Raw genomic sequence first — 72,089 nt, forward strand, 5'->3', positions numbered from 1 at the left:
TATGAGTAATATTTAGAATAGCTAAAATCCAAAACCTAACAATCCCAAATGGTGATGAAGATTCAATGTAACAGGAACTCACATTCATTGCTAGTGGGAATGTGAAATAATAAAATTACCTGGGAAAACAGTTTGGAAATTTCTTACAGAGCAAATGGTCTTGCCAGAGCAAAATGGTCTTGCTATATGATCCAACACTCATAGTCCCCAGTTATTTGAAATCTATGTTCACATAAAAACCTATACACAAATGTTTATAGCAGCTTTATTCATAATTGTCCCAAACTGGAAATAATGAAATTGTTCTCCCACAAGTGAACGGATAAGCAGATTTGGATTTGGAAACAATGGATACTAATCAGTCATAACAAGAAAGAATTCATACCATATGGATCTTAAATATTGCTAAGTCAAAGATAGCAGTTCCAAAAGCCTACATATTGTAGGATTCTGTTTTTTCAATATTCTGGGAAAAGACAAATTGTAGGGATGGATAACAAATCAGTATTTGTTAGGAGTCAGGAGGGACTGATTTTGACTACAAAGAGGACTCAGGGAAATTTTTAGGGTGATACAACTGTTCTTTATGTTACTATGTGGAAAATACATGATTCTACACATTTGTCAAAACCTACAGGACAGAATATCACAGGGTAAAGCTAAATGTATGCAATTTAAAAAAAAATCATAGTATCCCAGGGTGAAATGTAGCCTGTGACAAATAAATCTAACTGTATTACCTCTATATGATATAACTGCACTGAAGAGGGTGGAGAAAAAGGAGCTGACATAAGTGACTTTGGAAAATGATGTTTTGATTGGGAAATGTATGACCAAACACAAAAATAACTGCACATAAACACAATTTTAGTTAGTAAATTTGTTTCTCACAGGGGTACAGTTTAAAAATACGAAATTACATTCATACTAAGATTGAACAAATAAGTATATAAATAGTAAATGATGTGAGTCAGGTTCCTCACTATCAGTAAAAGAGGTCATAAATAAGGGAGAAGTCTAGAATGAACTACATGATACTGGATTAGAGGGTTTTTTTATAAATTTATTTTTTATTGGTGTTCAATTTGCCAACATACAGAATAACACCCAGTGCTCATCCCATCAAGTGCCCCCCTCGGTGCCTGTCACCCATTCACCTCCACCCCCCCCTCCTCCCCTTCCACCACCCCTAGTTCGTTTCCCAGAGTTAGGAGTCTTCCATGTTCTGTCTCCCTTTCTGATATTTCCTACCCATTTCTTCCCCCTCCCCTCTATTCCCTTTCACTATTATTTATATTCCCCAAATGAATGAGACCATATAATGTTTGTCCTTCTCCGATGGACTTACTTCACTCAGCATAATATCCTCCAGTTCCATCCACGTCGAAGCAAATGGTGGGTATTTGTCGTTTCTAATGGCTGAGGAATATTCCATTGTATACATAAACCACAGCTTCTTTATCCATTCATCTTTCGATGGACACCAAGGCTCCTTCCACAGTTTGGCTATTGTGGACATTGCTGCTAGAAACATCGGGGTGCAGGTGTCCCGGCGTTTCATTGCATCTGAATATTTTGGGGTAAATCCCCAGCAATGCAATTGCTGGGTCGTAGGGCAGGTCTATTTTTAACTCTTAGAGGAACCTCCACACAGTTTTCCAGAGTGGCTTGCACCAGTTCACGTTCCCTCCAACAGTGCAAGAGGGTAGGGAACCGCTTTTGTAAGGAGCGTCCTCGCTGCCCTAATCTTGTAGCTGTAATCTCTATAGACAAAATGATTAACTGGAATACTCTGATGTGATCAATATATTTACCAATCTGTAATAAAGTAAGAACTGGGAACACCTGGGTGGTTCAGCTGGTTGAGTGTCTACCTTTGGCTCAGGTCATGATCTCAGGGTCCTGGGACTGAGCCCCACATAGGGCTTCCTACATGGTGGAGAGTCTGCTTCCCCTCTCCCCCTAGCCCTGCTTGTGTTCTCTCTCTCTCTCTCTCTCTCTCTCTCAAATAAGTAAATAAAAGCTTTTAAAAAATAACATAAGAATTTATTTTTGTAATTTGGGGAATTGTGTACCTTGATTCATTTATAAACGTTTTTTCCCCTAAAAATTAGTAATTGTTACTGTGAAAAAGAAAAAAGAATTAAAGGGGAAGGACCACATTGGGAAAATTGCATTTCTCTCCAGCATAATTAAGGAATACAGTGATTAAGGACCAAAGTAATGATTTAGGAAGGGGGAAAAAAGCATTGTTAGTTGACAGAGACATGGTAAAATAGGGAAAGAAGCATTGTAAATACATTATTTTGGACATGGAACTGATTTCCAGTTATCATTAATGTCATTTGTTTTTGGCAGTTAGTTAAGATCTAAGGAATGGTAAGCAATGTTTGAATAGCAGCAGGTACAAGAAAATAATATTCCCTGCTACTAGAAACTGCTCTTGGCCAGCTTTCCCCTTCTACTCCAGGTCAGGGATTTTACATAAACACAGTTGAAGGGAAGAGGAATTCTTTTCAATAGTTTTCTCTCTCTCAATTTCCAGTTTCAACAGCCTCTTCCCTTTCAAGAGGGCTGCCTTTGGCTTCACCTACCTTCCCAAATCCACCAGTTACTCCACAGCACATATTTAATCCACCTCCTAAAGACAAATGCTAGGTTTTGTTTTTGCATTCAACCTCTTTCAACACACACGCGTGCACACACACATGCATACACGCACATGTGTGCACACACACACGTGCTATAAAAATTCTTATCACTGCCGATGCTTTCAAAGAATCAGCACTTTCCTGGCAAGAGAAAATCAGGGGATAACATTACTAATAGACAACTGAGGGATGCCTGGGTGGCTCAGTGGTTGGGCGTCTGCCTTTGGCTCAGGGCATGATCTCAGAGACCGGGGATCAAGTCCCACATCAGGCTCCCTCCATGGAGCCTGCTACTCCCTCTGCCTGTGTCTCTGCCTATGTGTCTCTCATGAATAAAAAAAAAAAAAGACAACTGAGTCATAAAGGCAATATCATTTGGCAGATTATTAATGAGCCTTTCCTCATTAATTGTTTGTCATTCAAGAAATCATAACTTAAGGGCACTACCTGTATAAGCAAAAGTGAAATGTTCAGTAATCTTTCTTACCTAAGGAATATATCCCAATCCATTCATTCATATTGAAATAAATGAGGTTTAGAATTCATTTTGGCAGAAAGCTACTAAGTATCAGATATTCCCTAGGAATTTGAAATTCCCTAAATAGGGACCTTAAGTATTCAGAGATGTTTTTGGAAAATGGCAAAAGTCTTCAGAAAATGAGTCAAAAGGACATTGTTTATTTTTCATGCATAAGCAAGAATTAAAGAATAAAAGCTCAAAGGGAAGATAACAAATATGAATAATACACAGGAAGCACTTTAGAAAAAACTTCTGCATTTTTAAGTTGTGTTTTTCACTGAGTTTTAATATTTGCTAGGTACAAGTAATTACATTTTTATGAAAGAGGAAAACATCAAATAAGCCATTTAAAATGTGGAAGAAAAGTTTAGAAAATTCAAAAATGAGAGTAAATTGGTTATTCATGTCAAATTATGAAGAATAATGATCACATTAAATATAAGCTTGTCTTATTAACACTGGGTTAATATCACAGTAAGGTATGGAATAATAGGAAAAATTTAAAAATCTGTTTTTTCCTTAACAACTTTAGAAAAACATACATAAGTGTTTAGTAAAACAAAATACCTACAACTTCAACTAAGACATTCTGGATTTTTAGGTTGTGGAAACAAATAAAGGAAATCTCATCTAAAGGGAGTTGGAGGGCAGCCCGGGTTGCTCAGCGGTTTAGCGCCGCCTTTAGCCCAGGGCCTGATCCTGGAGACCTGGGATTGAGTCCCACGTCAGGCTCCCTGCCTGGAGCCTGCTTCTCCCTCTGCCTGTGTCTCTGCCTCTGTGTGTGTCTCATGAATAAATAAATAAAATCTTTTATAAGTAAGTAAGTAAATAAATAAATAAAATGAAGTTGGAAAGACCTGAACACTTCTAAACTGCCCCTCCCAATTTCCTTCTTTTTCCTTCTAAAAGAAACAGTTTAAATACATATTCAACATCAACACCCACTCATTTTTTTAATTTGGAATTAATAATGAGACTAAGGTTTTTAATAGGCCTCTAAATCTTATAATTCATATTTTTGAGCCCCTACTATGTGAAATTTAGCATCAAACAAGTTAAACAGTCTTTGTCTTTTAAAGGAGCTCATCGTGATGGTCCAGCCAAACTTTCCAAACTACCTAGAGAAAAAATCAGTTCAAAATGTCACTCTCTGCTTTTACAAGATAGGTACTTGAGCATATTACATACTGTCTAATTCACTTTTTCTTTACCTGTAAAATATGAATCATAAGATAAAAATTAACTCAGAGTGTATCTGTAATGAGACCATACAGAATTAATAGCCCAGAGACAGATTAATATTGACTTTGGATTAATAGATAATATTGATTCTGGATTGATACATTACTTTTCATTACTCCTCATTAAATGATTTCTTTATACATATGCATGCACACACACATACATGTACATACATATACGCATATATACACACACACATATATATATATATACATGTATACACAATTTATTTATGGAGAGTGACATAAGCTACCAACTACTGCTATCTATAATCCACTTCCCTACGAATATATCATCAAACCTACTGCATGTATTAATCTTTAAAGAAGTGATTAAAAAATAAAGAAGTGATTATATGGAACATTGAATAGCACTTCAATGCAAAAAAATGAAAATATGAGTTTGCAGAACAAGCTTTTATGTTAGCACTAAAAAAATACCCAGCATAGGGCACCTGGGTGGCTCAGTCAGTTAAGTGTCTGCCTTTGGCTCAGATCATGATCCCAGGATCCTAAGAACGAGTGCCATATTGGGCTCCCTGCTCAGCAGAGTCTGCTCCTCCCTCTGCCCCTCCTCCCTGCTCAGGAGCTCTCTCTCTCTCATGCTCTCTCTCAAATAAATAAAATCTTAAAAAAAATACCCAGCATATACTAGGTGCTCACTAGAAATATACTGAATGAATAAGAGTTAATCACTGACACTGTGCCAAAATTTATTGTCTAATGATTAGTTCTGTAACATTTTTAAATGATGAATGGAAGTGAAAGTCAAAGAGTTTTCACATCTATGGCACCGCCATAAGTTTTATGTGTTGACTCTGCACTTACTATGAATAATGCTGTGATGGCTAATTTTACACGTTAACTTGACTGGGCCAGGAAGCACCCAGATATTCAGTTAAATATTATTCTGTGTATGCCTGTGAGAATGTTTATCCATGAAATAAACATTTAAAACAGTGGACTGAGTAAAGCAGATTGCCCTTCCTAATATGGGTAAGCCTCATGCAATCGTTTGAAGGCCTGACAAAAATGGAAGGCTGACTTACCACTAAGAACCTTTCCTGCTTGATTGGCTTTGACCTGGGACACCGGTTTTTTTTCCGTACTTTGACTTGAATTTTCTGGATTTCCAGCCTGCTGGTCTTTGAGCTCTCCCAGTTCTCAACTTTGCCAACTGCAGATTTTGAGTTGTCAGCCTCCAAAATCATGTGAGCAAACTCTTTATTTTTATACACACATAATATACATGTACATATACATGTATTATAATTAATATATATACATATACACACACTTTTAGATATATATGTGCACGTGTGTGTATATATATACATACCCTATTGGTTCTGTTTCTCTGTAGAACATTAATACAATACAAACACTCACCACAAACATTTCAAAGAAACCTTTATCTTATAGTTCTGTATAAATATTTTTAAGAAACATGATCTGATTTGAAGTCTTCACATTCTATGCTTATATTTAGTTTTATATTCCTTATTTTAGAAAACCTGAATGCAATGCTTTTGTTGATATTTATGTATATTTCCTTTGTGGAAATTTGAAGTTCCAGCCCATGCTTCTTTATTGATTTCCCTTAGAAAAGTTGTTTTTTAAGTCTTAGGTTTCTTTTATTTCTCTTCTTCCCTAGGAGGTAATGATGAGGAATGAAATATTTGAGAAACACCATTATCACCCCCTTAGAAACCATTCAATAGTATTATTATTTTAAATATTTGAGGAGTATAATTATAGGGATAAGTTATTAAATAATCTTGAGACATAATGAGAAAATGTTCTACAAAATCAAGATCTCCTCTACTTAAACAGAGTCTTATAATGAATTCTACAATGGAATCTCCCAAGAAAATTTTCGAAGTCTACAATTATATTAAAACTAAACACTGTTGTTAAGCAAATAAGGATTAAAATTTTCTCACTGAGAAATTGATCATGTAGTTCTTTTCCATCTGCAGTATGTGATTCTATCATTAAGGTCAACTTATCAAATAGGTGTTAGTCTATTTACAGAATCAACAATTAAATGCCTCTAAAACTGCCTAGGTAAGTTTACATCATGACATTTGGTATTTGATTCTTTGCTTTCATCAAAAACACTGATTACAAAATAGTGTCAATTTCCAAAGAGAAATAAAGAGACAAAAAAAAAAAGGTGCATTAACTGGAGTCATGGGATTAGCCCTTTTCTGAAAATAGGCATTTTATCCTTAGTTTATCTGAGAGTACTTCTTATAATAACCCTGTCACTCTTTGACCTTGAGAACAGATACCACATTTGATTCTTCTGCATATCTCCAGAATCAAACACAGTGTCTGACACTTATGTGGAATATCTACATGGTTGTTGCATTAATGCACAAATAAATGAATTATAAATACCTAGGTTGGTTTTATGTCTTCCATTATAATATCCTTGAGTTCTAAGAATATATTGTCTTTTAAATTAAATTAAATTAAAAGGCAAAACTATAGAGACATAAAGTAGATTAGTGGTATGCAGGTCTGGGGAGTGACTGCTTATGGGGAGCCAATTTCATTTTGGATTGATGAAATGTGAAATTTGATTGTGGTGATGGTTGCACAACACCATGAATATACTAAAAACCTTGCAAATACTCACTTTAGAAAGGTGAGTTTTATAGTACACAAACTGTATCTTAATAGAGTTGTTTTATTCTCTTTTGGGGGGGAGGGGCGGGGAGAGAGAGAATCCTAAGCCGTCTACAAGCCCAGCACAGAGTCCGACCCCACAACCCTGAGATCACGAGCTGTGCTGAAATCAAGAGTTGGGTGCTTCACTGACTGAGCCACCCAGGCACCCCTAGAGTTGTTATTTTTAAAAAGGGCCTGAAGGCAGTCTGCACCAGGACCCCTGGGTGGTGCAGTGGAATTAGCGGGGGACTCGCTTTCATCTCAGGTCCCAATCCTAGGCTGGTGAGATGGATCCCCAGGTAGAGCCGGGCACTTAGCACAGAGCCTGCTTAAGACTCTCGCTCTGCTCCTCACCCCCCCACTCCCAACACTCTCTCGGTCTCTCAAATAAACAAAAAAATCTTTAAAAAAAAAAAAAGAGACTCAGCACTGCCCTTGGCTTCCTGCCCCGCCCAGACTCAGATGGAACGTTGAAGCGGTGCCCCGCCGCGCCCCACGCCCCGCCCGCCGGCCACGCCCTCGCCCCGCCCGCCGGCCACGCCCTCCCCACGCCCCTGCCACACCCTGTGCCCCGCCCCGCCCCGCCGGCCACTCCCTCGCCACGCCCCCTCGCCCGCCCCCCGCCGAGCACGCCCCGCCCCCTCACCTCGCCCCGCCCCTGCGTCGTGACCCCGCCCCCCCGCCTAACGGATTCCACCTCCCACCTCCACAACAACGGACTTTAAGGGACTTCCCTCCTGCCGCATCGCACCGCAGGCGACGCCCATCTCCCAGGTTCGCCAGAACTAGCACCCCGACTGCGAGGCCGCCGTCGACAGCCGGATCAGCCTGGAGCTGTCCGCCTCCTACGTCTACCAGTCCATGGCCTTCTCCTTGGAGCGCGACGACGGGGCCCTGAGGAACTTGGCCCGCTTCTTCCAGCGCCAGGCCCGCGAGGAGACCCAGCACGCCGAGATGCTCGTGGAGCTGCAGAACCGGCGCGGGGGCCGCATCCGTCTGCGCGACGTCAAGAAGCCCGACCGCGACGCCTGGGAGAGCGGCCCGAGGGCCACGGAGCGCGCCCTGCACCTGGAGAAGCGCGTGAACCACAGCCTGCCTGCTCGACCTGACCTGCACCGGCTGGCCACCGACCAGAACGACGCCCAGCTCTGCGACTTCCTGGAGGCCCGCTCCCTCCGTGAGCGAGCGAGCGAGCGAGCGAGGCAAGGCCATCCAAGAGCTCTGGGAGGCTACGGCACCAGCCTGCGCAGCGTGGGGGCCCCGGAAGCCGGCCCTGGCTGAGTACCCGTTCGACAGGCTCACCCTGCGCCACAGCCACAAAGAGAACTGACCTGGCACGGACACCTCCCCCGGGCAGGGCCCAGGGCGACTTCCCCTGGGCGCCCCGCCGAGCGTGCATGTTGCAGTATTGCCTTGGCAGAACCTTCAGGTTTTTTTCTTCCAGTTCTGCCATAAATTATAAATAAATAAATAAATAAATAAATAAATAAATAATAATAAATAAAATAAAATTATAAAGTTGTTTGGTTTCAATAAAGTTATTTGGCTCAAAACTTTAAAAAGGTCTCTGGTTGATTCCCGCGCAAACCCTTCACCTTTTAAGTTTTACAACAGGTATTCAGGAGTCTCTCCACCCACCTCTGCCCCATCTGTATGCAGCTCGGGATCTCTGAAGATGGAGAGGAAAGGTACTCCATGGAACCTGGAAAACACAAATCAATCTTCCCCTGATAAACGATGTAAGGGTGGGGGTGGGCTGGGGTGGGTCGGGGTGGGCCGAGATGGGCCCAGGTGGGCTGGAATGGGTCAAGGTGGACGGGTGGGGGGGGGGAAGGGCTGGGATGAGCCATGGGACCCTGGAAAATACAATATCAATCTTCCCCTTATAAACGACGTGGTTATATGAGGATGGGGGTGGAGTGGGATGAGGTGGTCCCTGGTGAATGGAGGTGCATGTGAATAGTAAAAGTATAGAAACTATCCCCTGAAGCTCATGACTGCAGTTGCGTCTGGGGAAGAAGGAAAAGGAATGTGATTGGGCAGGGATTAAAATAAAGGGGTCTTGGCTTTATCAGAAATGTTTATCTTCATTAAATTCTGCAAATACTAATGGTTAGATCTGCATAGCAAGATGGAGGTCTTGGAGGTCAGAATGTCAGAGTATCTCTGACAAGCTCATCCTGGGCAACAGTGATAATAGGAAATGAGTCTTAGGCCAGCTTCAACATAGACACCAGCAGTAACTTCCCGTGGTCACCAATGCCTGGCATACATATTGCAATTACAAAATGATCACTTATGTATGTTTTCTTTAATATGTCTCATATGTATATCTCTCTATATAAGTGTATTTGTATTCATTCCAAATAGCAACAGAAGAGTTTATTGTGAATCTCCAGACAAGATCCTGAATGTTTGCTTAGGAAGACACTGTTGAAAAGCACTGGATTATTATAAATCAATTTAGCTGCTTCCTAGACCTTTCCTGAGTCTGGTTATATCTCTGCCATTGGGTTTCATGAGTCCAACTTTGATTTAGCTTTTGTTATTTGCTACCAAGAAAACCTAAACTAGTATGTCTTATTATCATACCTTTACCAGGCTCCACTGTAATTATTTACAGTAGAGTAAATAGCTCCTCTAGAGTAGTAAGTGGCATTTTTTCTTTATCCCTAGACGAAGTTCACTGAAATGAAAAAGGAAGGCAAAAAAATTTTTAAGTTACCTGGATGGAAATACAGAGTAGGTGAAGACTGCCACCATAGGCATCCCTTTCATCCAAAAGTATTCCCTTTATAACTTACAGGTTTTAATTCCTTAGACCAGCCTTTCCAAGACTGAACACAAAATATTAGTAGGTGTTCAGTGAAAAATGGATTCATGGATATATATAAACACACACATATGAATATATATATATATATATATATATATATATATAATGTAGTCCTTAAATTAGCAGGAATTTTTTGTTTTATTTTTCAGTTTTTGTTTAGGAATTTTAAGTCTTTAATGCAAATATATATATACATATATATATATATATAGTGAATTTATAACAAGGGGATAAAATATTCATTATTTCTCATTCTATCTCACAGAACAATATTCCAAAGAAAATAGCTTCAGAAACAACGTTAAACAATCTCATTGTCTGTTGTTTGAGAATCACATACATAGCATCTAAACCTCACTCACTTTCACTAAAAAGTCATTTAAAAAAAACTGGAATCTTTGCTATGAAGTTTCCAGCACCATAATTTTTTTAGATATTTTAAAGACTATTTATTTGAGAAAGAGAGAGCCCACAAGTGGGGGGCGGGAGGCAGAGGAAGAGGGAGAAGCAGACTCCCTGCTGAGCAGGGAGCCCAATGCAGGGATTGATCCCAAAACACTGGGATCATGACCTGAGCCAAAGACCGACACTCAACCAACTGAGCCACCCAGGCACCCCCAGCACAGTAAGTTTTAAGGCAGAAGTGTAATACCGAGCCCTCACCATGAGAGTAGATAGGTATTACACACCTTTTATTTGGTTTCCTGATAGATAACTCCCAACACTGTATTTTTTCATCATATTCTAATTTCCATTTCCAAAAGAATGGCTTCTAGAAATGATGACACTGATATTTCTCCAGTATTTAAATCAAAGTTGACAGAAGGTCCAAACCTGGTAAATAACTTATATTCTTCACCTCTTTCTACCTATGTATTCATCTCACCAGTAGTGGAATTCTTCATTTTGATTTTCCAGATTAGACTGCAGAATTTTGATCACTAATATACCTTTTGGTGAAAAGCAGTTGGTCCTTGAATTTTCTGGAAATGAGTTGCTTATTCCTCTCACCAAAGCATGCTAAAACTCCTCAAAACAGACATTTAATTCTGAGGAAAAAATACAGCATATATGCTGCAAAGCATTTTACTAGTTAAGTCCAGGATAGTTAAATACATATATAGTGAATAATGTGCTTAATGTGCAGCATCTTACACCTCCATCTTTTTCCTTCAATAGAGATCATCAACATTATCTCTATCATTATTTGATTTTGAATGAGCACCCTATTGCAGTATGTTCCTCTCTAGGTTCAATGGAGGACCTATCAAGTTTCTCTCCAGCCCTAAAGTACATGATGCAATTCTATAAATTGAGACAGCATTATTCCCAAACAATAGTGGGCATGAGGCAATATCTAAATGCGAACTCTTGCAGATTTTTTTAATGCAAATTTGTTCCCACAACTAGTCTTAGGTATCAACACTCATGATAGATCCAATGAATTTGATAAAGTGCCCATTTTTCAGGCAGATATCAACATAATACAAAAAAACTATTATCTTCTATATATGGAAAATATTCTATCATTTTAATAAATGATTATATTATGCTAGAAAATAACAAGGTGATTAAAGTAAGTTTCTCAACAAGAACAGTATCTCAGTCTGGCCCATCTTATTAATCACAACTTTCATCTCTCTACTGTTTGGCTACTTAATTTGATTCAACAAGAATTTATTCTTAATAAATGAGTTCATGCAAGGGAATAAAAGTTAAATAAGACATGAATTTGGCCTAGTTAAATCAAATGTATTAGCATTTTGCCAATTTTCTAAGAGTAAAATACAAGTCCAATGTGAGACTATTTAATAACCAATTAAATCAGGAGTATAGACAGAGAATGTTTTCATTTATCACTCTCCACTTTACAAAGAGGTATGCTACACAATCATTCAACAAAATTTCACAAATGGGAATGTAGCATTGTTCAATAATGTATGAGGAAGAATATAGGCCAGCTATTCTTCCACTCAGAACAGTGGACTAAACATTAAATCTAAAGAATCATCATAATGACAATCATCTGGGTAAATTATGCTGTCAAAATAACATGTTAAGAGATTTCCTCTTTCTGATAAGGAGGGATGTTACCTGAGGGGGACAGAAACTTTGAGGAAGAACAATAATGTAACATGAACAACAGATTAAATTTCAGCGAATAAGGTTACTCATTTGTTTACATATTTTATGCTGTTGTTGCCTGGAGAAAGAGGAGGCACTCGAACAGATATTTTACTAGTGGAGATCATATAGGAGCCTTCTTAAGGACTATAGGTAAAGATAATCTGAAAATAAAAATTTAGGGCAGCCTTAATGGAAGGTCTTTATATAAGAAAAAAATACACATACTTATTGAAGGCTTTTACAGCATCATTACTTGCATACATTAATAAACACCGCTTATACTTACTGAGTTTGCCATTTATCAGGCATCAAGTTATGACATTTACATGAATTACCTCATTTCTGCCTCATAACCACACAAGAGATAATGCTATTTTTACCCCATTTATACATGAGCATAGCAAACTTAGAGATATATTAATTTTCTGATGTCTCACAATAATGGCTAAACTTGAATTTGAACACACATAGTCTGACTTGAAGACCTAGGCACTTAACCATTTGTCTATATGTTAATAACTAAATGAGAATCTTACAAGTCCTATGAGTTGTGATAATGTGGCAAAGTTTGCTGTGAGAAATTAGTAGGTAAGAGATCCTACAAGCCTGATTGTACATATAGAAATCTCAATCCAGCAGGACACACTCATAACAGATTAATCAGTTAAGTACCAATAATAATAAAAATGACACAATCTCTGGTCTAAAAAGTCAGAGACTTCTGGAATTTTTCAAAGAACAGTAAATTTGGACACAGGGCCTTACACTTTGTATTAATAGAACTGCAACGATCCAAAAAAGTGAACCCTGGCTGTGATTGGGCAGAAGTCAATTGCTGGGATCTTGTGAAGAAATTCATTGGAAATAGGAAATAAAAATAGAAAGATTAAATGCAAATAGGAAGAGATTATTTTAAATGGCTAGTAGAGTGAGCATATTTAGCCAATCAATATAATGCTTAGTGAGAAATAAAAATTACATGAATGAGCATTGATTTTTCAATCCAAAATTGTTTTTAATTTATTTTTTAGCACGAGAGCACATGTACAAGAGGGATGGGGGAGGTTAGGGGGAGAGGGGACAGAAAGAGTCACAAGCAGAGTCCGAGCACTGAGCATGTAGCCCGACATGGGACTTGATCTTACAACTATGAGATCATGACCTGAGCTGAAACCAAGAGTTGGATGCTTAACCGACTGCACAACCCAAGTGTCCCCCCAATACAACATTCTCTGGTTAGTAACAGAGTATAATTACCCTATTGCTACCAATCTGAATCTCATATTTTGAAAAAAGATTTTCAATCCCTTTCCTCTCGAGGCCTCTAATAAAGTACTAGAAAATGGCACCGCTTTTTTTGCTATATTCTCCCAAAGTTTGCCTTTCTGGTTCTAAACATCATAGAAAGAGTGAGAATAGCAGGTCCCAAGAGTCATTATTAGCCAAGAAGGAGAGGATGAATTTAGGATAGGATACATCCACACGGTTAAATGCTTTCTCTAAGAATTCACCTAAACTTTTTGTTTTCTGCCAGAGAAAACAAAAGTCTGTACTTATTTAAGAGAATTGGCAAACCAGGTGAAGGGGGTGAACAAATCTAGTATATCACTGAAGAGATCACTGAAACTGTTTCAGGTTCAGACAAGGCAGAAAAAGTGTGTTTCTAGGAATGTGCTGAAAGAGAGATGGAAGGGAATGAAGAACAAGTTCAAAAAGGGTGAAAGATGGATTCACTGAGATTTTAGAGGTGGTGCTCTGCTGTCACAAAAATGTGAACCTGATCACAAATAGAAGGGAGAAAAGAGGAGTTATGGGAGTTAATAAAGTGTAGGAACTGAGCAGAGGCTTTCAGAAGTGTCACTAGCATCAACATGGGCTCTTTTCTATACATCTATGTGATCTGCTTTGTGCTCTGAATTTCATGTCTATAGGATGCCAAGACCTTAAAACAATAATAATAAAATAACTACATTTCCATAGTGCTTTATAATGCGATATCATGGTGGTCACTTTTTCTAATTTTCACCTCACATAGAACCCTTTGTTCTTATGATTGCAAAATTCATTCAGACATTTTGCCTTCTATGCCAAATCTTTTTTTTTTTTTTTTTGGCTGCTTCTCAGCTTTTCTTATGTGTTCAGGAAGCCACTTTCTTCAGATATAGGGTTAGTGTATGTGCCTGGAGGTTTGCGATTCAGAGACCTCTCCAGGGGGTTAGGGTTCAGTTTAAATTTTAGATTTAGAGTTAGAGGTTAGGGTTACGGTAAGTGTTAGGGTATATGCCTGGTATTTTGTAGTTCAGAGTCCTCTCCAAATAATAAACACCTGATTTCTGCTGGGGTTGGGGTTAGGGTTAGGGGTTAGAGGTTTGAGGTTAAGGTGTGTGCCTAGTGTCCTGCAGTTCAGAGCCCTCTTTAAAGGTAAAATCCTAGACTTCTGCTGGTGTTAGAATAGACATGTATGTCAAAACATCTTAAGAATGTGAAAGATGAATAGGTCAAGGTGTTAGACGGTAAGGTGTTAAGATATTTTTAGAACTGAAAAATTTGACTATGAGCATATATCTTAGGTTTGAGCAAAGCCAGTTTAAAGTGTGTTTGTTAACACACACACACACACACACACACACACACACGATTTAGCTGATTTGGGGCCTGAGAGAAAAAGAATAAAGGAAATGTATACAATGTGTTATGAGTTATTTAAAGAAAGCAAGAGGTTCTGGAATTGGTCCTCACATGCCTTCAAAAGACTCCATGAAGTCATTTGGGTAACAAATGTCTACTTTTGTCTTGAGTGGTTAAGTCCATCAAGGTATAGAACAGCAGTTGCCAGCATGGGAAATAATTGAGCTGCCAGGCCAAGTAGCAGCAAGTCCATGGCTCTGAGTGGTGAAAACAGAGTGATGCATATTTGTGCAAACATTATCCCAGTACCAAATTCTCAATGCTTGCTGTGTCAGCATTTCTTTCCCCAGTTATACAAAGTCCCCAAGTGCTACTGATATATTTATTTTTCTTTTTTAAAGGGACGTAAAGTTTTGTATTTGTTAAAGTAAAAAAAAAAACTATACATGCTTATAAAACTAAATGAGTTGGTTTCTGTATTAAAGTTATAAAATGTGCAAACTTTATGTCATTGCTCTTGCTTTGTGATAATATGCTTGCTTGTTTCATTTTTGTTGGAAGAGACTAATATATTTAATATAAAATATAAATTAGAATCTAAAGCCCACAGTGGGAACTGAAATTATTATTACAATTTGAAGAATGGGGTGATATTTGTGAAATTATAGCTATTTTTCACTGGACTTCATGTTCAAAGATGTCTCTTCTGATGGTGATTATAATCTTTGTGTGTGGGTGTGATTGAGAAGCAAATATGTGATCAGAATTTTAAGGCGATAATTTAACTAATATAACATTTTCAAAGTTCTGTTCTATTAGCAAGTGTGCATTATCACAAAAATCTTCCTTAAAGAGAGAACTACGTAATTAGGTATTTCTAAGAGCTCTCGTTTCTTTTATTTATTGTTCAGGAAGCAGTAACCTAAAGGCCGAGAGAATTTTCATATCTAGACAGTGAATAAATCAGAAAAGTAAAATCTCCCTTCTCCCAGCCGAGTAAGTTCTTCAATACAAAGTTGACAAATGTTTTTCTTAAAGCAGCAAACTATCAGGCTGATCAAAATCACTAGGGCATTATGAGTCAGAGCATAACTTTTTTTTTTAAGATTTCATTTATTCATTCATGAAAGACAGAGAGAGAGAGAGAGAGGCAGAGACATAGGCAGAGGGAGAAACAGGCTCCATGCAGGAAGCCCGATGTGGGACTTGATCCCAGGACTCCAGGATCACGCCCTGAGCCAAAGGCATAGATGCTCAACCACTGAGCCACCCAGGCGTCCCCAGAGCATAACTTTTGAAGCGTGTTCCAGTATGACCTTTTGGATATTCTTGTACCTCTCCCCTTTACACTTTCTCTAATTTAGTTTGTTGAGCTGTAGCCCTTTCTATACACATTTTCCTTCTATCATGTATATGTTGCTAATAGTGAAAATGCTCAATCAATTCAACCTAAACCGAAGTGAATTATGTTTCTATTGCCTTATGTATCAGTCCTAAAGTGAAAACTTACCTTAATCTCTCTGGTTTATTATGATCAGAAGATTTGGAAAATGTCTCATGTAATCTGCCTATACTCACTAATGCCAACATACAGGCCCTGTCTCAGTTTTAGAAAAAATGCAAGCCTTACTGGAAAGGGAAGTCTTGATTGGGATCAATACTCAGTTGATCTGGCTTCTCCTGTCGTTCTACTTTATGTTTCAATTCTAGTAACTTGATTCCTTCCTGGGGTCAAGTCCTCACCCAATGACTCTGTCTCCTATCTTAACTCTGCAATTTGTCCCGACCTTGATAAGCAACCCAGCACATCAAGGGATTCCTCAGGACTGGGATTCTGATTTTCTCATGCTTCCATCCTTGCCACTTGAGACAGGATTCTGAACCTCAAACTCCATGCCTTACATGGACAGGCTAGCTTCCTGTCTCTTCACATCTGTTGACAAGTAATTGGCCTGTCTGCTTACCACATCTTAATATATTACTTCCCTGTAGAGTATCAGTTTCTTCCTTGTACAGCAGCTATTACTGTAGGTCCTCGGACTGAAGTTACCTATCAGTTTTTCTCAAGATAACTGACTTTTCCTATCTGGCTGGACTTCCTCATCCTACCAGCAACTTCTCCTCTGGTGAGTACATCTAGTTCCAGGTCCAAACTCTTCAAGACTGGCCCTCTGTCTTGCAATCAAACCTTCTGTGAAGACCCATTCTACAGAAAAAACCTGAAATCCTCCACGCTGGCTAACACTACTTGCTCCAAGATCTCTTTGAAGATGATTATCACAGCATTCAATATTATAGAGTAGATATTTATCAGAACTTTCTGCCAATCTTTTCTTCTTTCTGAAAATAACAGATTCACATCTCCAAAATCCAGTAGACATAAGAGCTACAAAAATTTAGATAAAATGCGCACATTCTTTAAAAATCTCTCTTTGTTTTACCACATGTAAAATACATCTATCAGAAAAAGAATAGTAACATTTTGTTTCATTATTAAAACACGTTACCTATTTAAAGGAGTAGTTATAAGCTTGTCATGTAAAAGGCAGCAGTGTAAACACCACAAAAGAAAACTACTATCTCCATTAACATGACATTCAAATTAGTACATGAACTACAGAGACAAAGAAAAGCCATCAAAACTAGAGAGGAAAAAGTATGACCTTGTACTTGCTTCTTTCAACATCAATAGATTTTAAAAATTGGGGTTAAGTTGAATTTGATTCACATTTTCGATTTGTGCTTGAACATACTTTTCTCTAGAAAAATGAAGCCTTTTTCACACTAATTCCTTTAATCTATGTCATCTTCACTTATAATCTAACCTGATGAAGATGTTACTTCCTTAAAAATACCTCACATTATCCTCTCAAAATTTATCCATTAGTGTCATTTGACATAAGATATGGGAGGTAAATGCATAATAATGTAGCTCATAAGCACATCTATCTTCCTGATACAGAAATTTTCAAGATGACACTAGGACAATAGTATCAGATAAAATATAAATTTTCAACAAAAGCCCCTCTATTTCTAAAAATACATTTAAAATCAATGGTAAATCTTTTTGAGAGGCAGTATATCATGAATTTTAAGAATCTGAGCAAGACAGAAATGGGTAAAAATCCTGACTCTATATTTGCTGTGTAACTTTTGACAAGCCTTTCCTCCATTTCATCATTTGTCTACATAACCATACTTTAAAAAAATACTGAATGAGCTAATGTATATAATAAACTGCTTAGCAGTGTGCCTACCAGGTAGAAAGTGTTTAATAAATAGTAGCTAATATTATCATCTTACTATCAGTAATCACTATATTCCTATCTATAGTTCTTGGCCTTTATTTTCACTTAACTTGTATTAAAATATTCTGAAATGCCTTTAATGACATTTTATCACAGACTCTGTGTGGGGATTTCTAATATTTAATCAGGCTGTGGTATTTTGCTTTTGCAAAAGAGTGTGTTGAGATATGTAGAAAAGACAAATGAGAACATTAAAAAAGGTGCATTTTAAGTAGTATATTTCTTGACAATACGTTCAGAACACAGGAAAATCTATTCTTTTGTATGCATTCTTTTGGAACCTCTTGCCCAGAGAGGCTGTAGAACCATTCATCATTTCCTACTGTTTCTACATCCATCACACCTTTTCCCTCTAGTCTCCATACAACCTCCCTAGTTTTTCTGATTGTAGTAGCAAGCAGAACTAATCATGAATAAATTCAGATGTGGGACAAGCAGAATATATTGGCCAGATATGACCTGAGGTCTCTACAGTCCATGGCCCTCAGAGTATTCTTATCTATCATGAGAAAGAGTTTATTAGATCCCAACAGTGCACAAGACGAGGCTAGGCATTAGAGAAAGCAAGTTAAATGGGCATAATCTGCTAGCCCTGTCAGGCATCTTTAGGTGTTGATTATTTAGCATTTATCAAATGTCCCTTGTGCTGCCTCTGTCCAAACAAACCAAGGGTTCTGTTTTGAAAAAGCTTGTGTCTTAATACCTCAAAAAAGAAAATAACTAGACTAGATATATGTATAGGAAATGCTGTAAATAAACTTATGAATTTTTTGCTAAGGAAAGGAAAAAATTCAGTATGATCCATCGTTCTTTGTTGTGGCACTAAGGTATTGGTATTGCTGAGCTAAAATGTTGACAGTGGAGAGAAATTCAAGATAATGTGGTGGTAGGAACTAATGCAAACACATCCCCATCTCTCCCTTTATTATAGAAGTCCCCTTTCTAGTTCTCATTTTCTCTGTAAGTCAGAAAACTTGCATTAAATGTACTTAATGTTCTCATAATTGTTCTCTTTTTGGGGTGTAGATTCAAAATAGGGTATAGGACGAGCACTGGGTGTTATACTATATGCTGGAAAATTGAATTTAAATTTTAAAATGTAAAAAAATTAAAAAGTAAAAAGTACACTATTAAAAAAACAAAAAATGGGTACAGTCCCTACTTTTTTAAAAGAGATTTATTTATTTATTCACAAGAGACACACACAGAGAGGCAGAGACATAGGCAGAGAGAGAAGGAGGCTCCCTGAGGAGAGCCCAAGGCGGGACTTGATCCCAGGACCCCAAGGGATCATGCCCTGAGCCAAAGGCAGACACTCAACCACTGAGCCACCCAGGCATCCCAGGTATAGTTCCTACTTTCAAAAACTTAAAGATTCCTCACCTTTAGGGAGAGGAGACACATACTTAAAACGACTAGCAAAACAATCATAATAAAAACATTAAATTCTACATGTTATCACATAGACAATAGGGGCAGAATGGGAGTGGAAAAGAAATCAGAGAAAACAGAATTGTTTAAAAATTATAAATTCAATTAAATTGTAAGAGAAGTTTTAGTGTCAAATTTAAAACATTGCATGGGGTTGTTTTCTTTATGTTTATTATTAATTTTTTCTTTAAGCTGTAGAATTATGAGAGAATACTCAAGATTTACAAATGCTATTTAAACATGAAAACAAGAGAGCGATTCCCTCATAAAGAAGAAGGAAAGAGAAAGAGAAAACTCTTGCATAGGTTGATACACTCTCTTGTTCTGGGTGACAAAATTATAAAGGTAGTGACTAATTGAAGATCAATGGAAAGACCCAGCTTTTAAGGATTGGACAGAGGAAGAGAATTCAGAAGATAAGACCAAGATAGAGGCCATAATGATTAGAAGAGAGCCAAGAGTATAGAGGCCCAGGATATTAAATTTTCTGTTGTTTCAAGATACTTTTGTTGATGTTATAAAGGCACTTAACATAAGATCTGCCCTCTTTGCAAACTTTTCTGCATACAAGTGCTGCATAACAAAAAGAGCAACTTAAGCCAATATTTATTTATTCTACAACGGTTATGTTGGTCTGGGAACAAGTTCTCACAGTCGAAAATCAAAGCATCAGCTGAGTTTGTCTATTATCTGGAGACTCCAGGGAATAATCTGTGTCCAAACCCACTGAAGTTGTTGGTAGAATTCAACCATAGCTACAGGACTGTAGGAGTGAGGTCCACATTTTCTTGCTGGCTATTGGTCAGGGGCCTCTCTCAGCAAGTTAAGGCTGCCCACATTCCTTCACACATACAACCCTACTCTTCACTCCATCTTTAAACCGGCATTGGTGAGTGAGATCCTTCTTGCACTTGGAATCTCTCCGACTTCCTTTTCTAAAACCAACTGGAGAAAACCCTACTTTAAAGGGCTTACTCTGGGCAGCCTGGGTGGCTCAGCGGTTTAGTGCCGCCTTCAGCCCAGGGTGTGATCCTGGAGATCCAGGATCAAGTCCCACATCCGGCTCCCTGCATGGAGCCTGCTTCTCCCTCTGCCTGTGTCTCTGCCTTTCTCTCTCTCTCTCTCTCTCTCTCTTTCTCATGAATAAATAAATACAATCTTAAAAAAATAAAAATAAAAGGGCTCACTTGATTGCATCAGGCCAACTGGATAATCTCCATATTTTTTAGGGCAACTGCCTTGTGACTTTGCTTATATCTGCAAGATCCCTTCATAACAGTCCCCAGATTAGTGTTTGATTGAATAATCAAAGAGCAGGAATCTTGGAGTGGAGGCATCTTTAGAATTTTGCCTACCACATCCAATAGCCCAAGAAAAGACGTTAACAAATGAATAAATCAAGTATATATATATTATGGCAGGCTAAAGGAGGTCAAGAACTAAGTAAAAAACACTGTATTGTCAATCTGGTACAGCATGGTGACTTCTGAGGGAGCTAATCTGGCAGTGATGGAATTAAAGGGAATATGGGAAGAGTGATGGAATTGCAAGGAAATGAATGATTGGGTGGTTGGAAAGTACATACACTAAACACAGAGAGATTTAAAAAATATTTACAATTAACCAATAATAAAATGCCATATATCAAAAGATGCATTGTAGATCATGAGAATTTTTTAAAATACTATCAGATATCTAAATGCTAAAATAAAACTGTACTAGTGAATTATGTAGGTGAATTCCTTTACTATTTAGGAAGGGTAAGAAATGCCCTGCTGTGATTCAAAACCTAGAAGCAAAAAGGTAATTCCTGATCATTTTGATATTAAAAATGTGCACGGTATGAATAAAGAAGAGAAAGGAAGGAAAGGAGGGTGGGTAGGAGAGATAAGGATAAATGACAAAATTGAATATAATATTTGCATCTCAAATCACATACAGAGGGCAAATATTGTTATTAAATTAAAAAAAAAACTTCTAAGAAATAAGAAGAAAAAGTCCAAAAACTTTAAGAAAAAATAGGTTAATGACATGGAAAACACTTCATATAAAAAGAACCAGCAATGGCCCTTCATCACAAATATAAGAGAAATACAAATGGAAACTACAGTAAAGCATCATTTTTAAAAACAGATGAACGTTTTGAAAACATACTCTCTTGTTAAGACTATGAGAAAACAATCACTTTCATACACTGCTAGTAGAAATTCAAAACCATACCACTTCCAAGATTTGATATTGGCAAATTACTAGTTAGTGAAATTAAACAGGCATTTACCCTTTGATCCAAAATTTCACTTCTAGGAATCTGCCCCTAAGATCCACTCACATAAATATTAAGTGACTAATGCACAAGACTATTTATTTCCCTACCATTTGCAAAAGCAAAACAGTTGTAAAAAACAAAAAGAATGAAAAAAATCACACTTCTTTGGGTAACAAATGTGTAAGAATTCATACACACAACTCATACACATATACACACATATGTGCTACTATTTTCAAAAGGAAACAGTGAAGGGATAAATCAAGTATTAACAAGAAGAAATAGTAAACTTCAGATAGGAAGAAGACAAAAGAGGTGGTGGAAAAAACAAGAATGAAAGCTACATAGCTTTTAATGTACCTTGTTTTATAGTTTTAACCTTAGAACCTCATTCATGTTTCATGTATTTGAAAGATAATAAATTTCAAAAGGTGAGGCAATCCCTAAAATAATAAAAAGAAATTGAAACTCACTAATGTTACTTGATATCAAATGGATAGCGTAATGGAAAATATGCTTTTCTCAATTTATTTAAAAATAGATTTTGGGCAGCCCCGGTGGCCTAGCAGTTTAGTGCCGCCTTCCGCCTGGGGTGTGATCCTGGGGACCCGGGATCGAGTCCTGCATCGGGCTCCCTGCGTGGGGTCTGCTTCTCCCTCTGCCTGTGTCTCTGCCTCTCTCTCTCTCTCTCTCTGTGTGTCTGTCATGAATAAATAAATAAAATCTTTAAAAAATAAATAAATAAATAAATAAATAAATAAATAAATAAATAAATAAATGGAATTTTGACTGAATATACTCCTAAGTGAGACCAAAACTAAAAAATCATTAAATCTTAAATTGCAGCTCCTGGTCTTGTTACTAAGTTTAATGTTAGCATAATTTCAAAACTATTATAAGCATATACACATACTCCACTAGGCACAAAATAGATTACAGCATATACATTATTATACTAATATGATTAGGAACCAAGATTTTCAGTATAAAAGACATGGTAAAGATATAAATCAAATTAAATAAAATCCTGTAAGTTCCATTTAAACTTGGGAAATCGAATTTGTAATTTATTTTACTTACTTTTATGAATTTGTAATTTATTTACTCACTTTTTTAGAAACTTTCTTTTCTGTCACCTTCATATTTCCATTTTCTATTTAAGAGCCCATGGAAAAACAGCTGAAGACCACTCGGTGGCTGTTCATTCAGCGGCATGAGCAGTGGGGTCTGCAGACCAGTCTTCAGTGAGGGGGCGGGCGGCACGCTCCAGTCTCGGGTAGGGCGCCACTGGCAGGCACGGACAGCAGCGTCCCTGCACACCTGGCTGCCACCTCAGGTTTAGTAGCAGTGAACTCAGGTGCTAGAGAGTTCCGTTCACCCTGAAGATCCTCCTAGTTCATAGCCTTTTTAGCAGCAGCATGTTGTCCAATCTCTTGAGGACCTCTGTGGAAGTAGGGATAAGTCAGGACCTCCCCTGAGTGCTCATGGGAGATGGTGCTGCGCATGCGCAGAATCTCCAGGCCAGAATCCACTGCGTCTGATCTGCTGAGAGGGCGTGTGTGCTGTGTGAGGTGACCAAGTCCACGTAGCCCAAAGGAGAATCTGTGTAATACAGACCAACGGTAGGCAAATTAACTTACCACACCTCTGTAAGAGGCTAGAGGTCAGCCCTGGGATATAGTAACTTCTGGAAGTCACAGCTCCCTGAAAGCCGCCTGAATCTGATTAGTGAAGTTTCTAGGAGCCAAGTGGCCAGCAATAGACATGGCCCTGCTGGCAACTACAACTTAAAGCACAGCCCACTGGCCAGTATTCCTGAAGGTTAGGATACTGACATCAGCTGGACTTTCAGTGGCAACAGTGGCATGAACAACTGCCAAAAGAAGGTTCTCTCAGGTTCTCTTCAGATTTATGATGTAGATGCCATCACTTTTTCTTTTGTAGATGTCCTGTTTCATTTGGAAGTCAAGGTTGGTGACACCTAAGTGCGTTTCTGCTGCAAGGAATTTAAGGACATTCTCCGTCTTCATTTTCAAGAAGTCACAAGGTACAGACATAGTGAACATTTCCCTTTCTGACAGGAACCTAGGACAATGCTATATGGACTCTTCTCTGAGTAGCCGGGAAAGGTAGAATCTATTTTTTTTTCTTTTTAAAACGAATGCATATCTCTTAGGTCTCTACTAAAGTGCCCCCAAAACTGGGATAGCCTGGTAGAAAATGCAAACTTACCACCCAGGTAAAATTTCCAAATATTATTTTCCACTGAAAAGAACTACCAGAGCTCCTTGAAGATATATCTGATTCCAAGCTGTGATAAAAAATATCCAAGGTGAGCCTAGTTCTCTTGTCATTTCTGAAATCCTATACCTAAACTCTCTCACAGACTAGAAAGGACACAGGAGGCAAGGTGAAGAGACTTCCATTAGCCACAGATAGGACAATCTGAGGTTCAAAAAGAATAAATACTGAGATGTAGAAAATCTATTAAAATTGGTAATTACACTTAATAACATAATTATACTTAATCCTTCTTGTTCATCTCTTGAGATTTTACTTAGGCAAGCAGCTCATTATTCAGGAAATTCATACATAACGTGAAACAATCAATGAGACTTGCACAACACTACTTATGAAATATTCTTGCCAAAATAAAATAAAATAATATGAAATAAAATAAACTGAATCAAGTGGACATCTAGGTCTCACAGTTACATGAAATTTTGACAAATAAGAAAATACAGGAGAATTTTAAACACAAAACAGAATAGTATATGAAAACACAATAAACTAAAAAATATAGAAGTTAGGAAATAATATAAGATCAGAAATTGATGAAATTCAAGAAAAAGGAAATTTGTAAAATTCAAAGCAAATACAAATAGAATCAACAAGATAAAAGTTGATTATTTTTAAAACATAAATAAAAACACTAGTAAAATTAAGAACAGCAGCACTTATAAACAATATGAAAGAGGAAAGAGACAAACAATAAGTAAAGATAAAACTCAGACTACAGGAAGAAAAAGCAATGAAGAATTTTATGACAATGAGCTTGAAAATGTAGAGAAAATAGCCAATTTCCTGGAAAATAATTGTTATAAAAACTGACTCAAAAAACATTGTCTTATCACAAATAAATTGAATCAGTATTGAAAAATGTAAAACAATAACAAACAAGGGCTAAGTGGTTTTCAGCCAAATCCTACCAAATTGCAAAAAAAGGATAAATTAAATTATATACACACATTTTCAGAGAATACAGAAAAAAATAGATTACTCCCTAATTCACTTAATGATGAAACTTTAACCTCAATAGCAAAACCTGGCCATGGCAGACAGAAAGAGAAAGAGAAGCTGATGACTAAAGCACTTATTAACAACATAAATGCAAAGATCCTACCAATATTAGCAAATTAAACGCAGCACCGCAAATATATGTAATACATAGTGACCAGTTGGAGTTTTTAGAGATTTTCAAGATTTTATTTGTATAACAGACTTCGGCTGCCATGTTGAGAAGAGACTGACATGGGAGAAGAGACAGAGGTGGAGAGCAGCTAAAAGTAGAGTTTCCAGTTAAATTTTTATTGGCTAATTCTGGCAACTCTAGTTAAGAGGGTATTGCAATAATTGAGTTGAGATGTGTTGTTGGCTTGTACCAGGGTGGTGGCAAGGCAGATGGTGAGCAATGACCAGATTCTGGAAACATTTTTATATTAAATTCAACAGGCCTTTTTTTATGATTTGGATAGGGGTTATTTTCTATACCTTCTGTCTATCATCATTTGCCCCACTCTGTTCTAAGCCATTATCATCCCTTACTGCAGTTCTGAAAGTTTCCTAATTGTTCTGTTTCTTCTAGCCCTGTCCCTTTACAGTTCCAAATTTCCAGGCTAAGTAATATTTCTAAAAATGCAAATCTGATTATTTACTACCTAAGTACCTTCAATGACTTACTTTTGCCCTTTGGACAATGTCTAATTCCTTTTTTTTTTTTAAAGATTTTATTTATTCATGAAAGACAGAGAGAGAGAGGGGCAGAGACACAGGCAGAAAGAGAAGCAGGCTCCATGCAGGGAGCCCGATGTGGGGCTTGATCCCAGGACTCCAGGGTCACACCCTGGCCTGAAGGCAGATGCTCAACCGCTGAGCCACCCAGGCATCCCTAATATCTAACTCCTAAAATTAGATGAAATTCACTCTGGAAGGCCACCGCTTCCACTATGCAACCTTCATCCTCTGTCTGGCTAAGTCCTATTCATTCTCTATTTCTTAACCTAAATGTGGCATCCTCAAGAAGACCATCACTGTACCATTGCAATAGGCTTACATAAAATTGTAGTTTCTCCTACTGTTACATTCATCAAGCTACATTATAATCATTTATTTAACTGGATGTTTTCTCAACTGTTTTTGTGACTTAGAGGAGGAGAAAGATGTAAGTATCTTGTTTATTATTGCATCCCTAGACCTTGAAGAATGTTTGACATAGAGTACATAATAAGTATTTTAAATGAGTGATTAATAAATTAGCTAATTATGTATTTACATTTCATATTTGCACAAGGATTACTGAGATCTACAAAATAACAAATGCTATGCTTCATAACAGCACACAAAAAGGTGCCACTAATTATTTGCTAAAAATAACTACATAGAATGAGTTTTTTAAACTTAGAATATAAATTGGTATATATGTTACAAAACACAATTTTAATGGCACACACTTTAACATTTTACTTTAAAAATAATCTCTTCAATCTCTGATTAACTATAACTTACTTCATTTCTATATTATGAAAATAAAATGCACTTTTATTTCTATATATTTCACTACCTAGCAATAAGATGATTTAAAAGAACAAACACATTAGAGAACATTTCTTTTTCTTACTGTAACCAATAGTGAAAGATAATGAAGTAACTCTAAAATGGAAGTCCATGAGGCATAAGAATTGTAAAAAAAAGGACATATTTAAAACTGTAGAGAAAGATTAATAATTTAAGTGTGTGTGTTACTGATAAACTCGACCTCACATCAAAAAAAAAAAAAGATCCAGGGGTGCCTGGGTGGCTCGGTTGGTTAAATATCTGCCTTTGGCTCAGGCCATGATCCTGGGAATCCCAGATTTGAGTCCCACATTGGGCTCCCTGCTCAGCAGGGAATCTGCTTCTCCCTCTGCCCCTCACCCTACTCATGCTCTCTCTCTCTCAAATAAATAAATAAATAAGATATAACATGAAACTAGAAATATTGTGAGCTTGTGGCCTTTTTGAAGTAATAACGTTTCTCATTCTAGCTAGAGTTTGAACCAACACTAATCTCATCCTATCTACCCGACTTAGTCATATGCAAAAATCTGATACACAGCCCCCAATGCCCAGAACTTACTTTCTAAAAGGTTTTCTCTTTCTTTGTAAAAAAGAAATAGCACTTCTTAGACAATAGCTGATCTTGTGACCTGGAACATATTATGACTCCCCCCAAATGAGGAAGATTTCAAAGGTAACTGGGATAGTGCAAGGATTATATGAATTCAGCTAAAAAAGATTCTCATTGTTTAAGCTTTGATGATAGATGCATAAGAGGGAAAATAGTACTATAATTATTTTGAACAAGTTGAGTCTGTAAATAAAAGCATGATCTTTAGTTATAATCATAAAAAGAAAATTTAATATGAAATTTAACAAGAAAGTTATAATACAAATGAAAGGTGATATAGTAATTTTAACTTAATTCAGTAGTTAATTTTAATAATAAGGGAGTATAATGTATATAATGTTCTTTTTTCTGTTAATTATCTTCTTATGGGGATTCCTGGGTGGTTCAGCGGTTGAGCATCTGCTTTTGGCTCAGGGTGTGATCCCCATCTGGGGATCGAGTCCTGCGTCAGGCTCCCTGTGAGGAGCCTGCTTCTCTCTCTGCCTGTGTCTCTGCCTCTCTCTGTGTGTCTCTCACGAATAAATAAAAATAAAAATTAAAAAATATGATTTATGAAGAGTAATTTATACTTTTCTCAATATTTGTTATGCAAGCCAAATTGTTTAGGAAAATTAAGATCCTATAGAAAATTAAGATCCTGATTATAGCTGGTGATTTCCCACCATATATGGGAAGAAAGAAATTTCAAATGGCTTATGAAAGATGAAGAATGGACCAAATATCATATTCCTCACTGACTATGACATGAAATCTCCAAATGACAAAACTAAATATAATTGGATGATGATAAAGCTTACTTGTTTTCAATACTGATAACAGACTAGATCGATATATAGTGTTTAATTGGCACCAGGCTACAGAGCATTGGACAAGTGAGAGTGAAAGAATAGATTACTTTGGGAAAGCTGACCAGAGTATAAGATATCAAAACTTAAGAGAAAGATTCAAGTTTGATATAATTACTGAAGCTTTATAATTAAAATAATGGGACCAGGGACTCCAGTTTCACTTATCTTAAAGGGCACAACTACATCCCATGCCCCACTCAAGACTTAATTAGTTGATATCCAGAACCTACAACTTTGACTGGTTTTCTTGACATTTGGATTGTTTCCAATCTAAATACCAGGATGACCATAGCTGTAAACTTCCCAAATCTGCTTGGTGAGACAGAATTTATCTGTTTAATTACAATGGCTTCCTAAAAATGAAAACACTTCATCAGAAGTATATAAAATTTAAATATTTGAATGAAGTTTGCCAAAATTTCATTCAGAAAGTCTGTAATAATATAAACCATAAACAATAGTGTATAAGAGTGATTTCCCACAGTTGCCTCCCTAAGTGTCTATTTTCTTCTTTACTAACAGAAAGCACATTTCATGTGTTCAGCCCAAAACTACATTTCCTAGTGACATTGCAACCAAGAGTGAGCAAAGAGTTGAAGCATAAATCAGGTAAGTCTTCTGGATATTCTACATTCTTCCTTTTCCTGCTTAGAATAAGGACATGAAGTAGGGCTATAGCAGGAATCTTGGAGCCAGAGAACTTGAGAATCAAAATTACTTGCTAAGGATGATGGTAACTTTGGAAGTGCCAATTGAGTCCTGGATTGCATACACATGTAACTTATTTTAAATGAGAAAGAAAACTCTTATCTTATTAAAGTCATTTATTAAATATATTCTCTTAGGAATCCTTTTTAAAAATTATGTTTATAAAAATATTTATTCTTAGTTTAATTTTAACTTCTTTCAGGGCTTAGTATCAGTTCATCTTTACCAGGCTTGTATATTTGTGAGCTCTTTTCTCTGTCTTATCCAGTTTCAACGTTTTTAATAAATCCCACTTGTGATGACTCTCAGACTTGTATTTCTGTCTGAGAACTCTCCTCAGAAACCCAGACTCAACTGCTTTCTTGAAATCTGAGATTTTCTTTTAAATGTCCCAAAGGATACTCACACTTAAAATTTCCCCCCACCCTGTACATGGAACATTCTCCCCAACACCGAACCCCCATCTTCTACAATATTTTAGCTTAATGAAAGACTATTAATGTCCAATCAATTGCACACATCAAAAACCTAGTTTTCAGTCTGGTATATCATTAAGATGGGTACTTTCTCTATCTCCATCACCACCACTCTAATTCTTCATCTCTGGAGGTGCCCAAATAAAATGGTGTCATAGATAGCTTCCCTATATCCAAATTGTCCCCTTTTAATCTATCCCTAAATTCCAGTGTGAACTTTCAAACATGTAAATTTGAACATGTACCTCACACACAGACAAAACACACACACACACTCTTACCTTAAATCAGTCAATAGTTTTCCCATGATTTTCATATAAAGACCAAAAATTTTAATATGGCCTATAAGGCCATGCATATTCTGGTCCCTACTACTACATATGCATCATGTGGCACTATGATCCGCTTCTCTCCTCTGTAGCCACAGTGGCTTCTTTCAGTTCCATATCCGTGTCTTGGTTACTTTCTTTGCAGAATATTTGAAAATACCTACCCTTCATCCCAATGACTCTGATTACCACTACCATTCTTTAGTTCTCAACATAATGAAAACTTTCTCAGGGATCCTTTTTGATTCCGTCTCTGGGTCATATCTCCTAATTCTCTCTCTAGCAATGTGTAAGTACGAGTATCACCTTCTAGTACTATGTGAAATTTTTGTCCTTAGTGCCTAACATAGTGTCGTTTGTAATAATGGTACTACATATAGCTATCATTAACTATTTTATGACTCAATTAATCTATATTTGTGCTGACTAGAATATATCTTCAGGTGCTTCTTTTAAGAGAACATGGGTAGTTACTTTCTCTGCTCTTTGCACATAACATAACTGACAAACCACCTAGCATATAAATATTTTTTACTTTCTTTCTCAAAATACTGTGGATTCTACTCTACTCTCTTCTGCATTTATTATTGCAGAAGTTTCAAAGGTCATTTTTTATTCCTTAGAGTAAGACTGATTTTCTGCCTCCTTGATTTTAGAATTATTAATTTTTTCTTGAAATGTTTTACAAATTCACTAGGATAAGCTACGGTATTTTTCTAGGTAAGCACTTTGTCTTATAAGCCAAAACTTTCTTCAGTTGTATAATGTTTTCTTAAATTATATCTTCTATTGATTTTCTTTCATTACCCTTTGGTTTTGATTTCCTCCTTGGGAAAATAAATTTTCTCATTCTGTCTTCCCCATGTCTTATCCTGTAGTTTGTGATTGTCTTCCCCTTTTTTTTGTTATACTGTGTTCAGAGAAAGTGTCCTACATTTGTCCTCCACAGGATGGATTAAGTTTCTGCAACACCATCACTATGCTTCATTGTTTTCGACTAACTGAAATTCAGTCTACAGTATTAAATCTTTGCCATGTTGCCTCGTCTCACTGAACTCTCTATTCCTTTCCTCCTGACTTTGATATCAACTCAATTTCGATCATGGTGTCTTATGTTTTCACATAGATTTAAACGCTCTTACTGAGAATGTAATATCAGTTTCTTAAAACTAGTTTCTACTCATATGGTACATTTTTCTCCTAAAGATTGGGTTTTTATTTTGTTTTCTAATTGTTGTTGTTTTTGTGATTTGTGACATCTATGAAATAGAAGATATAAAATTTTAGCTGTTGTTATGTCAGTTTCAGGTCTAAGTGAATTCTCCTTTCTTATAATAACTATGAAATGACTATTAAAATTATTTTCTTTATTTGCAAAACAAAGAGAACTGATCAGCCATGCAGCACCTGGTGCAAAATAGTTTTTATTGTTGCTCTTTTGTAATTGTAAGTTTTCTTTTTGTAACGTAATGCTGTTTGTAATGTTTGAGTTTTCTGGTCTAAAGAAGCATATCTTGGTCTCACTGCCTGGTTGTATGCCCATGAGGTTGAGATCTGTTTCTAGATAGTCTTAGAAATTATTTTCACCTCTCAGCAGAGGTGATAAATAACTACATGCTCCAAAGGACACCATTCTCATAGTTCTCTCAACTCAGAATGGTACTGATTGTAAAATGAGAGGCATAAATGGGGCAGATTGGGGAAGACAGATGATATACCTATCTTTTTTGAGGGGGAGAGTTAATTAATTTAACAGATAGATGACTGGAAGTTTTTATGGTCCCTCCTTATTTCTGTTGTCTATACTGTATTCTGCCTCATGAGCTTACTTATGCTTTAGTAAATAAAAATACTTCTTTGAGCCTTGAAGATTAAAGATTCTTAGTTTCCAATCCTGTTAAAATTTTGCAACTTTTTGGAAGATTTCATGTATATTCCAATGGTTGGAGGGAAAACTAGTGGTCATTATCTGCCATCGTAACTTGAAAATCCCTACTAAATATCTGTAGCATTCTTAAGGAGAAAATTATTACTGATTCTAGAGACTAACTTACAAAAACTATTTTGGTACACAAATAAATGTTGTGTTTAGACCACCTATCAGTATTTGAATTTTTTCTTTTATAGTACTTTCAACTAAATTTAAAACTCCAATAATATTTTTATTTTTATATTTACAGTTCAAAATAGCAATTAGAATGTTAAATGTACTGTAGATGACAAAATATATATTCATAGGCAATGCCAGATCTTTTGTTTCATTTAATCAACTATACACTGATTAGTTAGCATTTGTGGGAAAATGAGTATATTTGATCAATGTAAATTGATGGTGAATTATTACAACCTCATAACTTACTTTTGTGCTGGTAATTTTTTATTTGAACTTACTACATAGAAGGCAAAGCCCCCTAGAAGTTAGAATGTAATTTTTACATATATTTAATGATTTTTCTACACTACCTGCCTTTGATTATATTTTTCTCAAAATAAAATGTTGCACTTCTCTTACCAATGCTGTTATAGCACATATCCTAAAAGAAAAAAAAACCTTTCATTGCTATAATAATTAACTTAAATGTATGTAACAGTTTTGTAAGAATTATTTAATTATTCAAAATTCATAATTGTTCACTGATACAAAGTAGAAAGAAGTATTTCTTATTAACTTACTTTGTTTTCTGAAGGGTTTTGATAGAATAGGTATATGAATAATATTTTAACAATCATTTTAGAGTTTTAAAAATGTTTTTTCATGGGTTAGATGTAAGTGATATTTATTTTTAATTTATACTTTGTCTGATTAGCAACGGAATTGGAGAGGACCTATAAAAATATACAAGAAAAGTACCACAATGAAAAGAAAAAACTTTATAAGTTATTGAATTTGTAGGATGGTAATATGTAATCTATAATAATTACAGAGGATGACAATTTCTCTCATTTATTAAACATTAAGCTTTGCTAAAGCAAAATAAAAATCTAAGGTGAATCTAACATAAAAATTTAAATTCAGAACATATGAATCTCATTATATAATAAAAGGGAACATCAAATGGGAGATACTTGGATCTGTTTAAAAATTTCTCATATTGGGGTGCCTGAGTGGCTCAGTCAGTTAAACATCAGACTCTTGATTTTGACTCAGGTCATGATCTCAGTGTTATGAGATTGGGCTCCACATGTGCTCTGCACTGGGCATGGAGCCTGATTAAGATTCTCTCTCCCTCTCCTATCCCCCCTCTTTCTCTCTCCCACTCCAAGAAAAAACATTTTTCTTATATTATCATAGTATTAAATGGACTTCAGTAAGTCCCATCCATTCATTCATTCATCTACTTCATTCAATTTATGTAATATATATGTATTGAGCAGTTACTATTACCAGGCACTTTTATTAACTGATAGGTTTATAGCAGGAAAAGAGAATACAGACAAAAATCTCTGGTATCATGAAGTTTATACATTAGTAAGGAAAAGAGAAAATGAACATAACAGTAAGGTATATGTTATATGTTGATAATTGTTGGTCAGTTTAAGGACTACACACTGGGGCGGGTTGTGTGAGTATTCAAATTAAGATAGCAAAGGACCTTATTCTCACCCAGATGAAATGACAACATATTTTCTCACCTCCAGATAATTTTGCTTGTAGACTAGTTCAGCTTTTTTCTTACGAAAATTAGTTCACATTTGCCATTAGTTCACATGCCATAGCAAATGGTTGATAAAGACCCCAGAGTTCCATCTTATGGTATACAGTATACATACTTTACACAAGAAAGTTATAAGTGCAAGTGTATTTAGTGATCCACCTTGGCCAAAGGAAAATTTCAGTATTGCTCCTGTGGGGGGAAGAAATTCTGATTTTTGTGCAACAACATTTCTCAGGGGCTTGTGAGGTTTGAGTGAGCTACTAAATATACGTTGAAATAACTAAACAAATTGCTGCATTGGCTTCATTAGTATTCACAATATGACCTTTGGAAAATATCTACCAAAAACAATTTTGGTTTTGGCAGATTTGCTATTATTCTGTCATTTCTGAAAGTAATTGGAAAATAGGATCAGTTATTTCTAGAGACAAATTTCTGGTTCATGACATTAAGACCATTTAATCTGCATTCAGAATGTCTGTCATCCTCTTTGCTATTATAGGATACACATCTAATTAATTTAAAGTCTACATCAGAAAATTAAAAAAAACTCAGAGTAAAAGGAAACTAAATTTTGGTCTTATTTTCTTCTATATGATATTGAAGCCTTATGAGAAGGCTTCTATTTATGAATTCTTCTATTTATATTAAAATTCAAGATTCTATAAGCATGAATACCTTATATGGGTCAAAGTATGACTTTTAAAAAGTTAAAAATGACTTACACAAATATAATAAACATTTTATTGAACTCATTAACTAATGAGGAAAACCACTAAAATGGTAAAACTGACTCCAAGATATTTCATGAAAAGGAGTTTATACAGTCAAACAAGAAAATATCTAAAATGTTTAAAAGTAAGGCTGCTAGGTTAGATACAAAACTCATTATTGTCCTATGGGATAATCAAACCATAACCATCAGGATTATCTTTTCTATCAGAGAGAGACTTGTATTTTTAGCAAGTAACCTCATAGTGTCTGGGTTCTAATCAAATAGTAAATAGCAAATGTAAACACAAGTACATTCTCCTAGAAAATTATATAATCCTAGGTTGAATTTATTAAACAATATTAGAATAACATTGAAAAGACACACCTCCCACCTTTTCTGCCTTTTTTGTCCAGTTTTAATAATTTTCTTAAGAATCTCCCTGTCTTAGGTCAGGCCAGTATAGCAAATAAAATACTAGGTAGCTAAAACATTTATTTCTCACAATTATGAAGGTCTGGAAGACCGACATCAAGGTGTCAGCATGAATGGGTTCTCATGAGGACCCTTTCCTGGTTTGCAGTTGGCCGTCTTCTTGCTGTGCCTTCATGTCGCAAAAGCAGAGAGATTATATCCCTCATGTTTCTTCTTATAAAGGCCCTAATTCTATTCATGAGTGCTCCACCTTCATGACCTAATTGTGATCCATGGGTCTCATCTCCAAATACCATTACTTTGGGGATTAGGGTTTCAACATATGAATTTTAGGAGGACACAATCATTCAGTCCATAGCATTCCCTGTTTGGGCCATAAATAATCTCTAAATATCGATCAGGAAAAAAAGGTCGGCTTTATTATAGTTTAGATTATTTATTTTCACAAATGCAATAAGAGGTGTTAAATAACCCCATAAGCTTTCTTGATCATGTAGCATTTAACAGATACTGACCTTTTGTTTGTAAAGTTTGTTAAAGAATCCAAGATAGAACCATTTAAAAGATTCTGTAAAGTCTAGGCTAGGAAGTTAAGGCCAGGAAAATTTCTCCCATAGATTTTACTGTTGTATCCATAGAATTAGTAAATTCCCCTTTCCTCAAGTTCCCCAAAATATGCTAAGGTTTTTGGCCTGTCAGGAAGTTACTTTATCACTTGTGAGGCTGAAGCCTTGTAAGCTAGGTACCAAGCCAGTCTCTTATGAAGGTTCTGTAGGCAGCAGTGCCTTTGTTCTTTAATGGTGAGCTTGTTGTACCTGATGAAAAGTGATTCATTCCTAAATGTAACACCACAGAATGTCTTTGGTTGAACAATCAACTTTTACAATTTGAGGTAAAATGGAGACATATCCTTATTGAAATAATGAAAATAACTTTACCACAAAAATAAGGAAACTCTAAAAATATTTGTTTCTGAATTATAAAACTTTATTGAGAATTATATTCCCTTTTAAAATGCTTCATTTCTATTTATAAAAAAATAAAAAACTTTAAATTGAGGGTAAGAGATCTACAAGGAAGAAAAAGTGATTCCTTGTATATTCATCAGTAGAATATTAAAACAACATCAACAATACTCCAAACAAATAAACACTATTAACATTTTCTCATAAGTTTTTTTCAGTCCAAGTAATTAATTCTTGTTTCCTTGGACCATGGATCAGCAGTCTGCCTCCAATGAAATCATCTTGTTCTGAAATAATCTTAGGAAGCCTAATTCAGCCCTCCAGTACTGTTAGAAAGATTTCTAAGTGATATAAGCTTGGCAATCTTTAGTCAAGAGTCTTTTCTTTCACATATCAATAATTAAGATATTTGGTAGTCCTTTCCTTGAGTCACAGAGACTGACTGACCTTCTTTATTGAATACAGGAGTTCTATCCTTAGAGTCTTCAAGTAAAAATCAGAGTAAAGTTCACCTATAGATGAGAATAAATGGCTGTTGTTAATTTATAACAGTAATCAAGAGTATTAAAATGGAAGTGAGCTATTAGGGAGTACAACCCAATACTATTTCATGAGATTCTAATTGATTGCCATTTGAGGATAATAACTGAATATTATAAATAATGAGCACATTGACAAATCCCATGACCTTGCTGTGAAGTGTAAAATCTCTTAAACTTTTATATTAAAGTCATTTTATGTGCAAAATTAACTCAGGTAAGGTTGAGTTTCCTTATTTTTTAAATTATTCTTTTTATTCATCTCTTATTTTATTCATCTTATTATTGTACTTGTGTTTACATTTGCTATTTACTATTTGATTAGAACCCAGACGCTATGAGGTTACTTGCTAAAAATATATTGAGCTAATTAATAAATAAATTGAGCCAAATAATCTTAATTTTTATAGTATCTTTTTTCTTGTTGTTAATTAGGAGAAAGAAGAATTCTTCGTGATTTTCTAGGGCCTGCTGGGAAATTTCAAAGATACTTTCATGTGTAAAGATATCTTAATTTTTTTAATTAAGGGTCTGGTCTAAGGAAGACAAAATCAAAACAGTTACCAAAGGAGATTTAGGTACTTGATTAAGATAAGATGAGGGCAGCCTTGGTGGCTCAGGAGTTTAGCGCCGCCTTCAGCTCAGGGCATGATCCTGGAGTCCTGGGATCGAGTCCCACATCAGGCTCCCTGCATGGAGCCTGCTTCTCCCTCTGCCTGTGTCTCTGCCTCTCTCTTTCTCTCTGTGTCTCTCATGAATAAATAAATAAAATCTTAAAAAAAAAAAGATAAGATGATGGACACTTGAGAAACAATATTTGCTTATCTATTTAATTCAAGTGTCAATATAATGTTTTAAAATAAACTAGAAGAAGGTGACAAATGGTTGTAAGAATTTCAGCTCTTTAAAAATGAAGACTCTTTTTTTTCTTTTAGTTTTTAATAATCTATAACAGAGGTTAACAACTGATGGCCCATAGGCCTAGTCATGAGTTCATGGGTACAGTTCATAAGCTAAAAGCAGTTCTGTATTTTCAAATGTTTGATAAAATTTAAATTAGGGACAACATTTTGTGGGATATGAAATTTCAATATTCATAAATATTATTGAACACAACTACACTTAATTTTTAATTTTTTTCACTTAATTCTTTATACCCTTGGGGAGGAAAAATTTTTCTCTATCTTTCAAGATTCTTTTGGCTGGTATAATAATTAAATTAACATGAGATAGATTGACACACCTAATTTAATTCTGTACATAGGGGAACTGTGGAAGAATATAAGGCCCAGGAGCTGTCAGGCAATTGAGACTTATGCACCATCCAGAGCTAAGGAGAAGGGGGTAGGAGCCTGGGAATTCAAAAGGAAGGCAGATAATTCAAAAGAAAATGAAAAAGAGTAAATGTTTAGTAAACAAATGTTTGCTGGGCTGTACAGAAACATTGGGACACAGAGAGGAATTTTAGCAAACATGCTTTGCTATGTTTCTCCCTGTCTACCACACCTAATTCATATTATACTGTCATTATCTATGGTGATAGCTCTGTCCTGGAGCAGGTCCTCTATCTAAATTCTTTTAGGCAGTTAGTGGAGAGACAAAAAAGAAAAACTTCTTGAGTCTTCTGTTTCTTAACAATAATCAACTTAATGGGCACCTGAGTGACTCAGTTCGTTAAGCATCCAATTCTTGATTTCGGCATAGGTTATGCTCTCAGGGTTATGAGATCGAGCCACATGTCAGGCTCTGCCCTGGGCATGGAGCCTGCTTGAGATTCTCTCTCTCCCTCTCCTTCTACCCCCTCATCTTTCTCTCTATATCTCTCTCCCTCGCTATAATCAACCTAAAATAATCCACATGCCAAAGAAACACATTTTATGGTGGCAAATGTCCCCCTTTCCATATATTGTCTATGGCTGCTTTTCCACTGTAGTGACAGAGTACTTGTGACAGATCTTATAGTCCTTATAGTCCTCAAAGCCTAAGATATTTAACAGATGGCATTTAACAGAAAAAAAAAAAGATTGCTGACTGCTGTTCTAGAACTCGATAGAGTCAACACAAAGCACTGAAAATTTTTTGAGTGAAATACTGAATTCTGCTCTCTAAGCAGATTACACAAAGAGTAACCTTTTCATTCCTCCTTGTTAAGACTTAAACCTGTAAGATGAATTGTCATTTTAACAAAGAGAAAACCAACTAAAAGATTCACAGCTTCTTCTTTATAAATTATCTTGTGAATAAGCTCATCAACATTGAGCAAAATTTGTCAAAATGTTAATACATGTCAATTTTTCTTTTGAGTTCCATTATTTGCAATTATATAAACTAAAAGACTGAATTTCCTTACTGCAAAAATTCCACTACTTTCTCTATCCAGGATTTGTCTTTTGAAATAGACACCTTACTTTACCAACTTCTTTCTTTCTTTCCTTCTTTTTTTTTTTTTTTTTTTTTTTTGGATAAAACACATCCCATTACCTTGCACACACATCCGTGCTTTTCTACTATTATTAATTTAATAGAGTTTCAGTTACCCACAGTAACTATATCTCTTAACCAATTTAACTTCTTTTTCACAAGGTAAACACCTATCATACAAAACAATTAACAGATGAGCAAAACTCAGAATCCATATAAGAATCTTAGGAAGTTATGTACACACGTCCATATTACTTTACATTAAATTATTATTGTCTAAGAACTTTGTCAGAATTATGAATATAGTTTTAAATTTTTCACAATCCTAATCAATGTATAGAAAAAATTTACCGCCTGAACAATAAGCCAATATAAAAAGTTTGTGAATTTCAGAATTATTAGTCTCTTCATGAAAAAACAAACTTAATATAATAAAAATATAATACATTGATTAAATTATACTTAATACTTATAAAAATTTGAGAAAAGTCATAACACTGTTTTGAAACCAGCCTCATTTGTTCAGAGATTCACTTTGAAAATGTGAACTTGGATTCTTACCTAAACATGCTCACAGTTTCTGTAAAAAATATTTTTGGGGTGCCTGGGTGGCTCAGTTGGTTAAAGGTCTGCCTTTGGCTCAGGTCATGGTCCCAGGGTCCTGAATCAAGCCCTGTGTTGGGCTTTCTGCTCAGTGAGGAGCCTGCTTCTCCTTTCTCTGCCTGCCACTCTGCCTACTTCTGTGCTCGCGCTCTCTCTCTCTCTCTCTGCCAAATAAATAAATAAAATCTTAAAAAGAAAAATGTTTTCCTCTTAAAAAGCTAGCATGTTTAAAGTTTCAGCTTCTTTATTTTCTGTACACTTTTAGAAATGCTAGATATAGATACATTTATAAATCTCCATAAACCCATTAAAATAAAGCTCCATCAATTTTGGAGACTATATAACCTAATTCATTAATACTCCTTGGAGATAGAAAAATATTTCAGATTACAAGAGGCTCTTCTCAATTAGACACCCCAGCAGTAAGAGAGCTTACAGTTTCATTTCTCTACTTCAGTCATAAGGAAAAAATAAATGTAAAAACATAAAAATGTAGCCCTTCAGCTATTAAGAGACTATTTTTGGGGCTATGCTAAGTTGCAACAGGGTGATTTTTGTGATTGTGAGACTAACAAAGTAATTGTCAAACTTTATTTTATAACTTCCATGGGGCAGGACAAAGCAGATGGTAGTGAGATACCCACTGGGTCCTGCAGGACTGGGGTCTGGGGAGCCAAAACCTTGGCTGCATTCCAGGAAGAATAAGGGATAGCCCTCTTTGGGAAACTCCCTTACATTGGACTGAAAGAAAGCAAAATATACCATCCCAAAATATTCCTCTTTGGCATATTGATTATTTTAAGCTAGTTATTTTTAAGAAACAGCAGACACAGGTGAAGCTCTGAAAACTGAGTAGAACTTACTCTTTTGTAAGAAATATTTACATTTATAGAGAAATCTCCATTTGTAAGGGTTACTCTTTCTCTGTATCAAGAAGAGAAAGTTGACTCTAAATCTCCAGAAACTCTGATTCAGAAGGCAGTGACTTAAATCTACATAACAACCTTACTCTTATTTACTGTCCTTTTCCTTGTAACCTCTCATAACTGACTCCCCAGTTTAAAATTAGGAATTAAATTTAAACAACATCTTTTGTTTTTAGCTGGAGATGAGATTTAAGATGTGACTTGGGTGATTCAGACAAATTACTCAGTTTTTCTGGGTCTCTACCATGTATACATACATGAGGTATACATGCTATTAAACTTTTTGTTTTTCTCTTGTTAATCTTTTTATTACAGGAGGATATCAGCCAAGAACCTAGAAGAGTAGAGGGAAAATTATTTTTCCTTTCCCAAAGACATTGAAAATTCACTCAGAGCCAGGACCTATATTCTTTCCCATTGGTTCCCATTTTTATTCATCAATGCTTCCTTGATTGCTTTGAGAGGTTACTTCTACCTTCCTTCTAGTATCCTAGCTCTTAAAAACAATAGCCATAGTAAGTACACCTGAGTTGGAGAATCACAATTGTTCTCTCTACAGGAAAAGATTGCAGAACTGAAAGAAAAGATAGTGCTCACACATACGTGTTTAAATTCACTTATGAGGATTCTGGAAAGGAAATGTCTCTTGATCACTCCCAGACTGATTCAGAATGAAGACTCTGGTACCAACTTCAGCCTTTATTGTGATATTAAAAGAGAGGTTCTGCTAGATTATTTTTCAAGAATGACTGGCTTGAAGAATTGGGGAGGGGCACCTGGGTGGCTCAGTCAGTTAAGCATTGGACTCTTGATTTTGGCTCAGGTCATGATCTCAGGGTTGTGAGATTGAGCCCCACATCAGGCTCTGTGCTCATGGAGCCTACTTAAGATTCTCTCTCCCTCTCCCCAAACCTCCTTGCACAGTGCATACCCACATGCACACACATTCTCTTTCAGGAAAAAAAATAATGGGGGAAAATGCAGTTTATTAAACTTACCTTTGGATTTATTTAATGAATCTTTATAAAGCTATTACTCAAAGGTAAAAAACTAAGGAATCTTTTGTTTAGATTTCATAGCTAGTTTGTCTTAGGAAATCACTTTAGCTTCTTGTTAATTTCACAATATTTATTGTGTTAAAAATCTTTTATCACGAATTTAAAGTTTATGAGACAATGTTTCATGTGTACTCTGGTCCACAGATTCATGGTTGGTCTGTAAATAGAATTGAAATTCAGATTGACTACTATTAACTCTTCACAGAGCAATTATTATATAAATGAACCAATTTTTTACCTTAAGTAAAATATTCTGCATATTCTATAGGTAATATCCAGTAAGTTGACTAAATGGTATTTGTCTCCCTTTTCAGTAGTAAATAACTAAATGTAATGCATAATATGAAGTAGATGATAAAGCATATAAAACATATTCAGTGAAATGCTGTTTTTTTGTATTATGTTTTACATATTAGTTTTACAGATTCCTTCTGATTTAGCTTATGTAGTTTTATTACTACATTTTTACCATCATATTTAGCAATGTATCAGGAATGTCATAAATTACATTATTTTAAGCTCATCTATGGAAAAAAATAAGCATGAGTCACATGGAATATGTTTTGGCTAAGAAAATACAATGTTGAATAAATGCTTTTGTTTTTTTTTAAAAATTAAATAATGATATTTATGTTCCTACTTTTGGGGCAATTAAGCCAATGAAAATTAGGAATTAAATTTAAATGAAATAAGCTAATGAAGAGCGAATTTTATGGCTATGTAGGGTGCCTGAGGAAAAAAACAAAACAAAACTTATGTGAAACATGTATGAGGAATATTATGAAATTTACTGAAAGAGCTAAACAAATAGAAATAAGGGATAGGAAGATTCAGTGTCAAATACCCAATTGTCTGAAATGCAATTCAAACAAATATCTTAATTGCCTTTCATGGATTCTGAGACCCTGAGCTGTGGTAATTGAAAACAAACTATATAGGAAATGGCAAAAGAAATAGTCAAGTTATTCTTAAAAGAGAAAACAAAAGCTGGAGAGGGACACATATTCTGCTAGAAAATGAGATAATACCAATCAGTAGTCATTTAAAAGTCCTATACTAACATAGGGGCAAACAAGTAGAAATGGATGCAACCATTTAATAATATCAGATTTTATAAATTTGGGTGGTGGTGGTGGTGGTATCACGGTATTTATTAAGTTTTATAATAACATATATGTTACATGTATTCTTCTTTATGGTATATTATTTATCTTTGATGCACATTGTCTCAGACCTTAGCTGGGCAGAAATTCAAGACCAACTTAGCAGGTGGATCTGGCTTAGGGTATCTCATGATGTTCGGTCACATGTCAGCCAGGGCTGCCAACATCTTAAGAATTGACTAGAGCTAGAAAATCTGCATCTATGGTGCCTCACTCACATGCTTAGTGCTGTATTTTGGAAGGAGGACTCAGTTCTTTCTTACTGAATTCTTCTTGCTGGGCCTACATGGGCTGCTTCATTTTTTTTTGTTGTTTTGTTTTGTTTTGTTTTGTTTTATTACCATGTGTCAGCTGGCTTCTCCCAGAAGAAGTGATTGAAGAGAAAGCAAGGTAGAAACTATAATACCTCTTATGACCTAGCTTTTGAAGTCATACACCATCAGACACCTATTGAATAGGGGAGGAAACTACACAAGAGCATAAATATCTAAAATGTGGAGTACTGGATGCCATCTTGGCTGTTGGTTATTATAGTACATTTCATATATTACATTTTTAAAATAAAGAAAAATATCTTTCCTGAGCAATGGAATACCAACTAATCTCCCCAATTATGCCCTGAATACCCTGAAAGAATGCAATTTATATAATTATTTATTAAGCCATAACCTCACCCACAAGAAAAAATGCCACAGGGCTTATGAGAAATATTTACTCATTGACTGACTTATATAAAATAAATTTATCTAAAAGTGTTGGGTACCTTGATAAATAGGAAAAGCTTGATATCTTTACATGACCAAATGCTGCCATAATATGACAGACCATTTTCATTTCCAGTATTTTGTTTGAGGTTTGAACATACTTTTTTCTGCATAAAAATCAATGATTTTTGAAGAGTATTTTGGCCATTCCATCTATAATCTATATCTATATGTTACAGTACATATGAGAAAATGATAGTGTGACATTAAGTAGTTATCTTTATACCTAGACCCTAACAAATTTAACTTTTAAAGGAATATTGCAATAAAAAATATGCTTAGTTCTTTCTATATTTATTTCAAAAACAGTAAAATTAGTGTTATTTCTCCTTTGAAATATGGATATAAGTATTGAGTAAGCATAGTTAATGGAATTTTGCATACTCACATATATCCTGTTGATCAAATAAAGTATAGTAAAACTATGAAGTTCAGTATTGTATTTGGAGCCAAAATGTTTTTGGTTTCTCCTCTGATGTAACAGAACTTTTCTATGCTGTTACAGGAGAGTTTTCATCTTTTACTTGGAAAATTGCAACACTAGTACACAAGTCAAGTCTTAAGACATTTAACTTTTGCTTATTGAAACCAATGTCATAAAGTCAAATAGGTAGTCAGTTTATTAAATTAAAATTTGATATGAGGTTCACCCTTGTTGTACAATAGCATTAATGGCCTCCCTGTTCTGTTCTTGGAACAGCAGCTCTCTGTCATGCTGAGCTGCTATGAAGCCCCTGCCGGTAAGTTCATAAGAGCTTAAAACCGTCATCACCACTTATCAGGGTATAAAAATAGTTGAAGCAGATCACCCAGGAAAGCTCTTCATTGTTGGCCTCAATACAAAAACAATTGAGAAATGCCTTGAAACAGTATTTGACAAATATGGAAAAATAGTAGAAGTTATATTGATGAAAGATCATGAAACCAACAAATCAAGAGAATTTGCTTTTGTCACATTTGAAAGCCCAGCAGATGCTAAGGATGCAGCCAGAGATGTGAATGGAAAGTCCTTAGACCGAAAAGCCATCAAGGTAGAACAAACCACTAAACCATCATTTGAAAGTGATAGATGTGAACCACCTCTACCTCCAAAAAGCAGAGGCCGTCCAAGAGGTCTCAGAGGTGGAGGAGGAGGAAGGGGAGGAATCAGGGGGACCTCTTTCAAGCAGGGGACACATGGATAATGGTGGCTATTCTATAAATTTTAACATAAATTATTCCAGGGGACCAATTCCAATAAAAAAGGGGACCACCACCACAAAGTGGCTGTCTTCCTCCTAAAGATTTGCCTCTTCAGGACCAGTTCACAGCAGCAGTGGAATGGAAGGAAGGGCTCTGGTGCAATATGGAAGAGATAGTTATGGAGACACACCTTGAAGGGAACCCCTGCCCTCTTGTAGAGATGTTTATTAGTCCCCAAGAGATGATGGGCATTCTACTAAAGACAGTATTTCAAGCACAGATTACCCAAGTTCTCCTGATACAAAAGATTAAGCACCACCACCAAGAGATTATATTTACTGTGACTCTGGTCATTCTAGTTCACATGATGACTACCCATCAAGAGGCTATAGTGATAGAGATGGCTATGGTCCTGATTCTAACTATTCAGATCATCCAAGTGGAGGTTCCTACAGAGATTCATATGAGAGTTATGGTAACTCATGTGATGTCCCCCTACAAGAGGGCCCCTGCCATCTTATGGTGGATGCAGTCTCTGTGATGATTACAGCAGCTCATATGATGGATATGGCAGAAAGCAAGACAGGCAGCTGAAGTGATCTCTACTCAAGTGGTAATGATTAGGATGGCAGACAAGAAAGAGGGCTTCCCCCTTCTATGGAAAGGAAGTACCCTCCTCCATGTGATTCCTACAACACTTCAAGCTGTAGAGCACCGAGAGGTGGTGGCTGTGGAGGAAGCTGATCTGATAGAGGCAGAGGCAGAAGCAGATATTAAAAACAAAACTTTGGACCAAAATCCCCATTCAAAAAAACAAACAAGGAAACAAACAAAGAAAAACCCAATGACTATTAAAAGAAAAAAATGTGTTACCTTTTTAAAATTTCCTGTGAAGTTCTCATACCATTATTTTTATGTCCTTGTGAGGGGAAAAAAGTAAACTTGTTTAACCTTTCTTGACTTTATGACACTGCTTTTGGCAAGCAAATGTTAAATGTGTTAAGACCTGACTTCTGCACTAGTGTTGTATTTTCCAAATAAAAGTGTCCCAAAAGGAAACGAACTAGGGGTGGTAGAAGGGGAGGAGGGCGGGGGGTGGGAGTGAATGGGTGACGGGCACTGGGTGTTATTCTGTATGTTAGTAAATTGAACACCAATAAAAAAAATAAATAAATAAATAAAAAAAAAAGTGTCCCAAAAGGCCACTTTCTATATCTGATTTTTCCCAGTAAATGAGGCAAACAATTCTAAGACCTTCCACAAACATCTAGCCATCTAAAATGGAGAGGTAAATCCTTCTGCCTGTACAAACAAGCTAGCTATTAGAGGATGGTAGGAGTATACTACTCTTAGGATTTCAGAGTGTCTTCAAACTGAAATCTCAATGTTCTCAGTACGAAAAACCTGAGATCAGATGCTTATGTAAGAAAAGTGCTCTTTGCCCAGTAAATCCAAAAAAAAATAAATGGATAATTCTGGCCATATTTTGCCTTTCTGATATTTCCTTGGAATCTACAGGAACCTCCCCTTTCCTCTCTCCCAAAAATACCATTTAAGTGTGTGCTAAGCAACTACAGAACACTAACTAGTTTGCCCAAAACCAAAAAATAAAAATTTAATATTACTTCAATCTTCTTAAATTTATTTTTTTTTTCTTCTTAAATTTATTAAGACTTGTTTTCTGACCTATCATATGATCTATCCTTGAAAATGTTCCATGTGGACTTGAGAAGAGGTGTATCCTGCTGCTGTTGTATGGAATGTTCTATATTATATCTGTTAGTTTTACTTAGAGTATAGTTCAAGTTCAATGTCTGCTTATTAATTTTCTGTCTGGATGACCTATTCATTGCTGAATGTGGAGTTTTGAAGCCCCCTACTAGTATTATATCATTATCTATTTCTTTCTTCATAACTGTTAATATTTGCTTAATATATTTTGATGCTCCTCTGTTGGGTGCATATAAATTCACAATTGTTACATCCTCTCGATAAATTGACCTCTTTATCATTATATAATTACCTTCTTTGTTTCTTGTTACTGCTTTTGGCTTAAAGTGTATTTTGACTGATGTAAGTATAATTTGCCCTGCCCTCTTTGGTTTCTATTTTCTTGTAATATCTTTTTCTATCCCTTTTCTTTAAACTTATATGTGTCATTAAAGCTGAAGTGAGTTTCTGGTAGATAGCATATAGTTGGGTCTTGTGTTTTTTTCATCCAGCTATTTTATGTCTTTTGATGGTAGAATTCAGTCTATTTATATTTAAAGTAATTATTGGTAGATAAGAACTTGCTAATACCATCTTGTTGTTTTCTGGTTGTTTAGTAGTTCTCTTGTCCATGTTTTTCTCTTTTGCCATGTTCCTTTGTGATTTGATGATTTTCTGTATTGGTATACTTTGATTCCCTCCACTTTGTCTTTTGTGAACCTACTATAGATTTTTACTTTGTGGTTACCCGGAGGATTACATAAAACATTTTAAAGATACAAGTCTTGTTTATACTGTTAACAACTAAACTTCAATAGCCTACAAAAACTACACTTTACTCAACCCATTTATTTTTTGTTTATTGAAATATATTTGGCATATAACAATGTGTAGTTTAAGGCATACAATGTGTTAATTTGACACATTTATATTTTGAAATATGATTGCAGTTATAGAATTAGCTACCACCTTATCATGTTACATAATTATCCTTTGGGGTTTTTTTGTGCTAGATATAAATAAGATCTAGTCTCTTAGCAAGTTTGATGTGTTTATTATATAATGTTGTCAATAATCACCATACTGTGCATTAGATCACCAGGACTTATTTATTTGCTAGTTACAAATTTGTAACATTCAAACAATATCTCTCTCAATCCTCCAGGCCCTGGCAACCACCATTTTATTGGTTTTATGAAGTTGCCTTTTTCTTAGATTCCACATACAAGTGATACCGTACTGCATTCGTCTTTCTCTGTCTGATTTATCTCACTTTCTCTGTCTGATTATGTCTTCAAGGTCCATCCATCTCACAAATGACAGGGCTTACTACTTCCTCATAGCTGAATAACATTTTATTATATATATAAAATTTATATTAATAATTTATATATATACACATATATATGTATATATATAACTTCTTTACCCATTCATCTGTTAATAGGCACTTAAGTTTTCTCCATATCTTTGGCTATTGGGAATAATGCTGCAATAAACATGGTAATGCATATATCCCCTTGATATCTTGTTTTCATTTCCTTTGAGTATATTCTAAGATGTGGAATTGCTAGATGATTTAGTTGACCTATTTTTAATTTTTTGAGGAACCTCCATATTGTTTTCTATAGTAGCTGAGCCAACAGTGTACAAGGATTCTCTTTTCTGCACATCTTCATCAACACTTGTTATCTCTTGTATTCTTGATGATAGACATTCTAATAGGTGTGAGTTAATATCTAATTGTGGCTTTCATTTGCATTTCCCTGATGATTAGTGATGTTGATCATCTTTTCATGTACCTATTGGCCATTTGTTCTTTGGAGAAATGTCTTTTTAGTCCCTCCACCCACTTTTTAATCAAATTGTTCATTTTGTTGTTGTTACTGAGCTGTATGAATTCTTCATATATTGTGGATATTAACCCCTTATCTGATATATGATTTACACATATTTTCTCTCATTCCGTAGGTTGCTTTTTCATTTTGCTGATTGCTTCTTTTGCTGTGCAGAAGCATTTGAGTTTGATATAGTCCCATTTGTTGGTTTGTGCTTTCTGCTGTTTGTGCTTTTGATTTCAGATTCAAAAAATTATTGTAAAGACCAATGTCAAAGGGCTTCCTTTCTGTGTTTTTTCCTAGGTGTTTTAAGGTATGTGGTCATAAATCTTAAGTCTTTAATCCATTTTGAATTAATTTTTGTGAGTGGTGTAAGATGGGATCCAATTCCATTTTTTTGGCATACAGTTAGCATTTTTCCCCAGTGCCATTTGTTGAAGAGATTATCCTTTCTCCATTGAGTATTCTTGGCTCTCTTGTTAAATAATAAGTTAGCCATATATGTGGAAGTTTAAATGTAGCCCCTGTCTTCTGTTCCATTGGTCTGCATGTCTATTTTTATGATGGTACCAAACCGTTTTGATTACTGTAGCTTTGTAATATAGTTTGAAATCAGGGAGTGTGATGCCTCTAGCTTTGTTGTTCTTTTTCATGATTGATTTGACTATTACAGGTCTTTTGTGGTTGCATATAAATTTTAGGATTGTTTTTCTATTTCTACAATGTTTCTTTTATGTCTTTGATGTTACAGTTTACCTTTTAAGACTTTTGTTCTTAAAAAAGAAGACTCTTGTTCTTTAGCCTTATATAAGACTTAAGTAGTTAATACTCCACCATGTTATGGTGTTAAAGTATTCTGAATTTAACCATATTCTTGCTTTTACCCATGTGTTAAAATTTTTCATATTTTCATATTACTAACTTGCATCCTGTCATTTCAGCTTGGAGAACTCTCAGCATTTTTTGTACAGTGGGTTTAGTGGTGATGAATTCCTTCAATTTTTGTTTGTCTGGGAAGGTCTTTATTCACCTTCATTTCTGAAGGACAGTTTTAACAGTAAAGTACTCTTGGCTGGCTGCTTTTTTCTTTCAGCACTTTGGATATACCATTCTACTCTCTCCTGACCTATAAAATTTCTACTGAGAAATATGCTGATTGCCTTATGGGTATTCCCTTGTAAGTCATAAGCTTTTTTTTTCTTGCTGCTTTTAAATTTCTCTCTTTGCTTGTGATTTTTTTGGACAATTTTATTTATAATATGTCTTGGAAAGGATCTCCTTAGGCAGATTTTTTGTTGTTGTTGACTGTGAGCTTTATAGTCAGCAAGAGCTTCAAAATCTCTCCCCACATTTTGCAAGTTCTCAGCCATTATTTATTTAAATAATCTTCCTGCCCTCTTTTCCCTCTCTTCTCCTTCTGGAACTCTATTAATTTTCAAATTGGTACCTTTGATGGTATCCCATAGATCTTTTTTCTTTGCTCTCCTCTACATGGATAGTTTCAAAATTTCTTATAATTCACAGATTCTTTCTTCTGCTTTATTCATCCTGATCTTGATGGTCTATGTTTCATTTTTCATTTATTTCGTTGTATTCTTCAGCTCCAGAATTTCTGTGTGGTTCTTTTATGTGATTTTTATCTCTTTGCTTAACTTCTCTTTTTGTGTATTGTTTTCCTGGTTTCCTTACATTGTCTATCTGTGTTTTCTTGTAGCTCACTGAGTTTTCTTAAAACAGCTATTTTTGATACCAAATGTGTATTTGGTACACATCAAAATGTGTATTTCAGTTATCCCCCCACAGTTCCCCAATTTTTTGTGGGCAGGTACAAAGGACCCTTTAAGTGTTTCTGGAGTTTAAAGAGAGGAATGGGAGACCTAAAGCCTTCCCTGTCTGAATTCCAGGCTGGAGAAGATAGGTTCTTTCCATGTGCAGTAGCTGTCACCTCCTCAAGTCTTTACTATCTGCCTTTGGGAGAGAGATAATTTCTGTCAGCCCCTCTAGAGATTCTGGGGCTCAGACTTTCTATGGGTACACCTGCTCCATGCTTTTTGCTCCCTATTGTGTCAGAATTCTTAAACTTGTATGCTTTCTTGGTATCCTGCAAGGCTCCAGGCCAAGTGCTGACAGCCTCCCTTTTTTTCTCAAAGGTGGAGCTAAAGCTCACATTTATGGTCTCTCCCTCCCTGGCCTGCAGATTTGGGCAAGCTTTCAGCTTTTCCATATGTCAAAGCTTGTTCTCAGCACTCACATCAGGAGCTTGCACAGAGAGCCAATCACAGGGTGGCGTGGGGTGTGCATAAGGTACACAGGACACTGTGGTTCCTATGGGCCAGCTGGGGAAGTAGGGGAGATCTGCAAGTGAGGCATTCCCACCTGTCCATGGATGGGCTCCTTGATGAAGTCTGTGATGCATTTAGTAGGATCTGTGTACCTTAAATCCCTTCTGAGAGTCCTATCTGCTTCTCTCACAGCCTCTTTCCACCCTCCAGTTATGTGGCTCACAATTTAGTACTCTGGATAGGGTGAAAAAGAAATAAGCTCTTTTGGCAGTATCCTGCACAAGGGCAGAAGCCAGGTGCTTATGCACACACTCTCCTTTTCCTCTGCAGGAGAAACCATGGCCTAAGAGATCTTTCTTGCCCATAAGCTGTGCTGACCAAGGGGTGATGCAGGTAAAGTCAAACCATTTCTCTTACCCACTTCAGTGTGTCCAAACTTGTATGTTTTTGCTCTAGCAATGTGCTGATACTTTTCCTCTGGAAACCTGGATTTTTGAAGGGTTTTCTTGTCCATAGGTGATTGTCTAAGAGTTTTTCCCAAGGGCTCCTGGACTTTGGCTGAGAGGGTTTGGTGCCAGTTTATAAGTCATTGCAGATTCCACATCTGTGACTGAGATCTGTCTGCCTATTACCCAACACACAGGTAGGCAGGCCTTCTCCCAGGTTTCTTGGTATGTGGTATTAAATCCCATAGCTCCCACAAAGGCATTTTGAATGGATATTGAAGTTTTATTTTTTTGGGGGGGGAAGAAAAATATAAGGAATGTCAGATGCTTCCATTATGCTGACTTCACTTTCTTTTGTTTTCTTTGGAGACCTGTTTGAATCAGTTATTGCCTTGGTTTAACATAAGTTGATTTTTAGAACTCTGCTTGTCACATAGGAAACACTCAACTGTTGCTAAAAATAAATCTAAATTGTAGAAGGCAGCAGAAGCTTTCAATTTATAAAATCAAATGCCAGTGTGCACATATATAATTATATATCACAATATATTAAAATGTATATTAATCTAAGTATAGAACTAAACCAAAATTGACATAGAGTTAAAGAGATTTTTATTTGTTCTTTATTTTGTCCTTTTTTCTGAAATAATGTACATTTCAAACATCTTTTCAATTTCCAAAATCATTGTTCTTTATAAACTAAGTATATAGGGATTTTTCCCATTGCTTGGTAGATGTTTCTCCAAATAATGAAAATGTTAAGCCTTCTTAAAGACACTGTTTCAAATAAAAGAAATTATTTAGAACCATTATGTCTATTTGAGTAAATGAAAATATAATCCTCTCATATATCTCATGTAAATAAAAGATTTTAAAATGACTTATACTGAAAATTTGAGAATGTGAATTGTGTATTTTTAATCTGTGTATACCCCATGGCTCTTGGCAGAGTGCTGCTTGCATATATATGCACGACAAATTTCATAAAGAAAATAAAAGAAAAGCGGGACATATTAAAATGATGAAAGAAAATGAGAAAGTTTATTCTGCATAAAGATATACTCAGTATTTAACCATTTTTAATATTCTTTTAAAACAAGATAAATATAATGAAATCTCCTTAGCTTGTCCTATCTAATAAATGAAAAGAAAAAATATTGTCTCTGTGGTAAGCATGCTCTGCCTTGAAAAATATCATAAAACTTCTCTTGGGTTTGAGGGATTTGGCAGCTGATCATACTGGGAAAAATATATGACCACAAGGTGACAGTGGCACACACAACTTTTATGGGGCAATGCTTAGACAGGTTTGCTTTCAGACGAAGTCCCTCATAGTAGAAGACTATCCAGAGGCTACTGGCATTGTCCCTACTCAGAAGGGGCAGAGAGCATGAGAACTCCCAGGAGGGAGGGGACTCAGAAAAGGTGACTAAATGTCAAGGTGATGTCACTTAACAGCACAGCAGGAACTCCTTGGGTCAGAGAGCTCCAATGGGCAGCAGTCACTTGGGATCTTTTAATAAGTCTCCTCGTACTTATGGCTGGCATATGTTGGGTGTGGTTTGGTGAGGTATACAAAGCATGCATGCTCTAAAAAGTCAAAAATCTACTTGTTTGCATTATAATATATAAACGTATTGAATCAACATGTATACCTCAAACATACATACTGTTATATGTCAATTATATCCCAATGAAGGAAATAATTGGAATGTGAAAATATTCGAGGTAAGCTTCAGTGATCCTTTAAGCTAATGGATCTCAATCTGCAGTGAAGAAATGAACAGTATACAGAAGCCATCTTTGGCTCATTTATATAACATGAATGTTCTTCATTACATCAGAAAAGTCATGCCACAGGAGATGCTAGCTACAGATAATCAGTTAGTACCCCATATCATAAAGGCCTTTTTCATCTAGTAAAGTTATATTAATCTGACTTGAATTTTTTCAAGTTCATCATGTTTTATAAACTAGTTCATTTACTCTATGAAGTGAGAAAAATTACAGTATACTCATAAGGGTCAAATGATGTAGCAATTTGAAAGTAAAAATTTCACTTGTATTTTTGTATATATTTTTTTACAGAGAAAGAGAGAGGAAGGAAAGAGGGACTATTATCCTTAAGAATTTAGAAATAGTCCTACTATCAAGATTTGCTTGCAAACAGAACCTGGGAGATATATTTTTAAAGGATGGAACTAAAAATTTTACCACATTAGAAATAGGTATCACCAAGGACTTAATTCAGTCAGAATAAGGAAGTACTAAGCTAGCCTACTTAAATTAGAAGCACAGATGTGTGTGGGTGGAAAATAAAGTCAGAAGATCTCAAAAGAGAGAAATGTTCCACCAAATATTTACTCGAAGCTGGCACTACCAAACTTGCATTGTACTAATAGAAGCATAGTTTAATGGGCTTATTTATCAGTGGGTTGTGTATACAGGCCAATCAGGACGCAGGAGTGGATAGTGAAAAACCATACAAAACAGTATAACAAAAACAAAAATCAATCAGTCAAAAATATTATAAATAAATACAACAAAATGTCTCTTCTTTTTATAGAATTCAGTGACTTAGTACATTCACTGAATTCTAAAATACAATTCAAATTAAAATTACAGTTCAAAAATAAGCCAGTTTATGAAAGCACAGATGATGTGGGTTGTAATAACTGTTCTATAGTGCACTCAAATGTGCCCTTAATGGGCAGGAAACAGTTAATTCTACTTTCAAAATGAGTCGATCATATTAGTAGAGTGTAGTTTAAATGCACAGAGACAATCTAGCTTTACAAGTATAGTAGATTTCAAGAGTTCTAACTTACTCAAAATAACCATATGAGGGGAAATTAATACCAAGAACTTTCAAGCTGGATTTTAAAAAGTGGTTATTTTTTAGTATTCAGATGAGGATTATTTTATATTGGAAATAGGATCTAGGAGAATCTCTGAGGAAGATGAAGAGTTAAGATATCTATCCACTCATTTTATGTGTGGTTGCCTGCGGTCAAATATGAATAAGCTCACTTCTAAAGTGACTGGATTTCTTGTAGGTAATATGCCTTCAAGCAACATTTCCAGTGCTTACTCTCCTGCTCATAGACTAAACATAGCATCAACCATTTGATTTCATCGAGATCCAATTTTGTTTTAATTGAAATATATTATGTAAAAAGTTAATAATCCATTGAAGTTGCAATTTACTAAATGGTACCCTTGTGGCTAGAAGAGTTTACATAGTTTCCTTAAGTATCTAATATACCACAAGGGAGTAGTTATGCCCCTGATGAAACCAATTGAATATGTGGGTAAAATTTTAGATATTGTTTGTTTATATAGTCTAATCAGTTTCTTGTAAAAGTTTCTATAATAAAGAAATGAATCAAAATCCAACACTTTTAAGTAAAGAGATATTTTTACCAATTTTTAAAATGGGAAGGAAATATGCATTAAATTTCTCTCTGTATATGTAAATATACATACATATTATACATTATAATAAGAAAAATATTCAATCTTTGTCCCTGTTTCCTGGCACAGAACTCCTAACACCACTGGAATTTCGTGTGATAAAGGTGATAGGAACATCTTTTGTTCTAATGAGGCAAGTTTTGATGGGCCCCTAAATAGTTACAGGATGGGGACTGGTCCCAAAATGATCAAGCCTTGATTAGAAGCTTGGAAATTTTACCCCCACACATAGAGTGGAGAGGAGCGGGAGATTAAGTTAATCGCCAGTTGCCACAATTATGCCTATGTAATAAACCCTCCATACTCCTAATTGAAGGAGTTTGGGAAGCTTCTGAATTGGTGAACACATCCATGTGTTGGAAGGATGGCATATCCCAACTCCACAAGACAGAAGCTGCTGTGCTCAGAACACTTCCAGGCCTTATCCTCTGTACCTCTGACCTGGCTGTTCATTTGTATCCTTTATAACAATCTATAATAGTAAGTACAACTTTTATTTGAGTTATGGGAGTTATTCAAGCAAATTATCGAACTTGAGGGGGTTGGTGAGAGCTCAGACTTAGTAGCAGAGTCTAACAGAAATGAGGATAACCTGGGGACCTGATACTTGTGACTGGCATCTGAAGTGGGGGCAGACTTGTGGGACTGAACCCTCATACCTGTAAAGTCTGATACTAACATCAGATAGGCAGTGTCAGAATTGAATTGAATTGTAGTATATTTAGTTGCCCTATATCTATATCTATAAATGTATTAAAATATTTTGAAGTATACAGACCTGAGACTTAAGACCAAAAAGCTGGGATTTAAGATTTAATGGTCATAAAACTGGTGCTAAAATAATCAAGTACAGTACATTGTTCTGTACTCAAATGCAGTTAATTTAGAGACCTTGACTTGGGATTAAATAGAATCAGCATATTAGCATTGGAAGAAACTTAAAAGGACATGTAAAACAATGCAACTGTTTCACAGATGAAGATACTGAAGTCAAAAAGGTTAAGGGACTATTTCAACTTCATAAACCTAGAATCATCAAAACTGGAACTAGAACTGAATTAACTCTTAATCTATGGTTATTTTCACCATTCTATGTTGCTCTCCATTAATATGTCTATTTTAGTGTAGTAAGATTTCTGTACCTAATAACCATTTAAAAACAAATAAAATATCCAAATCAATGCACAGAATTGAACAAAAAATCTTTCAGTGAAAATGACAGACCAAGTATGCACCCTTTTCTCCTTTTCCTCCTAAAACCCCATTAAGCACCAGTAAAGTAGTAAAGGAATAGAAAAATATAAAAACCCAAAACAACAGAGAGAATGGGAGAAAAAGAATTTCTACAAGTTTCCTGCAGAATAGAATCCTGTGGGCTAGTGCAGCAAAGTGGAGGGAGCGAAAATCTAGAATGTGCATGGAAGGTAATGTAGCCAAAGAGAGATTAATCTTCCAATCAAAACCTGAAATAATTAACTCAAAAAGTGAGTTTTACCTATACAACATAAAGTACCAACATTTGAAATGCCAGACATATTAATTAGCAGAAAGATGAAAAAATTCAGTCTTTTCTTATTGTTTACTGCCTCCCACGTGGGGTATGGAAAAATAAATTAGGCAGATGTACAGATGCAAAAACTCTTGAGTGCCAAAAAATAGTTAATTAAAATTGACACAAAGCATTGTCTACCTCAGAACAAGGGTGATTACTCTACCAATCTGTTCAGTTACTTTCAGGAAAACATAAAGTAAACAGGGAAAGAATTAACTAAGACTATATTACTGAATTCTTTCCACTGAGATAGTAATTTCTTTGCAGTTAGATAGATGTGACTAATTCATTAAGATGATTTTTGTTACTAGGTGGTTCTCTGAAGGTTTAATTACTTTTCATTTAATTTTTAATTAACTAAAACCAACATTATTTCCTGTCTCTGTGTTAAACAATACTGAGACCAGGCATATGTTCTTTCCCTATGTTAAATTATATTGATAGCAAGGAAAAGTACCTTAGCTCTTGCACCAAGAAGTACCAACTCCTCAAAGGTAAAACTAAGAGCCAAGTAATAAGCTTTTTTATCAAGACTAACATCTAGACTATTTCAAGCCTTTGCTTCACTGTGCCTACCAATTAATTGAAATTTATTATGTTACATACTTTGCCCATTACCAGTCAGTTTCCCACATTGCAGGACCTGCTTTAAAATCATCCATCCCAAACCCCAAAACTCTATAAATATGTTTTCCTAATTTCCTCACATTGAGATGCTGGTAACCTTCTTTCAAGATGTTCTAACTGCAGTATATCTACTAAACAGACTTGCTTGATCAACAGGTGTTTCTGGTGGTCCTTTGGGAGTTGATCCTTGACAAAATGCTCAACCAAAGCCTTCTGACATGTTATCAATAATAAAATAAATGTCTCTTTTGTGCTTGGCATATGCTGGGGATGCTAGTGGGATTTCAGGGACTTGGTCATGAATTTGAGCTCCCGGTCTAGTATGAGCTACATCCTAGAATCAATCATTTCCATACATAGAGGCCTTATTAATAAAGTATTATCCTGCCTTTTTTTTCTTGTGCTGGACCTGATGCTAATTTAGAGGTATAATTTAAAACTTGAAAATAATTGATATCAGAGGAAGTTTGGGAGATGGGCTTGGCTTAAAGTTTATTAGTTTGTATTCAAATCCATTTGCTTCTCTCCAAAACAGAACATAATAATACTAATTCAGAAGAGTAGGGCATATATTTTAGACATTTTTATAGTCATGGAGATATATTTTTGCTGATTCACCCAGTTCAGTCTGGTATGCAATGCTGAGATGATTGGCTAAATTTCAGATGTAGCCTGAGGCCATAGAACAGAACATACTCCATTGGTCCATAGCATATAATTCAGTCTCATTACCATTAAGTTTCAACCAACTGGTCAAATCTCCCTAGGGTAAGTTCACATTTCAGGCCTGTCTGAGCCCATGAATTTTCACTGTAGTTCCAGGAATAGTTTGTAAAACAGAGCTGAGATGATTGGCATGATAAAACAAAACAAAACAAAACACTCTTCTCCCCACATCAATGCTAATTTGCCTGGTGCTATAATGGAAAACCAGACCTCAGGTTTATGTTTAAAATTATTCCTGTGGCTTATTCTAACAAGAATAAGTAGAGTAAATGGCCCCTTGAAAAGTACAGCCAAATGTTGCTCCAGTTGCTCTGATAGTTTTCTAAAGAAATTAACTCTTGTTTTGAAGAATTGAAGGCCTTTGAGACACAAGCTTTTATCCCTCTTCTTGACCAAAAAAAAAAAAAAAAAATATATATATATATATATATATATATATATATATATATATATATATATACTGGCTAGGAATGTGTGGTAATTGTTGGGATAGGAAGGGCAGTAACTTGAATAAATCTTTGGAAACTTCCATGTCATTCTCTGAAGATTTTGTGTAAATCCACTGTAGGGGTTAAATGTTTAAATAAATTGTGATTTGAGGTGTCTTACATCTTGTTAACTGTATTCATATTCATTACAGATATCTTTGTTGTAGAACCCCGAGATACATTATTCCATTACCTTTAAATTACAATAGGTGATGCCTGAGTGGCTCAGTCAATTAAGCATCCAAGTCCTGATTTCAGTTCAGGTCATGATCTCAGGGTCATGAGATTGAACCATACATCAGGCTCCATGCTTAGCACAAAGTCTGCTTGAGATTTTTTCCTCCTCTTCTCACTCCGTTCTCACTCTCTCTCTCTCAAGTAAACAAAGAAATAGTTTTTAAAAAATATAATACTTATGTCCATTATTTCATTTTCTCCTTCAAATGCAGTAGTGCCACTCTATAAAAAGCCAATTTTGCATATCCTGCCATTACTGCACATTCCATAAGCACATTTGATATAAATACAAATATTTCATATGTTTTCACATAAGATGTAAAATACAAATATTTAAATGCTTTTATGTTCCAGGAGTGTATTTTTAACCAAAACAATTACAATTATTGAAAGAAAGGGTGAAGTAGAAGAAGAAACTATCCTCAAATATATTTTCCATGGAAGTCTTGATCAGCTATTTGTTACTAGCCCTAATCAGCTTCTGGAATCTAGAAAACCAAAGGGACTAGCAGAGAAAAACAGAATCCGTCTGTCAAGCTAAAATGATGTTGATGTGACTTAAATACATAAAAAATGTTGAATCTGGTCAATAAACCTTCTGAGCTAGATAAGCTCAAAAATGGGCACAGAAGACCTCAGTGGGAGCTGAGGAGTAAGATGTTTCTCTGCATTAAATTTGTTCGTCACTGTCCCTATGTTTACCGGCCTTTTGCATAGAGAACATGTCTCCCTCCCCCAGGAGGAAAATACGTCTTATGCATGGATTAAGCAATGAGAGTCTATAGTAATAATACTGCTAAAAATGCACTGCATTTATAAAGAAAGAAATTTGCAGTTCTCAAACACAAATTCTATGAGTGGGCATATGAATGAAGGTGATGGGGGGAGGCTCAGAGGCAGGAAAGGAGGAAAATAGAAAAAAATAAATGAAGGAAGAAAGAAAAATATAGACGATCCCCAACCTAAAATGGTCCAACTTAAGATTTTCAATCAATGGTATGAAAATTATATGCATTCATTAGAAACCTTACTTCAGATTTTGAATTTTAATCCTTTCCTGGGCTAAAGTATTGCCCAATACTTTCTCATTATACTGGGCAGTGCAGTGAGCCCCAGTTCCCAGTCAGCCACCTGATCACATGGAAAAACTACTGATACAACCATTCTGTTTTTTGCTGTCAGTACAGTGTTCCGTCAATTACATGAGTTATTCAACACTTTATTATAAACTAGACTTCTTGTTAGATGATTTTGCTCAAGTGTTCTGAGCAGGCTAAACTATGATGTTTAGTGGGTTAGTGTATCAGACACCTTTTTGATTTATGTTATTTTCAATTTACAATGGATTTATCAGGATGTAATCCCATCATAAGTCAAGGAAGATATGTATTGAAAAGATTGAACAGGCTTAGAAAGTTTTTATAATTTTCCTAAGTCTTTCAACTTGTCAGTGGTAGAGTCAAATCTGAATTCAAGTGTGATGCCAAATCACTGACCTATACTGCCTCTAGAATTTCTATCACTGGTATCATTTCCATAGCAAATTATTCCTTGTATTGCTCTCTCTCCCTGAAGTTATAATTTTCCTTGGGTTTCTTCATTTCTGTGCACTCTAAAAAATGATTATTATAATCAAATATTTATCTACCTGCTAGATAAGTAGACTTTGGTTGGTTTACATGAGCTCCATGTCCTTAAACTTTGAATGTCTTTTTAATAGATTCCTAAATCTTATACTTCTGAATTCTTTTTGTTATTCAGATTCTTTTCTATTAATATGCCATATTCTATAAGGCTTCCAATCACTCATTACACAGACTTAAAATCATTGATAATCTAACAAATGCTTATTGAAGTCCAATTAGTAATTTAAATAATGTTTCACCAGTTTGCAGAGATTAATTTTCTCATCCATTATGACATTAAAATGTGTTTTACATTGTAATTAGCATCAATAAAGTAAGGGAGTGAGCTTTTTCATCCATTATGAGGAAAATGACATGAATTTTAATATCAGCAAAATACAAATGTTAATATCCTAAGCTCATGATGTTTATTAAATGTACCCAACACTAAATTCCTTGTACATATTCAATTTTGTTAATAATTCCCTGCCAGATTTTAAATATAGTACATTATTTAGAACATGATCATCTGTACTTAAAAGATGCATATGTTTATTTACTCACTTGTCCATTAATTCAACACCTACTTAGTATACTTCTTTGTGCCGTATCTCTTCTTGGTGTTGAGTTTACAGTGATAAATCAAACAGAACAAGGCCATGCCTTTTTGGTGCTAAATAAACAAATAAGTATGTAAGTAAGTATCTTTTGGTAAGTGCCATAAAGAAAAACAAAGAAGTACGTGGGAATTTGGATGCTATTCAATATCTTTAACAATTCACTGACAAATCAGATTAGACAAATGAACAACAGACTTCATTTTGGAGCAGCATCTTCGAGGTGACATGCTGAGCAGTTTCCTGATCATGGAAAGGTTTGAAGGGTCCCAGGAGTGAAGTTTATAAGTCTGAGCAGCAGAGGTCCACTCTGGGGGCTTAGAATAGAGGCTCTTTAGTAATCCTAATGGGATGTCCTTAAAACTCCACTGTAGCATGCTATGTGGTATTCAAAATTTGAATCACATAAAATGTGGGGTCACTATATTTTGAATTTAAGAAAAGATTGTTTTTCAAACAGCCTAAACTGTCAAAAGCACAAAAGCAAAGAGAATGAAGCTTATGCTTTACATAACTGACTGCACATGGAAGTCAGAAATTCCCAAAGAATCCAGTAGTTATCACTTCCTAATCCTCACTCACTCCCATCCCCAATACAAGAACTTATCCCAGTTACATTTAAGGACAGGATATGGACAAAGGAAAGAGATCAGTGGCAGCAATCATCAGTCATGCTATAACCGGTGCATGTTATCATTTTTACCCTATTTAAATCTTTTAACATCTGAAATATACTTTAACATATAACATATACTCATGTTGAACCAAAGATTGCCTTCTTATGACTTCTCTTTGTTTATAACATTGTTATTAGGGGCAACACATTGTAAAGACAATTATAAAGTATTTTCTTAATCTTCCTTTGTCCCAGTTAACTGTCGTCTGTTTTTTTTATAATAAGTTTATTTTTTATTGGTGTTCAATTTGCCAACATACAGAATAACACCCAGTGCTCATCCCGTCAAGTGCCCCCCTCAGTGCCCGTCACCCATTCACCCCCACCCCCCGCCCTCCTCCCCTTCCACCACCCCTAGTTCGTTTCCCAGAGTTAGGAGTCTTCATGGTCTGTCTCCCTTTCTGATATTTCCTACCCATTTCTTCTCCCTTCCCTTCTATTCCCTTTCACTATAATTTATGCTCCCCAAATGAATGAGACCATATAATGTTTGTCCTTCTCCGATTGACTTACTTCACTCAGCATAATACCCTCCAGTTCCATCCACGTTGAAGCAAATGGTGGGTATTCGTCGTGTCTAATGGCTGAGTAATATTCCATTGTATACATAAACCACATCTTCTTTATCCATTCATCTTTCGTTGGACACCGAGGCTCCTTCCACAGTTTGGCTATCGTGGCCATTGCTGCTATAAACATCGGGGTGCAGGTGTCCCAGTGTTTCATTGCATCTGCATCTTTGGGGTAAATCCCCAGCAGTGCAATTGCTGGCTCACACACACATGAGAAAATGCTCTGCTTCACTTGCCATCAGGGAAATACAAATCAAAACCACAATGAGATACCACCTCACACCAGTGAGAATGGGGAAAATTAACAAGGCAGGAAACCACAAATGTTGGAGAGGATGCGGAGAAAAGGGAACCCTCTTACACTGTTGGTGGGAATGTGAACTGGTGCAGCCACTCTGGAAAACTGTGTGGAGGTTCCTCAAAGTGTTGTCTGTTCTTTCGACAAATTTCCTAGCTGGTTTTCTCCTTTGTCAGCTCTGCCTATTCTTTCTAATATATTCTCCTTAGTATTAATTATATCAAGTATTTATATAAAGCTCTCAATACAGATATTATTCTGAATAGTTTGTGTATATTATTTAATCTCACATAATCCTATAAAGTTATATTGTTATCTCCACTTTATAGATGAAAAAATTAAGGCATAGAGAGGTTAAGTAAATTGCTCAAGGCAACATAATTAGTATAGTCAAAGCTAGGAAAAAACTCACACACACCAGATTCATAGTCTTCTGCTTTGAAAAAATGTCCAGAATCACTTTCCAAGATATAGTCTTTATTATTGTTAACTTATATTGTCATGGAAGCCTAACCAGAGAATGGTCTTATATGTATGCAATGTGCTACCATAAGTCTGGTCTTGCTTGTATTAAGCTGTTCTTGAGAAATAGGTCTTAATGATGTGTGGCTGTCAGAAAAGAACAGAAAACTTAATCATTATTAGCAACCAGCCTAGATCAGTGGTTCTCAAATTTCAGTATACATCAGAATCACCTGAAGAGCTTGGAACAGAGATTACTGGTCTCCACTCCTGAGAGTTTCTCCTTCAATAGGAGTGGAGCCAAAAAATTTCCATTTCTATAAAGTTGCCAGGTGTTGCTGATATTGCTGTCCACAAACCACACTTTGAGAGTTACTGACCTAGAAGATTGGGGACTTCAGTCCTTATATGTGTGCTTCAAATAATTGCAGGCCTACACACACCTAGACAATATGAGTGTACAGTTCTGATGCACTTCCTAATGGAGAGCTGCACATTATAAAATGATTGTGGAAGAGCAGAAAACTGTGCTATAACTTGTATTTTTCATAGGATCTTTGCGTGGGGTAAAATACCTAACACTGGATGACTTATAGTCAAAGGGCAGTGACTCTAATGTGCATCATGGCAAGTAGGACTTGAGAGAGAAAGTAGATTTACTTCTCTGGACTATACTATGAAGAAGGCACATACGGCTGTGGTAGTCATATTAATATCACATATTAAGGTTGCTTTTAGTTCAAGTAGTGTCCATGAATCTATCTTTTCATGATTGGCCTGGGGTCATAGTAACCGTAGTTAGCAAACGTACACACACAAAGTGTCCATGAATGAGATCAGGGCATGAGGAGACCAAATAAGTGCATTACATCAATGCAACACACTATGCATTGAACATTAATCCCCCTTGTTTATAAAATGTCCTTTACCATATCACTACCATGGAATTTTGACTGGTTACCTTACTCTACCTAGTACTTAGCTTCTTACTATTTTCTGAGAACACACACACACATGCGCACACACACACACACATTTGCCTTATTAGCAGTTAATTTACTTTGTTTTCTTGTGTGAACATCAGGGCCCTTATCATGATGTTTTCCTAAAATATGATAATTGATTTTAAGAGAAATCTGAGGTAGGCTATTCAGAGTATAATTTTTTCATTGACCCACATTATATGCATACTGCAAATACATACCTTAATTGCTTCCCTTCCTAAATTATTTAAGAAATATCCAATTTTGATTCCACCAATTTGACTTCTTTCTATAATTCAAAGTAATTCCATGATTCACATTTCCTGAATGGTCTCTCTTTTCCCCTTTTTCTCAACCTCTTTTTTTCTGAATAGCTTTTTTTTGTGTGTTCCTCTATTGAGTGCTTTTGAGAAAAGTCCATCATTACTACCATTATATATCTTCCCAAGAAAAGAAAGTTGTAACAGTGATCACCAAGTTATCATCATCAACATGTCTGCATCTTTCTAAGGGGGCAGAGAATTTGTTGATTGTTCTCAAGTTCAATGCTAGAAAAGAAATTTGAGCTTGACTGGGGCAGAAACAATCTTCTCTCTCATTTCTCCATTACTGCTAGCAGCTCTGCTTTTGTTATTACCAAGCAATTTTTAAATGTATGTCATCAGAATGGCTTCAAAATTTTACCAAAAAATATCATATGGTCTCTAACTAATATTTAAACAAAAATATCTTTTTAAACAAAAATATTTTAAAAGATAAGCACAACAAACCTACAGAAAGTAGAAAACATAAATGCCTGAATAAAGGATGTATAACCTGACCAGTTTCCCAGAAGCTCCCCTATCAATCTCATACTTCATTGCTTTTTTAAATAATTTGATCATATATTCCTAGAATATATACTTCTCTTTTTTACCTATTTTTGAAATTAATATAAACAAAAACATACAATTCATATCCTTTTGTGTTTGGTTTCTTTCTCTTAATATAAAGTTGTGAATGCAGCTGTAAATTGTTTGATTTTATTGTTGATGATGTTCTCTTATATGAATATCCTATAATTTATCCATTTTATTATTGGTGTACATTTGAATTATTTTCAGCTTCAAACTATTATACAAATGTTGAAATAAATATTCTTGTGCAGAGATCCTGGTGCTTCTGTGCACATTTTTCTAAAGTATTTGTTTGAAAAAAAATAAAGTATTTGTTTGGCATGTAATTACAGAACTATCGGTACATGCATCTTCAAAATTAATACATGATGACAAACTGTTCTCTAAAATGGTTTAACAATTTAAATTCCACACAGCAGTTTATGAGAGTTTCCATTGTTCTACATCATTCCCATCACTTGAGTATGTCATAGTTTTGTTTCAACAAACTGTGTGATTTGGAAATATGTTGTAAGTTTACCATTTACCTAGCAACTCTTTCATTAACCTCTGTTCAATACTTTTTCCATCTTTTCTTCTATCAAGATGTTTGCCTTCTAATTAATTTGTAAGAGTTATTTAAGTCAGTTGCCAGTTGTATATATGATAAGTCTGTTTTCCTATCCTGTGGCATATCTTTTTGCTCTTGTATGTCTTTTAATAGAGTTCTTAATTTTAACATTTTCAAATTTATTAGTCCTGTTTCTGAATCACTGGTGCAATTTTGTCTTATTTAAGATATATGTCCTTCTGAAAATCTGAAAAATATCCTACTATATTATCTTTTAAAAGCTTTATTATTTTTCACTTCATATTTTAGAGCATTAATCTATATGGAATTGATTTTTGCATATTATGTGAAGTGGTGATCCAATTTACTTTTAATTAACAAGGATAACCAATTTCCCCAAAGCCTTTTATTGAAATGACCATTCTTAGCCATTTTAATGCAAGAAATATGTCTGTCATGAGTCAAGTAGTCATTTGACATACAAAAGTCATTTGGGGTTTTTCTAGTCTGTTCCCTTGGTCTATTAATATATCATTGTGTCCAAAAGACTTAATAACTGTCTTTCTAAAAGTATTTATCTGTAGATGTCTCTTTTTATTCTAGGTATATTTACAGAAACAGCTTATAAAATTCCATAAAAATTCTGTAGAGATTTTGACTGGAATTACATTGAGCCTATAAATAAATTTAGGGACAATGGATATCTTTGTATTACTGAACTTTCCAATCCATAAACATGATATACCCCTCCGTTAATGTATGTTCCCTTAATGAGTTTTGAAATTGTATGGTTTTGCATGTTGACATATTAGATACCTTTTATCTAGATATATTCCTAGATGATTGCAATTTTATACTTAAAGTTTTATTTAATTTTTTTCAAATTTTTGGCATAAAGTTTCTCAAATACTCTTATTTTTTTTAATAGCTGTAGGCTTTGTTGAGATACATCCTTTTTAATTCCTGTGATTTTTTGTGTTGTCTCACAAATGGAATTTATTAGTCCTCACTAAATTTTTTCAGATTGTGTTAGTCATTTCAAAGAGTCAACTTTTGGCTTATTCGTGATCTCAAATATATGTTTATTTTATATTTATTAATATATTATTTTATCACCAAATTTTACTTTCTTCTGGATCATTTAGGCTTATTTTGCTAATTTTTGCCCCACCATACTGATGTGGTTATTTAATTCATTAGTTTTTAACCTTTCTTTTTTGATATGTACATTTAAGACTCTAAGTTTCCATCTAACTATAGCTTTAACAACATTCCAAAGGTTTTGGGACGCCTGGGTGGCTCAGTGGTTGAGCCTCTGCCTTCGGCTCAGGGCGTGATCCAGGAGTGCCAGGATCAAGTCACACATTAGGCTCCCTTCATGGAGCCTGCTTCTCCCTCTGGCTATGTCTCTGCTTCTCTCTCTCTCTGTGTCTCTCATGAATAAATAAATAAAATCTTTAAAACAGAATTCCAAAGGCTTTGATATGTAGTATATTTTTCATCACTTTCATAATATTATCCTTTTCCAACTTTAATTACTATTGAAAAATCAACTGGAGTGCAACTGCTGTTTATTTGAAGACAATCTTTTATTTTATGTTGTTTTACTATATCATATTTGCCATTTGTAATTCTGAAGTTTCACTGTAATGTTTTTTTTTTAAGATTTTATTTATTTATTCATGAGAGACACAGAGAAAGAGAGAGGCAGAGAGACACAGGCAGAGGGAGAAACAGGTTCCATGCAGGGAGCCCGATGTGAGACTCGATCCCGGGACTCCAGGATCATGCTCTGAGCCAAAGGCAGAAGCTCAACCACTGAGCTACCCAGGCATCCCATGAAGTTTCACTGTAATGTTACTGTGTGTGGCGCTTTTAAATTTTTATTTATCTGGTTTGAGATTCATTGGATTTATTGAATTTATGAATTATGATCTTTCATGAGTTCTGTACAATTCTTAGACATACTCCTATGAAGTAATGCTTTGGTCATTTTATTTCTCTCCTAAACTGTTGGGACTACAAGTAAAGATACATTAGACTTTCTAATTGTATCTCTATGATTTTTACTCTTTTTTCCATCTTCTTCTTTGTTTTTCCAGGCTACATTCTTGATATAATCTGCTGGACTATTTTTCACTTCACTCTCTCCTCAACTGCTTCTAATATACTTTTGGTATTTCATTGTCAGTGAGATTTAGTCTCATTTAATCTCTCTAGTAACCTTTGAAAATACTTCTAGGATTATCTCCATTATATATATTTAGAAATCATGGCTTTCAAGGGTTATGGGATTTACCCACATTCACATAGCTAGTAAATAGTCGAAACAGTGTTTTCATTGGCCAGTAAGATTCCAGAAGTGCACTTGGAAAGAAATAAGTAAAGTACTGATGGTTGCCAGAGTGGAGATGGGTGGAGGTTGGATGAAATGGATGAAGGAGATTCAGGCTTTAATTTATGGAATAAATAAGTCATGAGAATAAAAGGCACAGCATAAGGAATATAGTCAATGATAATGTAATAGTGATGTAATGGAACAGATGGTAGCTACACTTATGAACATATCATAATGTATAAGCTTGTCATATCACTAAGTTGTACATCTGAAACTAAGATAACATTGTGTTTCAATTATATTCAAGTTTTTAAATAAAGAAAACAAAACTTCAGACCATTATCCCTCATAGAAAAAAAAAATGAAACTAAATGCCGTTGGAAGTATAAAGAAAAACTTAGGTCGTGACTTGTGACTTTGCTAATTCTTTCTTCCTTGATGAAAATATTTCCAATGATATAACCAAATAATATAATATATGACACTCACATATAAAATATTAGTATTTTTAATTGCTTGACATTTACAAATTGTACATTATGTATGTATATATTTACTTATTGTTTACCCATTATCTCTGTCTTTATGGATAGAAGAAAATACATACTTTCTTTTTAGGTTTCATATGAGGAAGCTGCTAAAGTTTATACTAAAATTATATTGGCTTTATTTTTGGTAAAATTTCATCTCCTGTTAATGCAAAAGGGAAAGAAAAACCACTCAAATTCAGAGCTTGATATACATATACTTTTGAGGAAAAGAAGTGGAGGGGGAGGGAGAGAGGGAAAGAAACAAGCTAGCAAACTAAGTAAAAACAAAACAAAACAAAAATTCATGTGAATATCCTCTTTTTCCACCTTGTAGCTAGACCAGTCCAGTGACTTAATATTCTTCATGATACGATGGATGGGAAAAGAGATGTAGACATACCTAAAATCAGAAGAGGGAAAGAATTTACAAATCCTTACCTATCTATAGTTCACTGAATTAGCAAATATTGACACTTCTGCTGAAACATGCTAAATAATGGATAATCAAAGCACTTCTGAGAATATAACACATCCCCATATTTGCTTTTCTGCAGCTCACTGTAGATGTGCATTTTCAGAACTCTCTCATAAGCATTTTTTCAGCACAGTAAAATCTTGCTAAAAAGCACTTTATTAAAATATCAATTTTACCTTTTCAGAGAGCCTATGCCCTACATTCTTAGCAACATTTAGTGAGTGCTGACTATAACAGACAAAGTCTGTAAGTAGGAATATTAGGTCCTTATTTTCCAATATCTGAATTAGGTCAGAGTTTTATAGAACAGTAGTTGTTTAGTGAGTGCTGCTATTTCTTAGTAATTTTACTCTTGCTCCCGCCAAAACCATAAAGGAAATGTCATTTTGAAGAGAACATTACTGCATATTTATAATAACCGACTATAAAATCCTATATTAAGCAATATTGTTGTTTGGTTTCTGTTTAAAAATGAACATTTATTGCTTACAAGTGAGTATGATCTTAATAAGAATCAATTGTGAATAGACTGCACATACAAAAGAACTTATATTAATATAAATTTTAGAATTACAAATGCTAGTTTATTAAAATTTTGAATATACAAAAGCTTGCAGTAATAGAAAATTGTGCGGTTCTTCCAATCAAAGGGTGGATATAACATTCAAATAGAAGGAAAGAAAGAACAACATAAAGTGGGGCATTTATTGAATTTGATATTGGTCATGTTTTCAAATTAAACTATAATATTAATTAAAATGTGAAATCAACGTATGAAAATATAATTGGTTAAATATGTAGAAAAATTCAAGTGACTGTACACAAGTCCAAATGAAACCTACTTTATTATTTTCTAAGTACAAAAGTTTGGGACCTATAGTTTATTTGCAATAAAAGTGGAAATGCTCCCTACATTGTCCACTCAAAAGACATCATGAAAAATTGAAATATACATTACTGTAATTGGAATGGGAAGGAGATTTTTCTGTTTCCCATCATGGTTGTTTATGGGCAGAGAGATTGTTGAAAAAAAGTGCTATTTTAAGGGAAAATAGGTATGCCACATATCACGGAAACATCCAACTGACTGAATGTCCTACGATATACTGGCATTTTCCATTTGTGAACATTGGATATGTACACTCCGTAGTCACACTTTACCTATTGTAACTTGTTGGGGCTTCACACTTAGATACGACTCCCCCACTTGTGCTCTCTCAAATAAATACACAAAATCTTAAAAGAGAAAGAGAGAGAGAGAGAGAGAGAGAGAGATTAAAAGAAAGAGTGAAACACAAATTCATTTATGAAGCAGCATCTGGATAAAAGTCATTATGAGAAATTCTATAGGTTTTTAAAAATCATTTAAAAACTACACACTCCGAATGCTAGAGAATCCTCTCTGATTTCTATATATTATTATCAAAGTCTAGGCCTATATACACAGGTCAGTTTGAACCAATAGTAGAATATAGTCAATCGATTACTCATATTGTTTTAAAACTAACTATTGATTTGAGCAATTTATCTCATCCTTGATTTTCCAAGAGTTGTGTATGAGTAGGCACAGCTAAAGAATAACTTATAAGTGTTACATTCTGATGTCAGAATTTATTTTGATTGCATTCTGTTTGATTTTAATAGCCTGCAGCTGTGTGACTATAAGGGCAGCTTTCTCCTTTCCCCAAAAGAACAAAATCTACATGGCAGAAGATAATTTCCTCTAGTCTCACTTGGAACCACCAAGAATATAGAATCATAGCATTTAGCCCCAATTTCCCTCCACTCTCTCAGTTCCATAGGAACAATAAATTCACCAGAAAAATAGTTATGAAAAAAATAATGTAGATCTCAAAAAGTAGATTACTGAGGTTACTGTAGCAACTGTTTCTTTAAAAAGCATTGCAAGGGGCAGCCCTGGTGGCTCAGTGGTTTAGTGCCACCTTCAGCCCAGGGTGTGGCCCTGGAGACCTGGGATCAAGTCCCATGTCAAGCTCCCTGCATGGAGCCTGCTTCTCCCTCTGCCTGTGTCTCTGCCTCTTGTGTGTGTGTGTGTGTGTCTCTGATGAATAAATAAATAAAATCTTTTAAAAGTAAAAATAAATAAATAAATAAATAAATAAATAAATAAATAAATAGCATTGCAATACAACTTAACCTGAAAGAAAATACGTAAGATGTTAAAGCCTATTGATTGTTTTGGGGCTGTTATACTTTAGCTACATCTTCTGGGCAATTTCTTAGGATTGTAAAGTCACACCTAAGAGTGACAGCCCTAGATATACATTTAGGCTAAGTATCCAGCAGTTTAAGTAGTATATGTGCTGTGTGGGAAAAAAGATTGGAAAATGAGATCTAAGTTTTAAAATTCGTTTGAATTTTCATATAAACTTATATTAACTGTTCTTTTGGCTCATTCTCTCCAGCTTTTGTTGACTGTTGAAAAAACATTTTTTTGATACTAAACATCTTTTTTTTTTCAGCTTTGCCTTCCTTGTCATGTTGTGGGAATAATTTTTATAAGAATTAACTTCCAAGATTATAATGTAAGTAGTAGGTTAGCCAAATATGACCCTTAAGGAAGATGCAGTTTTTTCTTTCTGCATGGCTAACTGTATTACCTTAGGCAAATGATATAATCTCTCTGTTCTTTACTTCCCAACTTACTAATGGTAGTAGTTCAAAAAGCAATTGTGAAAATAGAACATACTTTAAACATGTAATAAAGTAGGATCATTTTTGCTACATATCCTCTCTCAGATCTCTCCAAAAGGAAAATATAAAGAACAAAATGGAGAATAAACATTACAACAAATAATTTCCTCAGCCCCATATGACCAAGAATGAGAAGTCAGAACTGAAACAATGAAAAGGGTTACCAGTGCCACAACATACCTATTAAAAGTTAAAGACCGGGGATCCCAGGGTGGCTCAGCAGTTTAGCGCCTGCCTTCAGCCCAGGGTACGATCCTGGAGCCCTGGGATCAAGTCCCACATCGGGCTCCCAGCATGAAGCCTGCTTCTCCCTCTGCCTGTGTCTCTGCCATTCTCTCTGTGTCTCTCATGAATAAATAAAATCTTTAAAAAAAATAAAAAAATAAAAAAAAATAAAAGTTAAAGACCAACATCCTGAAAGGCATAGCCAATGTTCCTTTGGTTAGAATGCATCAAGATCCAATGTCACGGGAAAGGTTGAAGAGGTCTCTGGAGAGTATTATAATACACAACCACAGGGGCGGGGAGCTAGTGGAAAATCATGTGTGCCTGCAGATCATAAGCCATTTTTCTTTGAAGAGGAGCATAATTTGCCACTATAAAATATGTCTCTTTAACATTAAGGACTATCTTGAACTGGTTATTTTTTAAGAAACAGCAGACACCAAAGAAACTCTGAAAACCAAGTGGAAGTTACCCTTTTGTAAGGGACATTTACATTTATAAAAGAAATCCTTATTTGTAAGGGTGTCTCCCTTTCTGTACCAGGAAGAAAAGAATGACTCTACATCTCTAGAAACTCTTGTGATAGAGAAGGCATGGACTTAAATATGTGTAACAACCTTACCCTTCATTACTGTGGTTTGCCTGATAACCTCTCATATCTAGCTGGCTCCCAAAACACAACATCTTGTTTTGTCTTTAGCTGGAGATAGTTTGGGCCATTTTGAGGAGTTACTCAGTTTTCCTGGGTCTCTCCCATGTTTACAAGAGGCATACAAGTTATTAATCTTCTGTTTGTTTTTTCCCTCTTAATCTATCTTTTATTATAAGGAGTCTCAACCAGAAACCTAGAAAGGTCAAGGGAAAATTGCTTTTCTTCTCTATATAGCGTATAAGATCAAACTATGAAAATAAATTGTACTTCTATCTATTAGCAATGATCACTCCAAAAATGAAATGAAGAAGCAGTTTAATTCACAATAGTATCAAACAGGATAAAAAATTTAGAAGTAAATTTACCAAAAGCAGCATAAGATTTATATAGGGACGCCTGGGTGGCTCAGTGGTTGAGCATCTGCCTTCAGCCCAGGGTGTGATCCTGTAGTCCCGGGATTGAGTCCCACATCAGGCTCCCTGCATGGAGCCTGCTTCTCTCTCTGCCTATGTCTCTGCCTCTCTTTCTTTCTCTCTCTATCTTTCTCTCTCTCTCTCTGTCTCTCATGAATAAATAAAATCTTTAAAAAAAGATATATTGAAAATTATAAAATATTTCTGAGATATATTAAAGAACATCTAAATTAATGGAGAAGGTCATAAACTGGAAGACTCCATATTGTCAAGATGGTAATTCGCCCGAAATCAATCTATTAATTTCTGGCAACTTGTGAAACCAAATAAAGAAAACCTCATTTAAAATGGAGTTAGGAGGCCAGAATGGGGAGCTCTCAGCCCTACCACTCATCATCAATTGCAGACACCAACAGGAGGAAATTTACTTTACTACTCCAGCAGGAGGAAGGAGGAATTTCTCCTTGCCCAGCAATAAGTTCAGCCAATAAGAAAATACCACAACTCAGCCAATGAGAAAACATTACCACCTTGAACTCTGGCTCTCCTCGAATGGACTTTTCTTCAAAGCAGCACCTACCAACTTCCTCCTTTTCTCTATAAAGTAATGTTCCTCTCCTTTGATCTCTGGACCTGCCTGTGGTTTTCAATAACTTACATGTCCCAAGTTGCAATTCCTCTGCTATTCCCAAATAAAACCATTTTACTGGTAAAATAACTGGCTCTTTTACTTTTAAGATTGATATGCTCAAAATTCCAGTAGGTTT

At 35.4% G+C, this 72,089-nt stretch overlaps 2 protein-coding genes across 2 annotated transcripts; both read left to right on the forward strand.

Moving 5' to 3' along the window:
- Positions 1 to 7,758: 7,758 nt before the first annotated feature.
- On the forward strand, positions 7,759 to 8,575 carry LOC119868273 (ferritin heavy chain-like). The gene has a single exon (XM_038586484.1). The coding sequence runs from the start codon at positions 7,950 to 7,952 to the stop codon at positions 8,367 to 8,369; it is 420 nt and encodes a 139-aa protein (XP_038442412.1). The 5' UTR covers positions 7,759 to 7,949; the 3' UTR covers positions 8,370 to 8,575.
- A 14,322-nt stretch (positions 8,576 to 22,897) lies between these two features.
- LOC100686929 (RNA-binding motif protein, X chromosome-like) lies at positions 22,898 to 44,456 on the forward strand. The gene is made up of 5 exons (XM_038588779.1): positions 22,898 to 22,960; positions 23,629 to 23,813; positions 43,400 to 43,473; positions 43,529 to 43,750; positions 44,077 to 44,456. Exons 1-5 carry the CDS (start codon positions 22,898 to 22,900, stop codon positions 44,454 to 44,456), a joined length of 924 nt encoding a protein of 307 aa, XP_038444707.1.
- The last annotated feature ends 27,633 nt before the right edge of the window (positions 44,457 to 72,089 follow it).

Source organism: Canis lupus, chromosome X (assembly GCF_011100685.1).
Source record: "Canis lupus familiaris isolate Mischka breed German Shepherd chromosome X, alternate assembly UU_Cfam_GSD_1.0, whole genome shotgun sequence".
NCBI classification, from domain to species: domain Eukaryota; kingdom Metazoa; phylum Chordata; class Mammalia; order Carnivora; family Canidae; genus Canis; species Canis lupus.

Coding starts and splice junctions, on each gene's coding strand:
- LOC100686929 (XM_038588779.1), top strand. CDS start 22,898: ATGAGCAGTGGGGTCTGCAGACCAGTCTTCAGTGAGGGGGCGGGCGGC. Junction 22,961..23,628: donor GCGGCACGCTCCAGTCTCGG/GTAGGGCGCCAC, acceptor TTTCTTTTGTAG/ATGTCCTGTTTCATTTGGAA. Junction 43,474..43,528: donor CTGCTATGAAGCCCCTGCCG/GTAAGTTCATAA, acceptor GTATAAAAATAG/TTGAAGCAGATCACCCAGGA.
- LOC119868273 (XM_038586484.1), top strand. CDS start 7,950: ATGGCCTTCTCCTTGGAGCGCGACGACGGGGCCCTGAGGAACTTGGCC.